Source organism: Staurois parvus, unplaced genomic scaffold (genome assembly GCF_062004578.1).
Source record: "Staurois parvus isolate SC_StPar_1 unplaced genomic scaffold, SC_StPar_1.0 ptg001095l, whole genome shotgun sequence".
Classification (NCBI taxonomy): domain Eukaryota; kingdom Metazoa; phylum Chordata; class Amphibia; order Anura; family Ranidae; genus Staurois; species Staurois parvus.
The window spans coordinates 519394-580341 of NW_028318891.1; the positions used below are offsets into that span (position 1 = coordinate 519394).

The window sequence follows — 60948 nt, forward strand, 5'->3', positions numbered from 1 at the left end:
GTCAGGGGTGATTCCATCTCTGTCACCTTTTCTGTTCACTAATTTGGCTGGGTGCTGCGATTCAGCAGTTGATAGACTACACACAGGAAAGACTAACTGCAATAGATCATTTGTCCAGTTTAAAAAAAAAAAAAAAAAGTTAAAAATTGCTGCAAGCCCAGTGTATGAAATAAAGCCATAACACACCACGCGATTCCAATGGGGCCTGGAGCTGTCTGATCAACAGTAGCTTCGGACAAGTAGTACAGATGAACTAATTGTATATAAAGTTCGGGAATCTCACTGGAGATATTAACTCCAAGATGGAGATAAGACAGGCTTGGGGCCCCATAATGTCTTTTCTGTGGGGCCCCATCCCACATAGGTTATGTCCTGCAGTTCATTGTCAATTCTGATTGTCTGACCCAATGGAGAGGTGTTTCCTGACTCCAGTGATTCCTCGTCACTTAGTGACCCGCACTTTGGACATTTCCAGCACAAATCACATGATTGTTCTTCACCGAAGGATGAAAATTGCTGAGAGTAGACAGAGGGGAACACCATACATTATTAAATCATCTCATTAAGGCTGATTATTCATGGAGCAGCTAATAATATTCTGTACTATTCCCACTCCAGCATTGCTGGGTTCAATTTACATAAAAGGCAGAGCAGGGCGCAGGGGGCGGGAGATCAATCCCGCAGACACATCCCGGCCAATATGAGTCCAATTCCAAAAGAAAAGTCACCAAATACTAAAATTACCTCAAAAACCAAAAAAAAAACCCAAAGACCAAAAACTTTCCATTCTAGGATCATAGCAGCTTCAATTGCAGAATAAAAGCACTGCTATTCCTTGTCCCGGTGTCACTCACCCAAGCTCTTCTCCTTCCTCTCCATTCCTACAACCAATCCTTATTGATAGATGTCACTCACTCAAGCTCTTCCCCTTCTCTCTCCCTTTCCTATAGCTTGTCCTTTTTCTGTCAGTGTCACTCACTCTGGCTTTTCACCATTTCTATTCTACAGCTTTTCCTTGTACTATTGGTGTCACTCACCCCCACTCTTCCCCTTCTCTCCCAATCTACAGCCAATCCTTGTACTCTTAGTGTCACTCACCCCTGCTCTTCCCCTTCTCTCTCTCTCATTCCTACAGCCAGTCCTTGTTCTGTCAGTTTTATTCTCCAATGCTCTTCCCAGTCTCTCTCATTCCTACACCTGGTCCTTGTGCTATTAGTGACATTTAGCCCCACTTTTCCACTTGTGTTCTATAAATGTTACTCTCCCCCACTCTTCCTTTTCTATCAGTATCACTTTTCCCCACCCAATCCTTTCTATCAGTGTCACCCTCCCCCACTCTACCCTTTCTATCAGTGTCATTCCCCCCCACCCTACCCCATCTATCAGAGTCACTTTCCCCCACTCTACCCTATCAGTGTCACTCTCCCCCACTCTACCCTTTCTATCAGTGTCACTCTCCCCCCTCTACCCTTTCTATCAGTGTCACTCCCCCCCACTCTACCCTTGATGTCAGTGTCACTCTCTCCCACTCTATCCTTTCTATCAGTGTCATTCTCTACCACCCTATCGTTTCTATCAGTGTCACTCTCCCCCACTCTACCCTTTCTATCAGTGTCACTCTCCCCCACTCTACCCTTTCTATTAGTGTCACTCTCCCCCACTCTACCCTTTCTATCAGTGTCACTCTCCCCCACTCTACCCTTTCTATCAGTGTCACTTGCCTGACTCTTCACTTCCTCTCTCATTTCTCCAAATAGTTGATGTGATTCAGTGGTGTTTGGAGCCCCTTGTCCTAAGGCTTGGAACTGCCCAACATCTAATTTAAATACTTATTAATTAGTTGCAGGTACTTTCCTCAGGAAGACTTGGGTTCTTGGGGAGTGTGGTGCTTCCATCGCCAAACCTGTATATATGTATTTTGATGTTGAGTGGTTGGTAACAGGGAGGAAGCCAGGGTGAGAACCTGAGGACTGACCACCAATGTAAGGGGAAACACCACCAATGTAGAGGGTCACAATGATCAACAATGTAGGTGGATTCACTGATCACTAATGTAATGGGACACATTGATCACCAGTGTAAGAGGACACAGTGACTGCCAATGTTAGGAGACACACTGACCATCAAAGTAAGGGAACATATTGACCACTAATGTAAGGAAGCACACTGACCAGCTACATAAGGGGACACACTGATCACCAATGCAAGGGGACACACTGATCACCATAGTGATGGGACATGCTGGCCACATACATAAGGGGACACATTGATCACTAATGTAATGGGGCACAATGACCACCTACGTAAGGAACACACTGTCCACCCACGTAAGAGGACATGCTGGCCACCTACATAAGGGGACAAACTGACCACCAATGTAATAGAGTACAATGGCCACCTACATAAGAGGACACACGGACCACCTATGTAAGGGGACACACTGACCACCAATGTAATGTGACACAATGACCATCTACGGAAGGGAACACCCTTCTACGGAAGGGAACACCCTGACCACCAATGTAATGGGACATACTGGCCACCTATGAAAGAGTACACACTGACTACCAATGTAAGAAGACACACTAAGCACTGACCACCAATGTAAGAGGGCTTACTGACTACCGATGTAAAGGAATACACTGATCATCAATATAAGGGAGTGCACTAAACAATGACCACCAATGTAGGGGGCACACCTATCACCTATGTAAGAAGTACACTTTGCATTGACCACCAATGTGAGGGGAAACACTGACCACCAATATAAGGGGACACACTGACCACCAATATAAGGGGACACACTGACCACCAATATAAGGGGACACACTGACCACCAATATAAGGGGACACACTGACCACCAATATAAGGGACACACACTGACCACCAATGTAAAGGCAGACACTGACCACCATCATAAAGGACACACTGACTACCAATGTAAGGGGGCTCACTGAGTGAGAGCTCACCACCTGTGTAGGGAGGCACACTGAGCATTGGCCACTAATGTAAGAGAACACATAGAAAACTGTGTATGTTACATAGTCCTGACTGCTATATTCTATACGCTACATTATAAAGTCATGAATGTTGCACTTTATACTCTATGTTGTACATTAAAAAGCCCTAACTGCTGCATTTAATATACTATATTTTGCATATAGTCCTGACCGCTCTACCATGTACACTACATGCTCCAGTCCTAGATGTTTTCTTGTCTCAACAGTCTCTGGTTGCATAGTAGTAAATAATTATTTTAATGAAGATCAGACAAAGTATTTGCTCTCTGTATATATTCTGTGTGGAAAAACGTATATATAATGGGGGGTTTCATTTTTATAAATGATCTGGAGATTTATGAGCATCTTTAAGACTTTCACTTGCAGCACAGTAATAAGGCATATTTTGTGGATACAAAGACTTTGGCATATGTGTGCAATGTCAGTGTATACAGCAGTGGGCTTACACTCTATTTAACCCATTTCTCGTACGTCACCCCCACTGGAAGGTGCAATGTGGCCATGCCCACTGTTCGCACTGCAGAGCGACTTTCTTCAGGGTGCCCCTGGTCTTTTATAGTCCTAGTAATGCCAGTAGTGTGTCTCCATTGTCTAAATATGGATGCTTTTGTATGCCAGTTCCTTTTTGTCACAAAACACGAGTGACAGATCCAAATACAGCCTCTGACTGCAGGAACTGGCTAAAAATTTCCAATGTTCCTCAGTGACAGTTTCTATATTCTACATGTAGTCGTCCTGCGACCATCACTGTTATTGCTGTCTTCAGTGTCATCACAGACACAGTGTAGCGTAAATGATGAGACTCTGCCAGGTGCTCCATGTGGCTCCTGGCAGTGAACACAATGAGATTGATTTACTAAAGGCAATACACTGTGCGCTTTGCAAATGCAGTTGCACTCGTTTTCCTTAGTAAATGTAAATGTGGTAAAGCTTCACTTTGTAAAGAATATCCAATCAGGTGCAGGGAAATTAAAAAAAAAAAGCATTTTTGCTTGCACATGATTGAATGATGAAAATCAGCAGAGCTTTGCCACATTTACTAAGGTCTGGGGAAAACGAGAGCAACTGCACTTGCAAAGTGCACAGTCTTTGCATTTAGTAAATCCACCCCATAGTGTTGTACTGTGCCAGTCTCAGAGGGGTTAAGTGATTGAAGTGCAGAGTGACGTCAGGAAGGAGCTGGGTGGGGGGCTCCTAGTGCTGCCCTCCCTCCCTCTCCAGTCTCTCTCCGATCCCACTCCACTACACTCACCTCCCATCTGCAGCCAACAGCTGGAGAGCAACTTCCAGCAAGCTCAGGTAAGAGTTTTCTGCGCAGACCCCCGGACTGTACGTTTCATAGTCCTAGACCATCCTACCTATTCTTATACATCTATCCCTGATTATCCAACCGCTCCTAATCCTGTCCCAGATCATCCTACCTATCCTTAGCTGTCTGTCCCAGATCATCCTACCTATCCTTAGCTGTCTGTCCCAGATCATCCTACCTATCCTTAGCTGTCTGTCCCAGATCATCCTACCTATCCTTAGCTGTCTGTCCCAGATCATCCTACCTATCCTTAGCTGTCTGTCCCAGATCATCCTACCTATCCTTATCCATCTGTCCCAGATCACCCTACCTATCCTTATCCATCTGTCCCAGATCACCCTACCTATCCTTAGCTATCTGTCCCAGATCATCCTACGTATCCTTATCCATCTGTCCCAGATCATCCTACGTATCCTTATCCATCTGTCCCAGATCACCCTACCTATCCTTATCCATCTGTCCCAGATCACCCTACCTATCCTTAGCTATCTGTCCCAGATCATCCTACGTATCCTTATCCATCTGTCCCAGATCATCCTACGTATCCTTATCCATCTGTCCCAGATCACCCTACCTATCCTTATCCATCTGTCCCAGATCATCTTACCTTTCTTGATTATTATCCATCTGTCCCAGATCTTCCTACCTTTCTGTATCTGTCTATCCCAACCTTATCCCTCTGCCCGAGAATTGCTACTACTGCTTCCATATCTGTACCACATTCTATTCCCTGGCTTCAGACCCAAATTCACTTGCCCCACATTCCTCCAACCAGATCCTGCTGCCTCATTCCAGATACCCCAGCAAAGACTCTTCCCAACTTCCTCTGTTACTGGGCAAGATTCATGCTGTCTGTGCAATCTCTGACCTTCCAAATTCTTCCATTACAGTATTTGATCCTTTGTGCGTTTGCTCTTGGTCATCTAAACTCCTTGTACAGGACAAGACCCAAATGTACCTGCTCCATCTCCTGCCTCAATTACAAATTCAAACCCCCTGGAAAGACCACCATATAGGACTTCTTATTCTGGACAAGATTCTGTCCAGCTCAGATCCCCAAAACCTGACCTCTCTTCAAGGAAAACCCCCAGATTTATTTTCTTAGTGACTTTCTTGCTCTTTGCTTCAGATCCAACCCTGCCTTACACTGCTCGGGGTTCTCAGCACAGACTCCCCTGGAAAAGTTCCCCAACATAATCCTGTTTCAGTAATACCCAACCCCTTTGCCTCATTACCTGATCCATGGCAGAGATATCCCACAGTTCTTTATTCCTCCATTCCATTCCCAGATCCCCAGGAGGGATGCCCCAAACCTTACCCCTCTGCTCCATCTCTTGACCAGCAGTAGAGATTTCCCCTGGTTGCCATCCCTCTGCTCCATTTCCTGACACGAGCAGAGGTTGCCTCAGAAGCCTTAAACCTCTGTCCTATCTCCAAAACTCTGCGAAGACCCCCCCTCCAGACCACCCTTACCCCTCTGTTATCTACAGATCTTAACAGAGACCCCCCCCCCCCCCGACTACCCTTACTAATGTGTCCTATCTCCAGACTTCATCAGAGATCTCCCTAGCTCACCTTTACCCCTTTGATCCATCTCCTGATCCTGCACAGATCCCCCAGACCCTTATCCCTCTGATCCATGCCCCGACCCACAGCAAAGATCTCCTGAGACCCTTATCCCTCTGTTCTATCTGTAACCCACAGCAGAGAATCCCCCCCAGACCCTAACCCTTCTGCTGTATATCCAGATCCCCTGGCAGTCCTGAATCCCTGGTCCCCCTGTCCCAGCTGCTCCTGCCTCCTTCAGAGTTTGATGTGGAAATCTCAGAATAGAGCCTGCAGCATCCTCAGGAAATCTCCAACCTGCATTGCCCTATATTTCGGCTAACCTCATTTCATGGCTCTTCATTCAACTGATCATATTCCGCAGACATCTTCCCTCCGCTCTCTTGTCTGCAGAAAGGGAAGAATCTGGGCTGCTGAAGGCTCTCTAATTGAATTGTCTGATTTGCTTATCTCCCCCCCCCCCCCGTAATAGATCCCAGTGTTGACTGTTATACAGATTGCCCCCACCTTGCGGAATCCACAATTTCAAATTTTTTCAAAATTCTCTTTCTGGAAAACTTTTATCCACAAACTTTTTTCTGCAGTAATGATAAATTACTTGTCATCCACAAGTGCAGCACTGAGCCTAGGGGCACTGGAAGACTCCACACACCTCTGATGGGGATCAGTGCCCTCTAAGAATTAATTGGACCAGATTTATACAAAGCGTGTGTGTTAGATATCACAGATCATACACAACTACTACTATTAGCCAGGTTAACGGATCAGCTGTTATGGTTGCTATGCTGATGATGGTTGCTATGGGTTACGATTGATGCTGATGGGTTGCCATGGGGTATGACTGATGCCGATGTGGGGTTGCTATTGGTTATGAGTGATGCTGATGATGGGTTGCTATAGGTTATAAAAGATGCTGAAGATAGGTTCTTTTGGGTTAGGAATGACAGTGATGGGTTGCTATGGGTTACTGTTGTTGATGCTGATGATGTGTTGCAGTGGGATATGATTGATGTTGATGATAGGTAACTATTGGTCGCAATTTATGATTATGAAAGGCTACCAGGGATTGCGATCAATGCTGATGATGGGCACAGACAGGGCTGGGACAAGGGGTAGGCAGGAGGGACAGCTGCCCTGGGCACAGCAGAGTAATGGGGCAGAGATTGGACACAGGACAGTAAACTCATTCTACAGCCTGCATTATCAGTGGGGGAGGGGGTGCAGTTCCTCATCCTTGCCCTGGGCGCTGCACTCACCTGTCCTAGTACTGGGTGCAGATTAGGTATTGCTATTGGTTGAGAATAACGATGATGGGTTGCTATGGGTTACAATTTATGTTGCTGATGGGTTGCTATGTGTTCTGAATGATGCTGGTGATAAGTTACCATAGGTTACAATTAATGCTGATGATACATTGGTAATAGTGAGAAGGATACTAATAATGGGCTATCAGTTATGATTGATGCTGATGATGGGTAGGTATTGGTCATAATGTTTACTTATGAAAGGTCTCCAGGGGTTGCCATTGATGCTGATGGGTAGGTATTGGTCATAATATATGCTTATGAAAGGTCTCCAGAGTTTACAATTTACAAGCGCTGAGCAAACCTATTGGCGCTATATAAACACTATATAGTAATGTTAATGGTGGGCTGCTATGAGTTAAAATTGATGCAGAATAAGGGTTGCTATTGGTTGAGAATGATGATATGGGTTGCTATGATGACAGCGAGTTGCTATGGGTTTTGATTAATGCTAATGATGGGTTGCTACTTGTTAAGAATGATGCTGACGATCGGTTGTTATTGGTTACAATTGATGATGATGGGTTGCTATGGGCTATGACTGATGCTGGTGATGGATTGCTATGGGTAACAGTTGATGCTGAAGATAGATTGGTAATGGTGAGAATGATGCTGATAATGGGTTCCTAAGATTTATGATTGATGCTGATGATGGCTAGGTATTGGTCACAATGTATGCTTATGAAAGGTCTCCAGGGGTTGCCATTGATGCTGATGATGGGTTGCTATGAATTACAATTAATGCAGATTACAGATTGCTATTGGTTGAGAATTATGCTGATGGTTGATTGCCATGGGTAACAAATCATACTGATGATGGAATGGTAATGGTGAAAATGATGCTTTTAATGGGTTGCTATGAGTTATGATACATGCTGGCAATTGGTTACTATGGATTACAATGGATGTAGATTAAGGCTTGTTCTTGGATAAAAATTATGCTGATGATCAGTTGCTATGGGTTACAATTGATGTTGATAATGGGTTGCTATGGGTTATGACTGATGCTGATGATAGATTGCTATGAAATAGTATAAGCTGGTGCATAAGTATAAAAAAAGGAGGAGATTGCTGCACCCACCTACCAAGTGTACTCTCACTTACAAATAAAAATAAACAAAAATGTGATGTGCTAACTCCTCATTACAAATATAAAATTACAAGCAAACAATATGTATTAGAATCCTCAATCAATCAAATGTGAAGATATAATAGTCCAATCCAACATACAAAAAGTCCTAGTATTGTGCAATCATCCAAAATTCCACAGCGTGCTTGTGTGACGGACCCACTCCCTGCTCACCTTAAGGTTTGACCTACAAATTATAACAGGCCAAATGCACTTTTAAGTGGACTGTGTATCCTCCAAACTGTGATCCATGTGATACTCCTTCCAGGCAATATATCTTCACTAAATCTTGACTCCAAACCGTGCATAAAAAAACTAAATATATTCCATAGTGCAACACTGTTTTAAATGAACTGCACACTAAATGAACTAAACATATGCACTCACATTCAGGAAGAAATATATGTGCTCCAAAATAAAGAGATCCAATATTCACATTTCTCCACCGTGCATACTAATCCTTGGTGCTTCCCATCACCAAATAGGTGTACCATACACTCACCTTCTTCCTTGACCTATAAGATAGGTCATAAACACTTAGAAACGATAATCGACGTCTGCTCATCCACTGCTGTCCTTTAGTGGCTATTTCCTTGATACTGGCTGTTTAAGAGAACAGACTCCAGAATTCCCAATGGGAAGTGACATGACTAGGCTCCGACCAACACGTTGCGTCACTGATCACGAGACTTCTTCAGGGTAAGGACCTGAAGAAGTCACGTGATCAGTGATGCAACGCATCAGGGGGAGCCTAGTGACGTCACTTCCAGTACTGCGCAAACCAGAATGTGCGGTGAGAGGAACCATTTTGGTTGATGGAGTGTTATGCCTGCATTCAAATCATCTTTGTGAGTTTATTTTTAACATTTGAATAAAGCGGTCAATTTTACGGGGTTGCACTATGAATTGTTCTCTCTTCCTTTGAGTACACACCATCCCATTGGGAATTCTGGAGTCCGGTCTCTTAAAGGGCCAGTATCAAGGAAATAGCCACTAAAGGGCAGCAGTGGATGAGCAAAAGTCGATTATCGTTTCTAAGTGTTTATGACCTATCTTATAGGTCAAGGAAGAAGGTGAGTGTATGGGACACCTATTCGGTGATGGGAAGCACCATGGATTAGTATGCACGGTGGAGAAATGTGAATATTGTATCACTTTATTTTGGAGCACCTATATTTTTTTCTGAATGTGAGTGCATATGTTTAGTTTATTTAGTGTGCAGCAGGGGTGGACTGACAACTCATGGGGCCCCAGGGCAATAGGGGATCATGGGGCCCCTGTGTCCTTGCCCAAACTCAAAAAAGCCTATGAAAAAGGTACCAGGGGCATCTCATGGGGCCCCCTACTGACCCCGGGCAGTGCCCAAGTTTCCAAATAGTCAGTCTGCCCCTGGTGTGCAGTTAATTTAAAACGGTGTTGCACTATGGAATATATTTTGTTTTTTATGCATGGTTTGGAGTCAAGATTTAGTGAAGATATATTGCCTGGATGGAGTATCACATGGATCACAATTTGGAGGATACACAGTCCACTTAAAAGTGCATTTGGCCTGTTATAATTTGTAGGTCAAACCTTAAGGTGAGGGAGTGGGTCCGTCACACAAGCACGCTGTGGAATTTTGGATGATTGCACAATACTAGGACTTTTTGTATGTTAGATTGGACTATTATATCTTCAAATTTGATTGATTGAGGATTCTAATACATATTGTTTGCTTGTAATTTTATATTTGTAATGAGGAGTTAGTGCATCACATTTTTGTTTATTTATTTGATAGATTGCTATGGGTTTATGATTTATGCTAGAGATGGGTTATTATGGGTTTCAATTGATGCTGACAATAGATTGCTATTGGTGAGAATGATGCTGATAATGGGTTGCTATGAGTTATGAATGATGCTAATGATGGGATGCTATTGATTAGGCATAATGCTGATGATGAATTGCTGTGGATGATGGGTTGCTATTATGAATGATGACAGGTTGCTTTGGGTTACAATTGATGCCGATGATGGGTCGCTATGGGTTACAATTGATGCTGATGATGGGTTGCTATGAGTTAGAGAACTTCACACGTCAATAAATATCCCAGGATACCCGTAATCCAGGCTGCCTGTTTATTTTCACCTACACCTGAGTTCTAGTATTGACAGGCAGTTCATATGCTGTTGCTGCATCTTCTGGGGATCAGTTTTTTATGTACAGCCAGTACTTATAATATTTTTTTTAAATTTGGATGGATTGGGACAGGCCAGCTTTGTTGGTTGTTGGGTTTCATTGCTTTCATTACTTTGCCCTCATTTTGGAGACTTCTTCTCATTTTAGACCCAGTTAGACACGTAAGGGTTTATTTACTAAAGGCAAATAGACGGTGCATTTTACAAGTCTATTGCAAGAGCAGTCGCTGCATAGCAGCCTTTCTCAACCAGGGTGCCCAGGCACCCTGGGGTGCCTTGAGGTTTCTTCGAGGGGGCCTTGGAATAATGTCTAAAAATTGCCCAAAACTTGTACACAAGCCAGCGGGTGGAACAAGCCTGCCTTTTAGTTATACAAAGCCACAGGTTTTCATTGTGCACCATTACAACCTTCTAGCCGCCGGGACCCTGACAACCAATGACACCATCAGTTGATAAGGAGGATGTCAGCTGCCTGCACAGCATCCTAATTTGACCCTCCCCTGCCCCTCTCCATCATTGCTGGGGGGTCACATTAGCTCAGTGCTGAAGAAAAACTGAGGGAGAAAAGAAACATGGGAATACTAGTCAGTACCAGTGTACAAAAGTGTATTTGCTTTGGAAGAATAAATCACCTCTAACGTTGGGTGTCCTACATGTGTGGATGTTGCATTATATAAAACTAGAATAGTTTTTCACATTTTAGAATGGGGTGCCCTTTTAAAATTATGGACAGTCTTGTGGCACCCCATTTTAGAATTGGGCGCCTCAAGACTGGACATAATTTTAAAGAGTGCCTTGACTGAAAAAAGGTTGTGAAACATTGCTCTATAGCTTAGTAAATGAGGGGAAGCTCGGCTGACTTCCATAATTCAATCAGGTGCAAGCCAAATGTTTTTTTTTTTTTCTTTCCTTGCACGTTATTGGGCATTATTTGCAAAGTGAAGTTTTACCTAATTTATTAAGCTCTAGAGCAACTGCACTTTCAAAGTGTACAGTCTATTTGCTTTTAGTAATTCCACCCCATAGTGTAACTAGGACACTGGGCATTTCTCCAGCAGAACACAGCAAAAAACCCAACAGGTTCTCACCCTTCAGTACCCCATATTTTTATACTACCAGCACTTTGAGTAGCCCTGGGAGTGTGGCAGATAGATGCTCTATCCATGAAGCATTCTGGGTGACAGAGTCAGTCATGTACTTTCTGTGCGGTCTGTGGTGTTAGAGGGGTGCTGTCTGCGAGGGATCGGACGGCTTGTTTGAATATAACAAGGGTTATGGAGAACTCAGACCATTATGGGACCACCTGCCATCGTTGACTCTGTAATCTCTCTCTCCACTCATAGGTGTGGTCCGCTTCTTCGCCATGTCGGTCACGGAGTTCAGCCTCTTGCGATGGCTGCGAGAACGGAGACAGTCACGGAAATTAATCCTTCTGATCGTATTTATCGCTTTGCTGCTGGATAACATGCTGCTCACCGTAGTTGGTAGGTGCTACTTGTGTGTGCTTGTATGTATTCGTGTGTGTTTGTGTGTATGTTTGTGCACTTAGTGTGTGTTTGCTTGTGTGTTTGTACATGCAACTTCTTGCACCAGCTCAACAAACTCTAGACCACACCATTTATAGGACACACAGCTTACAAAGTGAGACAACATTCTGAAATGCTTTTATAACCATACAGACAGATCCAGTCTTATCACAAAGACATCTGATCTGTCCATGTCCTGCAATACTCACAGGTTGAATTTCCAGCTCAAATTGGATCTACTGTACAGTAGTTTCCCATCGCGATGAAGATGCTTGTAACTGACATTTGTAGCTCTCCAGAAAGCTCATCCTAATTCCAATCTGTTACATGTTGTGAACGTCACATAAGGTGCCCCCATCAGGACCGGGACAGGGTGAGCAGGAGAGGCAGCTGCCCTGGGAGCAATGGTTCATTACAGGGATGGGCGCTCCCTGTGCCAGTTGCTTTTGTTACAAGGCTGACAGGAGTAATGACAGCGACATCACTGCTAACCCTCAAAGGAAGGGGGTGGTGCAGTTTGGCATCTTTGCTCTGGGCGCTGGATGACTTTGTCCCAGCACTGGCCCCCATAGACATCTGAGCTACAATCCGACCACCCTCAGCTGACCGTCATATTTAATGCTGCAGAGAGCTAAGAGAGTGGCAGCATTGTTCGCCATGGAGAGGAACAATGGTGACTAAGTAAATGAACCAAATTCATTCCGGTGTCCTGAAAAGAGAGAGGGCATATCCAGAACAGAGTATCTTTCTCTCCTCTCACTTACCCCAAACAAGTCAGATCAGGCTTATCTGTCCAGATTGTACACATAAATCATTGAATCAGTAACCGATTTCAATAATATGCTGAACTTCAAAGGAGCTGCAGCAATGAATATATAATTCATAAAAAGTTGCCATAAATACATCCAAGCATGCTTCAAACTAGTAAATGTCACCATCACAAAATGCCACCTTTAGAAAAAGTCACCATCAGTAGATACTGCATTCAGAAAATGGCATCATCAGGAAATGCCAACATAAGAAATTGTAATCATCAGATAATGTCCTCATCAGGAAATGCCATCAGTAAATGCCACATCAGGAAATACTATCGTGAAGTAATGTCACTATCAGGAAATGCTATAGTGAGAAAATGTTACCATCAGGAAATTCATAGGAAAAGGTCCATATCAGGATATGCCATCATCAAGAAGTATCATCAGGAAATACCTTCATCAGGAAAAGTCATCATCTCTAAATTACATAGTTACATAGTTAGTCTGGCTGAAAAAAGACAAAAGTTCATCCAGTTTAACCATTAAAAGAAAAAGCTATAATCCTACACCAACAGTTGATCCAGAGGAAGGCACCATCAGGATATGCTATTGTGAGGAAATGTCATCACCATGGAAAGACACCATCAGGAAACTTCACCCTCAGGAAATGTCACCATCAGGAAATGTTATCAAGAAATGTCACCATCAAGAAATGCCTCCATCAGGAAATGTCATCTTCTGGAAATGTCACCATTAAGAAATGTTATTGTTAGGAAATGTCACTATCAGGAAATGCCATCATGAGGAAATATCACCACCAGGGAAAGACACCATCGGGAAATGCCTCCATCAGGAAATGCCTCCATCAGGAAATGTCATCTTCTGGAAATGTCACCATCAGGAAATGCCACTATCAGGAAATGCTATTGTTAGGAAATGTCACCATCAGGAAATGCCATCATGAGGAAATATCACCACCAGGGAAAGGCACCATCAGGAAATGTCTCCCTTAGGAAATGCCTTCACCAGGAAATGCCACCAGCAGGAAATATCATCATCAAGAAATGTCAATCATCAAGAAATGGTATGTGTTCATCAGGAAAAGACACCATCAGGAAATGTCACTCTCTGGGAATGCCTTCATTAGGAAATGCCAGAACCAGGATATGTCATCATGAGGAAATGTCACCATCAGGAAATACTATCATGAGGAAATATCACCACTAGGAATTGTCTTCATCAGAAAATTACATCATTGACAAAATGTCATTATAAGGGAAAGGTCATAACCAGGAAATGCAATCACTAGGAAATGTCTTCATCAGTAAATGGCACAAACAGGAAACGTCTTATAGAAAATGTCATCATCTGGAAATGTCACCCTCAAGAATGTCACCATCAGCAGGAAATGCCACAAACATGAAATGCCACCATAGGCCATAAATAAATTTCGGATCCCTTCATATCAGTTCAAGAGGTCCAAGTTGTCTTCTAATGAAAATTCATAAACGTGATTTGAGGTCAGCGACTGGTGTGTTTGAAGATGGACTACAAAGTTGGATGGACTACAAATCCCAGAAACTCTAGAAGAACAAGCACAGACAGCCAGTGGTGTATTATAAGCAGACCTGTCAGTGACTCAGTCTAGGATGGCCTACAAGTTCCAGCAATCCTTATCCTAATAAACATCAAAGCAGCATGCACAGATCAGTCACAAGCAATGTCAGATAATTGGATGATGTATAACAGTCAGAAAGCTTGTTATCCGTGGACGGCCATTATAATCTGAATTTGTGACTATTATTAATCAATAGCATGTCTTTAATACAGCTATCTGGAATCTTTATATTATCTTCCTATCATCAGACAGAAGGAGTAGCAGTGCCAATTAGGGGCACACACAGCCCTCAGCCAAGAGGACCTGTCTAATCTGTTTCTAAGAAAGGTCTTGGCTGCATTTGCGTCAAGGTGTTGTCCTAATCAGAGCACTAACATCTGGATTTCCCCACAATACACATTGCAGCATTCTGACTTCCCCCTAAAACCCAGAGCTGGACATTTTCTCCATACTGCTGAAAAGACATGACAGCTTTCCAGCAATTCCCAGCACCCCATAAATTGGGTGGGAGGTGATACATTGCACGTTAATTATCTGCTAATTCACAGGTGTGTTAACATGTTTCGGGCACTGGGAGTTGGAAGAGAATAGTCTTGGGGCAATGTGGTGTTTGTGAAGCTTACTGGATAGGACAGCTCAGCAGTATGAGGATGCTGATTACTGAAGATGCCGTAGTGAACAGTGGTGTCACCCTCTTGCTATATGGTGTTGGAGGGGTCTGAATCATGACAAACGGAATCAGAAATCTTTGGTCAGGTTAGAGTTCATAAATGTGTATTTATCTGATGGCCTGGAGGGCAGCCTAAAGCTGCACACAGATTAAGCAATAGAGAGTGATCAAACTCTCAATTCCATTCTGTGTCCAAATCACACAGCAAATAAGGACATAAAAAGATCAATCATATTGACCTGATCGATCCAAAAAATTCAAACAATTTCAGTTAAACTGTAATCATTTTCCACTCCAATTCAATTTGATCTTTCAATAAACTGTCTTAAAGCTGTCAATTTATTGCCCGGTTTCAGCTTTGTAATTGACCAAGTTCTGATGGTTGACCGAACTCACGGGTTGCATGTTGCTTAGTTTATGGCGAAAACTTGGGATCACATTAACAATTCCCAGTAGATGGAACGTGATTGAAATTGACTGAAAATCACTCCATGTATGGCCAGTTGTAGTGAAATGTCTGTGCAGAGCGTGGTTACTTTCTCATCCGGCAGTGAGTGGGTTAATTCTGCCCTCCTTCCTCCCCCGGCTCGGCGTTTGTTCCCCGGCGGCACCTTGGATGTCTCCCTTTTATCTGAGCTTCTCTCATCATCTTCATATTAAATTCAACACAATTTCCTGGCTGTGCCAACAAGCCTCAGTCAGCGCTATTGTGTGTCCGCTGTGTACATAGAGCGCGAGCGGCCCGACCCCCCCAGACCTAATCCAGTAATTCAATAATGAAGGAACCGCTACAGACATCGCGTCCCCCAACCAACAACATCCGTCCAGGGTTTTTATTTTATTCTCCAATTATCAGGAGAAAAGAAAATTAGGCTGATATGTTCGATTGTAGTTATATTGTAACTTTCTTGCTGCTTTCTCGCCTTCAATTTTGGCATTTCCAGAAACAAATGGCTGTGTTCGATTTCTCCAACAATTGATAGAATCTGCAAACAACTGAATAGCCCTAACTTCCCTTCCAATTGCTTTAGACTTGGATTCGGTCAAGTTGGAGAATTATCGATCATTTGCATCAATCAGCAGCACTGAGATCATTTGATCATAAATATGATCATATTATGAGATTACTTGGTGGAATCAGAGATGCGATTGATCACTAAGTTACGCTCATATCGAAACTATTAATCGAAATTCCCTTCTCCATGTATGTGTGGCAAATCGATTGAATAGGTCCTCGACTATAGATTGATTACTCCTACCGGAAGAGATTGATCGTAAAATAAATTAATAATTTATCAGAGCATATATGGCCACCATTTGGCAGATTTCAATTATAACTTGCAATTTCCGTGTGAAAGAAACTGCACTGTATTTTTTAGTGCATGGGGGTGTCAAACAGTTAATAGAACCCCCACATTTTATCTGCAGAAATGCTCTTGTGTATGGCTGTATTCTGCTGCGTGAATATGTGCGATTTTCACACACTACCGCACCCACATATATGTGAACGTAGCCAAATAAAATATCAACCGTTGTGCAAATAATGAATAATAAAGGTAATAATATTAACAAAGTTATAAACCTTCAATCAAATGTTGTCGGAAAGCAATAGGGAAGGGAACCTCACACCAGGGCATAAATTGTATATACAGTATATTATAATATATAGTATATTTCACTTCTACTAAAAGGTGGTGATAATCTTTTGTAGGAATACCAATTCATGATATTAATAATTTTGGGGGTTATTTGTACTTTCCAGGCATTTTTATTTGATATGTTTTATAACATAAAGTAAGGGAAATAGTTTTTTTTTTAGTATAGTAACTAGTATAGTTAGTAGTAAAGTAAAAACTGAAAAGAAATGTTGTAAGTAAATATCATTTAAAAAAAAAGCTGTCAAAAATATATAAATTTTATATATATATATATATATATATATATATATATATATATATATATCACTTTATGTACAGTACAGTGTTGTATGACCAAGTAACTGTCATTCAAACTATCACATCAGTGAGAACTTGAACATTACCTGGTAATAAGGGGTATCGCAGGCTAGTATTCAAGTGGTTACAGTAAAACAAAACAAAATGGCAACAAAATTGTTATGTTAACATATATACATATGAGACAACAAAAAGAAAAGTCTACAATAGTATATTTTAAGTGGGAATTATTAAAGTGATTACCATGTTTATTATATTTTATTATTATCGTTATTTATATAGAGCTGACAATTTACGCAGCACCTTACATATTACAATTGCAATGTAAGCCAAGGATTACATATTTTATGAAATAGGCCAGAATTTGTCTTTTGGATATAGTATGATCAATTTAATGTAATCAGACACATGCTCTTTTTTTTGTGTGAGCAATTTGATCTCCAAATTAAAAAAAAAAAATTCTGGTAAAAGATTTATTTCCATATTTATATAGGAAAAAAACAATTTTATCATTAGCAAACACTTTTTTAAGCAGGTCTGAAATAAATTCATAAGCATGGCTCCAAAATGTTTTAAAACTGAAGTCCAAGAAATTCTTCCGTGCAGTGGGGCTGCACCTGCAATGCGACGGTTAACTGCTCATTTAGGTCTAGGGGGCACAGAAAAGTGGATTTACTTACTTGATTCTCGGCTCCTCCGCACTGCTAGATCAGTTTCAGCAGTGTCTTCTAATGTATGCTCCAGTGGTCTAAGGTAATCAAAACCAATGCAACATTCACATACTTGTATTGGATGTGACAATATTAAGGGACAGTCCACCTTTAAAACATAGGGGAGCGCTGTCTGTGGGGGGAGAGGAGGATCAGGTAAGTAAAACGGTTTCTCCTCTTTCCTACACAAAATGAGTTATTAACCCTTGCATTGCAGGAGCAGCCCCACTACAAGGGATCATTTTTTATTTGCCCAGAGTTGAGCTTTAACTATAATAAAGGCATTATTCTGCTGATTAGCAATAAGTGGGGCGATTTGGTGAAATTGATTTTATTGTGAAATTATCCATTTCAATGTTTGATTTTTTTTTTTCGCATGAGCTGCTTGGGGGGAATTTGGTTTACAATGCTTTTTCTTTCTTTTTTGGGGGGGTGTATTTGTTTTTGTGTATTTGATCATTGTTTGTATATTGTTCTCTTACATTTTTTATTTAACTTTTTTTAATTTAACTTACCTTTTTTCACAGTGTCTTTTCTTTCCTTCTATGAATAAAACACAAAATAATGAGGGGTTATTTTTTGGTAAAAGAACAGGTCCAGGCTAAGTGAGAGAAGCTTCTTTAAACCCCAGGAGACATCCAACCCTTTCTCTTCCAGTGATGTAACTACTGTTACCATGTATCTCACTTGTCTGTTCCAATCAGCTTTAACAGAGTGCAGAGGTAACATTAGGGGCCTAATAGACTCCTGATGTCTTCATAAAGTGTTTGTAAAGTAAAATTAGTTTTCTTTCAAACTAGCAAACATGTTATGCTTACCTGTTCTGTGTAATGGTATAGCAGAGAGTGGTCCCAATCCTCCTCTTCTTGGGTCCCTTGCCAGCACGCTTGGCCCCTCCTGTTCTTGCCGCACCACCATAGGGAGCCGATTCCTATTGTGGCACATGTGCGGGCTTGATCCTGAGCTGTGCTGTCTGTGTCTATAGAAACAGACAACAAGGCTTGCTTCTATCCCCTGCTCCCTTGTCACAGGATTTGACTGACAGCAGCAAGAAGCAAAGGCTTCCTTTGCTCTCAGCAAAGTCTATGAGAGAGAGTAGAAGTGGAGAAAGCCACTGCAGACAGGCATAGCGCTGGATTGAGATCATACTCAGGTAAGTATACTGGGGGTAGGGGGCAATGTTCTTTACCTTAATGCAGGGAATGCATAAAGATAAATGTTTAGGCTTTACAACCACTTTAAAGAGTACCTGTTACCAGCACATTCCTTATCCCCTGCATCGTGCGTAGCAGCACTTTTTCTTTAAATGCTACACTTCCTTCCATTACACATGTAGCTCCAAGGAGGCCATGCTGCCAAAAATGCTGGCCCTTCAATCTCCCTTTCATCTGCCATTTTCAGGAAGTTAGAATTGTGGGCCCCTTAGAGGGTGCTCCAGGTTGCTTAATCTGTGTTCATGCACTGTGTGCTCTTGCTTTCTTTAGTTGCAGCCACTGAGTTCAGCTTGTATTATTATTATTACTAAACAGCAGAAACACATTTCAATTATATATAAACCCTTCACTAAAATGTCATATAATCTTCAATATGTTGATGTCATATTAAAAGTCATTTCAACCTCTATTTATTTTTAAACATTCCATATTTAGTAATTTTCATACAGACAGGAATGCAACAACTTAGGTCACAAGTAGAGATAATGACCAGTCCATAGACAACATAGTAAACAAAACAGGATCCCACACTACTATAGAGTGTGATATTTGCCTATGGAGAGGTGCTTGTAAGCAATGAGAAAGGTACATATCCATGTTGCAATTTTTAGCAAACCTGAACATAAAATAGGGGTTCCAGGAGCTGGAATCATGGGGGGATCATGCTGACTAAAGTTAAACAATAATGATATAAGAAGCAAGACTCAAAAAAGATTAATATCTCATGAAAGTACTGTGCCTTACCAAACTAAAATACACAACTGCATCCCACAACATTGGCTGTGAGTGATCACATGACACTGCCAGTTTTTCCCCCAATAGGGTTTGAGAGGTCGCAGGATACCATCATACTGCCAGTACTCACTCTTTGGGACCAGAGAAGTCACATGACACTGCCAGCTTTTACTACATTGGCTCGGAAAGAACACATGACACCATCATGTTGCCAATACTCAATCTATAGGCTCTGAAAGGTCACATGACACTACCAGTTCTCACTACATTGGCTTTGGGATGGTCACATGACACTGCCTACTTAAACTCTGCAACTATCAAACATGCCTCAGTGAGATAGTTTAGTAGGGTTGTACTGCTACTCAATGCCTCTCTGATATTTCTGTTCACAGTTCCCATCATTCCCAGCTACTTGTACACCATGGCACATGAATCAAACAGCAGTGTCCACCAAGAGGGTTCAAGTCTGTCTGCATCCAGCAGCTTCCAGACCATCTTCTCCTACTATGACAATAGCACCCTGTTCATCGCAAATGCCACAACTGAGTCACTGCTCCAAGTCAAGGAAGCAACACCACCATCTGTACTCCCCAGTGCTGTGCCAACATCTGATTGCCCCAAGGCTGACTCAAACTTACTCAATGAAAATGTCAAAGTTGGTTTATTGTTTGCATCGAAAGCCACCGTCCAGCTGCTGACCAATCCCTTCATCGGGCCTCTAACCAACAGGTATGACAGGAGCATGATCCTGCACAGCATCACGTTCTACATATAGGGCTAAGGGGCCCTCATTTATTAATGTATCTCATGGAAAGATAGTCTGTTGTGCCCTTCACCATTCTACTTCTCAGGTCCAACTAGTACAGTGTTCATTTTGATTAATGGCTCTGTTGTTCATCATCCTTAAGAGTCTGATGAGCATTATAATGGGCCAAATGCAGAGTTTGAGTTTTGTAGATAAATACAGTGGGGTAAATAGTTATTTGGTCACCTGCAGATTTTGTAAGTTTGCCCACTTACAAAGAAATTAAGGGTCTATAATTTATATCATAGGTGTATTTTAAAATGATGGAGACAGAATATCAACCTAAAATCCAGAAAAAAACACGATACAAAATGTTATAAATTGAGTTGCAGTTCAGTGAGTAAAATAAGTATTTGATCCCCAACCAAACATGACTTAGTATTTGGTAGAGAAACCCTTGCTCGCAAGCACAGAAACAAGGTATTTCTTGTAGTTGGTTAGCAGGTTTGCACACATCTCAGGAGGGATTTTGGTCCATTCCTCTTTATAGATCTTCTCTAAATCCTTAAGGTTTCTTGGCTGTTGCTTGGCTTGAAGTTTCAGCTCCATCCATAAATGTTCTATAGGATTAAGGTCTGGAGATTGGCTAGGACTCCATGACCATAATATGCTTCTTCTTGAGCCACTCCTGTTGCATGGCGGTATGTTTTGGTTCATTGTCATGCTGAAAGACCCATCCACGACCCATCTTCAGTGTTCTGGCTGAGGGAAAAAGGTTCTCATCCAAGATTTTTCAATACATGGCCCGTTCATTGGCCCCTCAATGCGGCAAAGTCGGCCTGTACCTTTAGCAGTGAAACAGCCCTAAAGCATGTTTCCACCTCCGTGCTTGACTGTAGGGATGGTGTTCTTAGAGTCATAGTCAGCATTTCTCTTCCTCTAAACACGGCAAGTCGAGTTAATGCCAAAGAGCTCTTTCTCATAATCCTTCTCTGAGTCATTTAGATGTTCATTGGCAAACTTCAGACAGGCCTGTACATGTGCCTTCTTGAGGAGGGGGACCTTGTTACTGCTGCAGGATTTCAGTTCATGGGCATATTGGGCATCCAGTGTATCGTGTTACCAATGATTTGTTTGGTGACTGTGGTTTCAGCTGACTTGAGATCATTCACAAGCTCCTCCCATGTAGTTCTGGGCTGATCCCTCACTTTTCTCATGATCATCCTTACCCCATGAGGCAAAATCTTGTATGGAGCTCCAGACCAAGGGGCGATTGATGGTTATTTTGTATATCTTCCATTTGCGAACAATGGCTCCAACAGTTGTCTCCTTCTCACCAAGCTTCTTGCTGATGGTCTTGTAGCCCATTCCAACCTTGTGCAGGTCTACAATCTTGTCCCTGACGTCATTTGACAGCTCTTGGTCTTGCCCATGATGGTGAATGGAAGAAAGAGAATCTGTGGACAGGTGTCTTCTATACACATAACATGTTGTTGTTAGGATCACCTTCTTAAATTGACAGGACTAATCTGTGTACCACATGAGCACATAGCCAGTCTGTGGGAGCCAGAATTATTGTTGGTTGGTAAGGGATCAAATAATTATTTTACTCACTGAACTGCAACTCAATTTATAACAATTGTATCATGTTTTTTCTGGATTTGTGGTTGATATGCTGTCTCTATCATTTAATATACATCTATTATAAAAATCATAGACCGTTCATTTCTTTGTTGTAGGCAAACGTACAAAATCTGCAGGGGATCAACTATTTTCCCCACTGTATCTCTAAGCACAATAATACTGGGATATACACTCTATGGCCAAAACTTTGATAAAGGCACTATTCTGTTCCAGCATGACTGTGTCCCTGTGCACAAAGCCAGCTCCATAAAGACATGGCCTACCCAGTTTGATGTTTTGAGCTATGTTTTCAACCCTGTTGATAGGTTTTATAGGTTTGGGATGAATTGGAAAGCTGTTTGTGAGCCATGTCTTCTCATCCAACATAAGTATGTGACCTCACAAATGAGCAAACATTAGATATCCCCCAAAATCTTGTGGAAAGCCTCCCCAGAAGAGTGGAGGCTGTTATAGCCACCAGGGTGGGAGCAACTCCATAATAATGGCCATGGATGCGGTGTGATGGTCAGGGGTACACAAATATTTGGTCATATAGTGTATCTGCCATGATCTGATCATATGCATATAGAGAGAAACCCAACATCACATGGTAATCCTCATCCTTCACATAGGGAAGGATTGGGCTGACAGCTCCAGAACTTGCATCGTTATCGTTAAGTCAAGGCAGGAAATTGCACTCACCATACTGCCACTAAGTGTTGTGTGTTGTATTGGCAGGATTGGTTACCAGATCCCCATGTTTGCTGGTTTCTGCATCATGTTCCTCTCAACCATCAGTAAGTATTTCTCTGTTTGGCATCTCCTCCTAGAAAATCAAATCTGATACCCCTAACAGGGCAATGCTGCAGAATCCAGAAGGCATAGTGTGTCCGACATTGCCTTCATCCAGGTCAAGTCACATTATTACTGGACAATAGCAGCAGATACACTACAACAGCTATTGTGTGGCTGCAGACCTGTAACCCTTCTATGACTTCCAAATGGAATTAAATAGAAGATCCCTTCTGATGCCGATACGATTTATAGTCCAGATAGACCCTAAATATAGAACCATTTATCCAACTGTCCACCCAGTGCCATTGGTTTATAGTCCAGATACAACTTAAATATAGAACCATTTATCCCACTATACACCCAGGAACACTGGTTAATAGTCCAGATACAACCTAAATATAGAACCATTTATCCAACTGTACACCCAGAGCCACTGGTTTATAGTCCAGATACAACCTAAATATAGAGCCATATATCCAACTGTACACCCAGAGCCACTGGTTTATAGTCCAGATACAACCTAAATATAGAGCCATTTATCCAACTGTACACCCAGAGCCACTGGTTTATAGTCCAGATACATGCTAAATATAGAGCCATATATCCAACTGTACACCCAGAGCCACTGTTTTATAGTCCAGATACAACCTAAATATGAAACCATTTATCCAACTGTACACCGAGAGCCACTGGTTTATAATCCAGATACAACCTAAATATAGAGCCATTTATCAACTGTCCATCTAGAGCTGCTGGTTTATAATCCAGATACAACCTAAATATGAAACCATTTATCCAACTGTGCACCCAGAGCCACTGGTTTATAGTCCAGATACAACCTAAATATGAAACCATTTATCCAACTGTACACTAAGAGCCACTGGTTTATAATCCAAATACAACCTAAATACAGAGCCATATATCAACTGTCCATCTAGAGCTGCTGGTTTGTAGCACAGCCTAAAAACATAGACATTTATCCAACAGGAGATACTGGTTTCAAGTTTAAAGGTACAACCTAAATATAGAGCCATTCTTCTACTATATTACTATTTATACAAATATTTCCTCTTTTCTAGTGTTCGCATTTTCTGGGAGTTACGTTTTACTTTTCATAGCGAGATCCCTGCAAGGAATCGGCTCATCGTGCTCCTCTGTCGCAGGTTGGCTGTCAGTCCTGTACTGCTAATGTAACGTATCCTCTGTTAGAGACACACAGTTCTGTGTAAAAACAGAGCTTCCTGATCATGAAGAGTATTCACTATCCCCACAGAGAACAGACCTTCCTCTTCCGCAGGATAGTACTCACTAATTCAGAAAAGCTGGAGCAAAATCATTAGTGTCCGTAGACAAAACACTATGGCTGCACATCCAGTAAAATCACCTTTATTTCTTCTTAAACCATATTCCACAAAACATGACAGGGATACAGGACTCAAACTGATGAGTTTCACACTTTGACTAAGCACTAACTCTAGGTTCACATCTGTGCGGGTGGTGCCGCTGTGGATCCGCACGAAAATCTGTGCAGCCGCACCACCCCCATAGAGAAATGCAGACCCGCAGGCGGGTGCCATTAATTCTAATGGCACGCTGCCCGTACTGGAAAATGCAACCGTAGTGGGAACCGAAATTCCCGTGCGGGCTGCGTTTTCCAAAGAAGTGCAGGGACTTCTTTCCTTGTGTGTCATGGAGCAAGGGAGTCCATTCAAATGAATGGGCTCTTGTGCCCGTGCAAAACGCACCCGCACGGGTGCATAGATGTGAACCAGGGGCAATGGAGCTTGAGTCCTGTATTCCGGTCATGTTTTGTAAAGGTATAAAAAGGAGAAAAGCGCCTCTATGTGCAATATGTTGTACATTTATTGAGGAACATAATGAGAAACACTCACATGATGAAAGAAAACGAAGGCTTAGGCATCCTGGATGCCTTGGATGCTTATGATTGGCCCAGTACAGTTACAGCTGCCTGACGGCCTCAGACTAGGATCCAAATACACCTGAGTTCTTCCCTACTCACCAGTAAAAAGACATTGGGAAGTAGCAGGTCAGTCAGTGTTTAGCGGCCTGGCACATGCTGCGAAACGCGTTGCATTGCATGCTGGACATTCTTATGTCATCACGCTGATGCGGACGTTGTGCTCCAGGGTGGACTACAGACGCCATTCTTTGCATCTCACACATGACGACCGGTTCCCTGTGAACATCCCAAGTCTCCTCCAGCACGGACTACTGCGTATACATCGAGGACGCCGCCATGTCCTTCGTGTTCACTACATATGCCTAAGCCTTCGTTTTCTTTCATCATGTGAGTGTTTCTCATTATGTTCCTCAATCAATGTACAACATATTGCACTTAGAAGCGCTTTTCTCCTTTTTATATATTCACCCAGAGCCTGCTACAGCTACAAAAGCTTGCCCTAGTGCTATATGAACCTACTGCATATGTCATTTGGACTTTAATATCCATTTTGTTTAGTGCCCATTTTCATGAAGGATTGGGGAATTTGTATGCGCTGATTTTTTGTTTATTATTCTCTGTCATGTTTGTGGAATATGGTTTAAGAAGAAATAAAGGTGATTGTACTGGGTGTGCGGCCATAGGAAGTGTTTTGTCTACTGAAGTCTGGAGCGGACACGACTAACACCTGGTACTAGGTGTGTGACTGGTAGCGGAAGAAGGGACTGACCTAGAGCGGTGTTCATTGACTTTATAATTAGTGTCAGGTTTTGGCTTTTTTACTGAAAAATTATAGATGTATCCTGACTGGTCATTATCTCCAATTGTGTGCTACTATATGACTAAGAGTGAAACTGTTGGCGAAGTCATATATAAAAAATGTATATACAGTGAAGGAAATAAGTATTTTATCCCCTTCTGATTTTGAATGTTTGCCCACTCACAAAGAAATGATCAGTCTAAAAGTCAAATGGTAGGTGTATTTTAACACAGAGACAGAATAGCAACAAAAAAATTCAAAAGAAATGCATGTCGAACAAATGATGCCCTGATTTGCATGTTCATGAGGGAAATAAGTATTTGATCCCCTATCATTCAGCAGGATTTCTGGCTACCAGGTGTCTTTCACACAGGTACAAGCTGAGATTAGAAGCAGTCTCTTAAAGGGAGTGCTGCTAATCTCATTTTGTTACCTGTATAAAAGACACCTGTCCACAGGAGCAATCAATCAGATTGCAAACTCTCCACCATGGCAAAGACCAAAGAGCTGTCCAAGGATGTCAGGGACAAGATTGTAGACCTACACAAGGCTGGACTGGGCTACCAAACTATCGCCAAGCAGCTTGGTGAGAAGGTGACAACAGTTGGTGCAATCATTCGCAAATGGAAGAAACATAAAACCACTATCAGTCTCCCTAGGTCTGGTGCACCATGCAAGATCTCACCTCGTAGAGTGTCAATGATCATGAGAACAGTGAGGAATCATCCCAGAACTACACGTGAGGATCTTGTCAATGATCTCCAGGCAGCTGGGACCACAGTCACCAAGAAAATAATTGGTAACACACTATGCCGACAAGGATTGAAATCCTGCAGTGCCCTCAAGGTCCCTCTGCGCAAGAAAGCACATGTCCAGGCCCATCTGAAGTTTGCCACTGAACTTCTGAATGATGCAGAGGACGACTGGTTTAAAGTGTTGTGGTCAGATGAGACCAAAATCGAGCTCTTTGGCATTAACTCAACTCGCTGTGTTTGGAGGAGGAGGAACGCTGCCTATGACCCCAAGAAAACCATCCCAACTGTCAAACATGGTGGCGGAAACATTCTGCTTTGGGGGTGTTTTTCTGCTAAGGGGACAGGACAACTGCACCGCATCAAAGGGACGATGGACGGGGCAATGTACCATCAAATTTTGGGTGAGAACCTTCTTCCCTCAGTCAGGGCATTGAAAATGGGTCGTGGATGGGTGTTCCAGCATGACAATGACCCAAAACACATGGCCAAGACAACAAAGGAATGGCCCAAGAAGAAACACATTAAGGTCCTGGAGTGGCTTAGCCAGTCTCCAGACCTTAATCCAGATGAAAATCTGTGGAGGAGCTGAAAGTTCGAGTTGCCAAATGTCAGCCAACAAACCTTAATGACTTGGAGAGGATCTGTCAAGAGGAGTGGGCCAAAATCCCTCCTGAGATGTGTGCAAACCTGGTGGCCAACTACAGGAAACGTCTGACCTCTGTGATTGCCAACAAGAGATTTGCCACCAAGTACTAAGTCATGTTTTCTGAGAGGGATCAAATACTTATTTCCCTCATGAACATGCAAATCAGTGCATCATTTGTTAGACATGCATTTCTTTTGAATTTTTTTTTAGCTATTCTGTCTCTCAGTGTTACAATACGCCTAACATTCGATTTTTAGACTGATAATTTCTTTGTGAGTGGGCAAACATTCAAAATCAGCAAGGGATCAAATACTTATTTCCTTCACTGTAGTCTGTCAGTAGCATTAACACATCAGTTTTTGTTTTTCTGGAGTCCCCCCTGTAACATAATTTTTATTACCTTTAGATCCAGCCAGGAGATCTGTTATCAACTTCCTGTAACAGGGTGTCAACGCTGTTCTTTTTTTGCAATGAAATTACACGGCAGTGTTGTCACCCTGTGAGCAGAGGAGCCATAGGTCAGGAGTAGGCAACCCTAAAGAGGTGGAGATCTATCTGAACAACATGGGAGAAGTCAAAGATCACTAGGCAGGGTCACCTCCTCACACCTGATTTAAACATCTAATTGCCATACTACTGTGTCGCAATCGCTTGCATTGCACGGCAATTATGGGTTTAAATCAGGTGGTGAGGAAGCAACATATCGCCTCCTGTCAAACTGATAAATCGCTTTTCAGAGGAGCAGCAGTGCCTGCTGCACTTGTTAATGAGCCCTTAGTTACATTTGGCAGCGGCACCCTTAGGGCTCATTTACACGTAAAGTTGGCGGCTGGTAAAACCCTGCGGTTTGAGTCAGTTTTACCACCCCCAATCCCTGTCGCCTTTAGCTGCTGAGGCAGCAGCCAAAGGTGTACACATGCCACAGCAGGAATTAGCCCCCTGTTGCTTTTGGTGAGTGCTACCACCTGCCAATCATGACGCATTCAAGTAAATGGGGCCACTCTGCAAGTGCCCCACAACTGCATGCTTCTGTGGGGTCCAAGGGGTTAAAACAGGCGGTGAGAAAGGAACACAATGCTGCCTATGTTAACCCCTTGTTTGTTGTACTGCACAAGGCTGCAGGGCACTTGCAGAGCTGCCTCACTCACTTGAATGGGTCATGTTTAGCAGGTGCTACACCCACCATCCATGACAGGGTGTATAACTCATGCTGTGGATACGACATGTTTACACTCCTGGCCACTGCAGCTAAAATGGGTGCGGTTGGGGTGGGAGTCATAAAAACATGTCTTGACTAGGGGGCTTTACCACCCCCAACTGCAAATGTAAAAGAACCCTTACTGTTCTGAGCCCCCTATAAGGCTGTGGTTTACCTGCACCGTGGGTGCAGCGCAGTGCATCTATAACTTTCCTGGGTTAGCCACACATTGCCATAGACTTCTATTATGTCCTGCAGGTGTGGTGCACTTTCTGAAAATGCAGCAAAACTCCTGCATTCAGGAGTGCACCATACCCACAGAATATAATAGAGGTCTATGATTAAGCGCAGTAAACCCTCAGGAAAGCTGCAGGTTCACTGCACTGCACCTGCAATGTGGGTAAACCGCAGCACGTCAGTGTGAAAGCAGCCCTATACTATTATGTCCAGTGTATTGCTTCACACTGACCTGAAGATCTCTTTCCTGCTGCCAGCACCACTCTGGAGACCGCTAGCCAGGATAAGAGGTGGAGTGCAGTTGTTATCACTCCGCATGGGACCGGAGCCGACACTACAAAGGAGACATCAGCTTAGGCAGCTCTTGCTCCCTACGACAGCTCCAACTTTACAAGTAGCCCCTCCGCATTGCACTCTGTTTGATGCTCTGGGATGGCAGGTCAGCAAGCCCAGACCGCGATCTACCAGACACCTGGCTGCGATCTACAGGTTGCTGATCCCTGCCATAGATAGACGTGCAATTTTAAATTGACTTTATGTAAGAAACAAATTAATGCCCAACGCCAGCTAACACTATTTAGGAAGTTACAAGTTTTTTTCCCCAAAAATTTTCACATCAGATGAATGCAGTGTTGTAGTTTCTCCCAACCCCTATAAAGGTCCATTCACATCAGCCAGTACATTACAATGCAGCAGCTGGTGTGCAGTGTGAAACAGCTGGACAAATGTGGTGCTGATGCGCCAATCCCGGTTCATTTTTATTTTCTTGCATGAACTTTATTGAAATGTCACAGTGACATTTCATTGATTTCTATTGGCCACCATGTGGTGGGAGGCGGTGGATTGCCTTGCACTGAGCTGCTCTGAAAAGAAGCCAACTACACACCACCAGAACGCAATGATGTGAACTGGGCACATAGGAGAATAGCTGGAATTAATGTCCTGCGCAGCCTCACTGCATCTGATTTGAATGGACACTATGGGGTTTAATTACTAAAGCTGTACAGTGCAAAATCAGGCTCACTTCTGTATAGAAACCAATTAGCTTCTAACCTCAGCTTGTTCAACTAAGCTTTGACAATAAAACCTGGAAGCGGATTGGTTTCTAAGCAGAAGTGAATCGATTTTGCCCTCTTGGGCTTTAGTAAATAAGCCCCTGTCACTTTTTCTAGACAGCCTGTTATCGGAAGTGGAAAAATAACAGACCTACTGTCAGGATCAACAGGTGATAAAGCTGTATTATAAACAGGAAAAGAAAACCAAAAACTGCTGTGCGAGGTCTGATTTACATCTATGCATAGAGGGAACACGTGCATTTCCACAATCTATGGCAATGCATATTACATGTGTTGACCTAATGTGGTCCATACATCATAGCAATACATAAGAGTACATTATGTTAAATGTTTTGTGGCACAGTAATGTCTGACAGAACACACGTTAACAGAAGAGCATTATTGCATGTTACATAATGTACTTTTACATATGTGCTAATTCATCTCTTTAGAAAAAATGTAAAGGTGAAGGCCCTCAATCCCCTCATGTTTTGCATTGTATTGGTATTGTTCTGTCACGTTCTGTCCCCCTTTGTAATGTACAGCGCTGAGCGAACTATTGGCGCTTTATAAATACTGTATAATAATAATAACTAACACCATGCACAATCCCCATCCCTCTGGCCCCCACTGTACTTACTTCCATTGGTGATGAGCTGTCAGTGCCCACACAGTTGATGCAGAGGACTGGAGATTAGAAATTCACAATCTTTTACCTCTTCTTTCTGCAGCTCTTGTGGGATGGATCAGAGAGATTCTGATTGGTCAACACAGAGAATCACTCTGATCCTTCTCAGAGACACTACAAAAAGAAGGGGGGGGGGTGAGCAGGGATTTCAAACCCCTTGAACACTGCATTGGCTGCATGGGCATTGACAGCTCATCACTCACAGAGGTGAGTACAGTGCAGACCAGGGGTGGAGAGGGTGTACAGTGTTAGTTCACCCTTTTATGAAAAGAACTTCCTGTGCACTTCATTCTTATTGAAATACTGATATATACACATTACACACACACAGTTAGGTCCATATTTGGACACAGGCACAATTTTTGTTTTTTTTCAGGTATTTATCAAAACACATTCAAGCTATAGTTATAAAATGGCTATGGGCTGAAAGTGCACGCTCTCAGGTTTAATTTGAGGATATGTACATCCAAATTGGAGGAAAGGTTTAGGAATTACAGCTCTTAAGAGTAGCAGAGGCAATCAACTGATCTCAACCCAAATGAGCATGCAGTTCACTTGCTGAAAGCAAAACAAAAAGGTAGAAAGACCCACAAAGAACAACTGAAGACAGCTGCAGTTAGAGCCTGGCAAAGCATCAGAAAGGAGGAAACCCAGTCTTTGGTAATGTCCATGGGTTCCAAACTTCAGGCAGTCATTGCCAGTAAAGGAATCTCAACAAAATATTAAAAATGAACATTTTATTTATGGTTATATTAATTTGTCGAATTACATTTGAGCCCCTGAAAATGAAGGGACTGTGTATAAAAATGGTTGCAGTTCCCAAGATTTGTACTTGATATTTATGTTCAAACCCTTGAGTTAAAGCTGAAAGTCTGCACTTCAAATTCATTTAGATTGTTTTGTTTTAATTTACTCTGGTGGCATACAGAGCCAAAAGTATGAAAATCGTGCCTGTGTCCAAATATATATGGACAATGGGTCACTTTCAGGATCTCAGTCAGTTCAAGCGTGGTACTGTGATAGGTTGCCACCTGTGCAATAAGTCCATCCGTGACATTACCTTGCTACTAAATATTCCACGGTCAACTGTTAGTGGTATTATAACAAAGTGGAAGCAACTGGGAACAACAGCAACTCAGTCACCAAGTGGTAGGCCACGTAAAATGACAGAGCAGTGTCAGCGCATGCTGAAGCGCACAAAAGTCGCTGTCTGCAGAGTCAATAGCCAAAGACCTCCAACTTCACCTGGCCTTCAGATTAGCACAACAGCAGTGCATAGAGAGCTTCATGGAATGGGTTTCCATGGCTGAGCAGCTGCATCCAAGCCTTACATCATCAAGTGCAATGCAAAACGTCGGATGCAGTGGTGTAAAGCACACTGCCACTGGACTTTAGAGCAGTGGAGACGTGTTCTCTGGAGAGACAAATCATGGCTTCTCTGTCTGGAAATCCGATGGACTTGTCTGGATTTGGCAGTTGCCAGGAGAACGGTACTTGCCCGACTGCATTGTGCCATGTCTGCTGGAGGGGGGTTATGGTGTGGGGTTGTTTTGCAGGAGTTGGGCTTGGCCCCTTAGTTCCAGTGGAGGGAACTATTAAGGTGTCAGCATACCAAGACATTTTGGACAATTTCATGCTCCCAACTTTGTGGGAGCAGTTTGGGGATGGCCCCTTCCTGTTCCAACATGACTGCACCAGTGCACAAAGCAAGATCCATAAAGACATGGATGAGCAAGTCTGGAGTGGAGGAACTTGACTGGCCTGCACTCAGTCCCGACCTTTGGGATGAATTAGAGATGAGACTGTGAGCCAGGCCTTCTCGTCCAACATCCATGCCTGAACTCACAAATGCGCTTCTGGAAGAATGGTCAAACATTCCTATAGACACACTCCTAAACCTTATGGACAGCCTTCCCAGAAGAGTTGAAGCTGTTATAGCTGCAAAGAGTGGGCCAACTCAATAATGACCCCTACGGACTAAGACTGGGATGCCATTAAAGTTCATGTGCGTGTAAAGGCAGTACTTTTGGCAATATAGTGTGTGTATATATCACACATATACACACACACTATATTGCAAAAAGTATTGGGACACCTGCCTTTAGAATCACATGAACTTTGATGGCATCCCTGTCTTAGTCCGTAGGGTTCAATATTAAGTTGGCCCGCCCTTTGCAGTAATAACAGCTTCAACTCTTCTGGGAAGGCTGTCCACAAGGTTTAGGAGGGTGTCTATGGGTATGTTTGACCATTCTTCCAGAAGCGCATTTGTGAGGTCAGGCACTGATGTCAGATGAGAAAGCATGGCTCGCAGTCTTTGCTCTAATTCATCCCAAAGGTGTTCTATCGGGTTGAGCTCAGGACTGAGTGCAGGCTAGTCAAGTTCCTCCACCCCAAACTCGCTCATCCATGTCTTTATGGACCTTGCTTTGTGCACAACCATGTTGGAACAGGAAGGAGACATCCCCAAACTGTTCCCACAAAGTTGTGAGCATGAAATTGTCCAAAACGTCTTGGTATGCTGACACCTTATGAGTTCCCTTCACTGGAACTAAGGGGCCAAGCCCAACCCCTGAAATTCAACCCCACACCATAATCCCCCCTCCACCAAACTTTACACTTGGCACAATGCAGTCAGGCAAGTACCATTCTCCTGGCAACAGCCAAACCCAGACAAAACCATTGAATTGCCAGACAGAGAAATGTGATTCATCACTCCAGAGTCCTGTGGCGGCGTGCTTCACACCATTGCATCTCATGTTCTGCATTGCAGCTGCTCGGCCATTGAAACCCATTCCATAAAGCTCTCTATGCACTGTTGTTGTGTAAATCTGAAGGTCACACGAAGTTTATAAGTCTTGATCTATTGACTCTGCAGACAGTTGGTGATTTCTGCACACTGTGCGCTTCACCATGCGCTGACCCTGCTCTGAGTTGCTGTTGTTCCCAGTTGCTTCCACTTTGTTATAATACCACTAACAGTTGACCGCAGGGGACGACTGACCATTTGGAAACTCGGGCACTGCCCGAGGGCCCGGGGTCAGTAGGGGGCCCCATGAGATGCCCCTGGTACCATTTTCATAGGCTTTTTTGAGTTTGGGCAAGGACATAGGGGCCCCATGATCCCCTATTGTCCGGGGGCCCCATGAGTTGTCAGTCCGCCCCTGGTATTTAACAGCAAGGAAATTTCACAGATGGACTTATTGCACAGGTGGCAACCTATCATGGTACCACACTTGAATTCACTGAGATCCTGAGAGAAACCCATTCTTTCACAAATGTTTGTAGAAGCAGTCTGCATGCCTAGGTGCTTAATTTTATACACCTGTGGCCATGGAGGTGCTTGGAACACCTGAATCCAATGATTTGGAGGGGTGTCCCAATACTTTTGGCAATATAGTGCAAATTCAAGGGGTGTTGAAGTCAAACCGGAACTTATAATTTTCAGGTATAAAAAGGGATGCTAGCACGGCGGTACTACACGCAGTAGTAAGTGGCAAGTGTGCTCTATTACCGATAGGCGGCGCACATGTCTAGAGACTGCTAATCAAGGTGGCAGACAACAGTGTTAGTGCGTGCATGGAACAGTGTGTGGTGATGACGTTTCTTGTAAACGAAGGCGCAAAACCCATGGATATCTATAGAAGATTTCAAGTACAGTACGGTGATGAGACGTTCAGCTGCAGTAAGACATTTGAATGGTGTAAACGTTAAAAAGATGGCCATTCATTTGTCAGTGACGATCCCGGTAGTGGTGGATCCCAGCCCACAGCAGTCAGTTGATTTAACAATCAGCACGTAGAACGCCTAAGCCTGAATAATTGAAGCATAACCCGTCATGAAATTGCACAAGAGATGAATCTTTCTGTGGGACCGGTCAACGCAATGATGATGGAGTGAAGCAGGCTGTCCTAGGATGGTTCAGGCACACTGACAAATCTTTCCATGCCAAAGCTTTTCAGGCATTAGTTAAACAATGGGGTAAGTGTATAAATATGGAAAGGGAGTAAGTAAAAAAATAAATGCAGTTTCCACTCCTTGATATCTGTCCTTCTATTATATAAACTCAAAAGTCCCGGTACGACTTGAATGCAATTTGTATACAGCAGGTAAAATAAGTATTGAACACGTCACCATTTTTCTCAGTAAATATATTTCTAAAGGTGCTATTGACATGACATTTTCACAACATGTCACTAACAACCCACGCAATCCACACATACAAAGAAAGCAAAACAAATAAGTTCAGAAATTAAGTTATGTGTAATAAAATAGAATGACACAGGGAAAAAGTATTGAATACACTAAGTGAAATGTATTTAATACTTTGTACAACATCCTTTGTTGGTAATGACAGCTTCAAGACACCTCCTGTATGGAAAAACCAGTCACATGCATTGCTCAGGTTTGATTTTGGCCCATTCTTCCACATAGTCTTCAAATCTTGAAGGTTGCATGGGCCTTTTCTATGAACTCTTATCCTTAGTTCTTTCCATATATTTTCTATTGGATTCAAGTCAGGTGATTGGCTGGGCCATTCTAGCAGCTTTATTTTCTTTGAAACCAACTGAGAGTTTGCTTGGCTTTGTGTTTGGGATTGTCTTCCTGAAATGTCCACCATCATTTCATCTTCATCATCCTGGTAAATGGCAGCAGATTTTTATCTATTCTGTCTTGGTATATTTTTCCATTCATCCTTCCTTCAATGATATGAAGTTTGCCAGTACTGTATGGTAAAAGCTGGTACAGACATCCCCAAAAAGACTTGCAGCTGTAATTGCTGTGAAAGGTGGTTCTACAAAGTATTGACTCCGGGGGCTGAATACAAGATTTATTTGTAAAAAATGTTGAAAACCATTTCTCATTTTCCTTCCACTTGACAATTATGTGCCACTTTGTGTTGGTCTATCACATAAAATCCCAATAGAATACATTTACGGTTTTGGTTGTAACATGACAGAATGTGGAACATTTCAAGGGGTAAGAATACTTTCTCAAGGCACTGTATACAAGGTGTGTCTAAATAGTTTGGTGAATGGTATCAGAAAACAAACAGAACAGAAAGATACAAATTACCTTTATTTGTGTTCAAAATAATCGCCATCCTTCACAACACACTTTTGGCAACGTTCATAAAGCTCCTGGAAACTGTCAGCAAAGGCCTCTTTAGGAATCGATCACAGAACTGCTGTCACACATTCTTGGATTGCCATCATGTCCGTAAAATGTGCGCCTTTCATGACGCTCTTCAGGCAGGGAAACAGAAAGAAGTTTGCAGGCACCAAACCAGGGGAGTACAGTGGATGATTGAGAACAGGTAAGCTGAGCCAAGAATTGGCGCACAGGGATCGCACAGTGCACAGGCACAGCAGCAACATCCATTGTCCAGTCCTGTGCAACACTGGCTGAACACTGCAGATGCAACGTAACAACCATTTCAAAATTTCCTCGCAGAATGCGGTGTTCATGGTTTGAGCTGCAGGAATGAAGTCCTTATGGATGATGCCATTGTTGTTAAAGAAGTTGATCAACATGGTCTTCTTGACCTTGGACTTTTGCAGGTGACTTTTTTTGGTCGCGGGGAAGAGAGCAAATGTCATTCCATGGATTGCCACTTGGTTTCCGGATCGAACTGGTAGCACCAGGTCTCATCCCATGTGACGATGGTTTGCAAAAAGGATGAATCCTGGTCACACATGGTAATGAAATCTCCAGAGATTTCCATGCGTTTTGCTTTCTGTTCGTCTGTCAGCTTGTGTGGCACAAACCGGGAACAGGTCTTCCGCTTACCCAAATCTTCACAGACAATGGAGCACACTGTGTCCTTGCTAATGCCCAATTCCTCCGCCATCATTTGCAGAGTCAGTCACTGATCTCGTGTCAGCATTTTTCACACTCGCTCAATCTTGTCTGGGCTTGTCGACGGCCAACCAAAATGTGGCTCATCCTCAGTCATTTTCTTCCCATCACAAAATCGTTTGACCCAGTTTTCTACTTGCAGCTTCCGTCCTGTACACTTGCACCAACAGTTTATGTGTCTCTGTCGCCCAATTTGTAGCAGAACATGATGTTCACTCGGTCCATTGCACTGTGACTCTACCCTACTGAGCACATTCGACTGACTGCAAAGGGTTCACCCTGACAGACACTTTTACTCCACACTGGATGGCACTTCTCAGCGTGTCCCTGGACAGCCATGTGCATGCACTCGAACCTGGCCCATGTTGACGTTGAGATATCGGACCATTCACCAAACCTTTTAGACACACCTCGTATGATTCTTGATTTTGCACACTGTAAAGCGGGACATAGACAAATTGAAATTTAGCCGTCACAGAAGGGATCAGCTGAATTTTGACCTGTGTGTGCCCCGCACTGTATGACAGACGTTGACATCTGTCAAATGGACATGCAAGAAAACTGTTGTCGATCAGCGACTGCAGTCATTCGGGTCTGAGTTCCTGCTGTCAGAATACAATTTCGGCGGGGGGGGGGGGGGGGGTAATGGGGAACTACTACTCATCTATGGTCAGCTTTATATCCAGATCTGATTATACAGAGCAAAAAAATATCAGTTGTTGGTGTATCCTGCTGTGCACTCAGAACTTCCCTTCTCTTTCTAGGGATGGGCATGCTGGCCAGCGTCTACACCGATGATGAGGAGAGAGGGAACGCCATGGGCATTGCATTGGGAGGACTAGCAATGGGCGTATTAGGTGAGTCTAATTATATCAGTGCGACTGTACTCTCCAGGCATGAAAACCCTGGATGACCCAAAAGTTTAGCAGATCTTAATCTCATCCTAGTGGCCCTATCCTCAGCCCCTGAATCTGAACACTGTGTCACAACAACCTGTGTATTCTCTGGTTCTAGTTTTGCCCCTCTTCCAATTTTAACCTCTCTCACCAACAATGGAGCAGGAGAGGGACTGAGGGAAGACTGCTGATTCTGGATGCAATGAATTACAGAAGGCAGTAATCTCTATATGGGGTGAAAAGGATTCTAATTTCCATAACTTTGTGTAACAAATCAGGCAGGTAATGGGGTGAATTTTATATCTTGTCATAGGGCTTTCATTACACTGAAGTGACATTTTAGATTTTTAATTGTTCTAGAATAGGGAGGCTGCGAACACTAACCAGAAATCAAAAGCATCTAGAACACTGAGCAATAATGTTTAGAAAGAGAACTGATTTAAGAAAAGGAAGAAAGAAGGAAACAAAGAACTCTCAGTGGAGTGGGTCTGCGTGTGTATACTGCTTTTCCACTTCCAGAATGGTGTTGGGTGGAGTACTTTTAGAATTTTGGAAAGGAACTTCATAAAGCTGAACTCCAGGCAGACATAAAAGACATTAAAGTGGAGGTCCACCCAAAAGGGGAAGTTCCAATTTAAAAACATATAGCAGAATACATTTTGGCCTAGATTTATGACAAAATGTAATTTTTTTACAGGACATTTTTTTATAGCAAAAAGTCAAAAATATTGTTTTTTTTCTCAAAATTGTCAGTCTTTTTTTGCTTATAGAGCAAAAAATAAAACATGCACAGGCGATCAAATACCACCGAAAGAAAGCTCCATTTGTGAGGAAAAAAAGGACATAAATTTCATTTGGGAGCAGCGTTGCATGACCCCGCAATTGTCAGTTAAAATAACGCAGTGCCGTATCGCAAAAAATGTCCTGGTCAGGAAGCGGGTAAATCCTCTGGAGGGCAAGTGGTTAATAAATACAGCTCTGTATATATTATAACTTTTTTTCTTTAACCCAACTACTATAAATACCTGATTTTTGTTTACTATCAGTCTCTTCCAATCCCTGTACAGCAGAACTCAGACTAGGAGAGCGAGAGGCAGAACTGGAAGCCAAATCAGGTTTGCTGCATGCAAATGTGAATACATGACAAGTGCTGTATCCTGTAGTCTGGAAGGCAGAGTAATTGTAGGGATTTATTAACAAGTTTAGGCATCCATAATACAGAATGTGAAACTAAAGAAACTGTGCATTAGTGTTCTATAAATAAATACTCTAATAATAGCAGCAAAACACAAACTAGAAAATACCCCACTTACTGCATACAAATAATAATAAACTGGGTTGTGCTGAAATTTGACAATAAATACAGTAATAAAAATGATTAGAAAACAAAAGAGAAAAAATCCAAAAGCAGTCCCATCCAGAGTGTACAGGATAATGAGACCCCAATTCTTCTCCAATTTTTGTATCAAAAGTGCCACCAACGGCATTCGAACTCCCAAGGTGGTATAAGGATGGTCTCTTACCTACTTCCCATGACCCTCGTAAAATAAAGAGTGGTCCTAAAGCACTTATATGATATGTCAGTGCTTCCAAGTCACCTTCAGTAACTGACTTAATGGAACCCAGGAACACTGTCACTCATACATTTGTACACCAATTTCCACCATATCCATTATGAAAAATAAAACAAGAGAAAGCCTTTCCATAGTGTAAAACTTCTTCATAATGGATATGGTGAAAATCAGTCTACATACCGTATGTATGAAGGTGACTTTTTTTTTTTTTTTCTCTCACTGCTTAAACACTTTGTGTTGGAGTGTGTTTGACACATAGTGCACAAATACATTTTTGTTATAAGATAATACACTATTTGCGATTTATGTTTTTTTGAGGTTTGCTTCACTGGATTATCGTATTGGAAATTTTATATAAAATATCATAAGGAGAAGTGATTGAAGTGAAGAAAAAGTCTTTTGGACTTGTTGTATATAGGAGGACACTTTTTGGACACTAAGTTGATTTATTTATTTATTTTGTTTTATTTTAATTTATTGTACTGTAATTTTCATTTATTTATTTTTTGCACTTTATGTTGGTTCTTGAAAGATGTGCATTTGGGGTAATTAAGATTACATATTTAATTTTGGTGGAGAAGAGGTATAGAGGGGAAAGGAAAAGAATTCTTTGCTGATTATATCACTTTCAATGGTGAAAGTAGTTTATCTTTTCTGGGTAGGGCATTGTTTAACTTTTGAGGGTGTTCATATTTATTCACACAGTGCTTCTAAGTCACCTTCAGTAACCGACTTAATGGAACCCAGGAATGCTGTCACTCATACATTTGTACACCAATTTCCACCATATCCATTATGAAAAATAAAACAAGAGAAAGCCTTTTCATAGTGTAAAACGTCTTCATAATGGATATGGTGAAGATCAGTCTACATATGTATGAAGGTGACTTGGACGCCGCAAGATATCATATCAAGTGCTTTAAGACCACTTTTTTAGTCTAGCCCAGCCCCAGCATCTCTTTTACTGGGTTATTACATCGGGGGGGGGGGGGCACTGTGATTGGCAGTCACAGTGGTCACATGATCTGGAGCGGTCTCCTGATCATTACTAAGAACCAGGACCTGTCTTTTGACAGCTTAGTCACTGTGCTGGGAACATGTTGATCCATTGATGCATATTTGAGGTGTGCAGGCATTAAAGCCCACCTTCTTTGCCACCACACATATATGTTATGTTGGTGGCAAGAGGTTAAGCCTATCTAAAACCCAAGAACAAAAATGTCACATATTGCAGCTTTCCAGTCAATAGACGTGGTGGCTGCATTTGTGTTCTTTTTCATGCATGCCAAGCACATCCATATAAGTCGATGGTACCACCCCACAACTGTGTGCCAAACGTGGTTGCAGCACAGTATTTTAATGTAAAATCCCCCTTGGGATCCAAAACAAAACGTTTTGCATCCTGAACACCTGTAAAGTAGCTGTAACCCCCCCTCTGAAAAGTCATCTACCATGGAATGCTTTTCAGAGGTGTGTTAAGAACCACCTCATGTGTGAATGAGGCCATATTCAATTTTGTGACTCTCACTTTGCTGATGCTCCTTATTCCCACTTGCTGCAGATTGGATGTGAATTCTTATATCTGTCTACGACTCTTGTGCTTTCCTCTCAGCACCTGAGACTCAACTTCATTATTGGGGATTTATTGCAGGATGACGGTGGAATATAGATCAGCAGGTTTCTCTTGCATGTTTATTCTCCTGACTAATGACGGATTTACTAAAGGCGTCTCCTCTCTAGGGAGTATTCATCCAATCCAGACATTTATTGTCAGATTAGGGAGTATTCATTTGTCTGTAGGCCCTAACCGTGGTCAGGATCCCCTGCTTGAGCCTCCTAGAGGGCAATCACTTGAACTGCAATTTTTTTTGGCTGATGGGTATTATTTTCCCTTTTGAGAGGCTATCACTGGGGAATATGCACTAAGTGCTCCACTTCCCTTCTGTATAAGCACACACGTTCAACAGATTCTGATCTTTTGGTAGAAGGATTTTTAGTGATTGAATCATGAATGTCTGCAGGAACGTTAGGCAAATTCTTTGAACCCCTGACCATCACATTTTTACATGGTTGTTGGACGTGCCATCAATATAAGGTTGGTTCCCCCTTTGTGGTATCAGTCTCCACTCTTCTGGGAAGGCTTTCTACCAGATTTAGAGGGTGCCTATGGGAATTTGTGCCCATTTGTAAGGTCAGGTACCAATGTTGGATTAAAAGATCTGGCTAACAATAGGAGTTCCAAATCATCCCAAAGGTGTTCAGTAGGGTTGAGGTCAGGGCTTTGTGCAGGTCACTTGAATTCCTCCACACCAAACTGGTCAAACCATGTCTTTATGGAGCCTTGTCACATATACAGGAGAATTGTCATGGTGGAACAGAAAAGGGACTTCACGTACTTTACCATAAGGTTGGAAGCCCACACCTGTCTAAAATGTCTTTGTATGTTGTAGCAGTAACAGTACCCTTCACTGGATACACCTGAACTCAGTTGGATGGGGGGGTTCAAATGCTTTTGGCCATATACACGCACCGGCCACTTTATTAGGTACACCTGTTCAATTGCTTGGTAACACAAATTGCTAATCAGCCAATCACATGGCAGCAACTCAATGCATTTAGGCATCTAGACATGGAGAAGACGACTTGCTGAAGTTCAAACCGAGCATCACAATGGGTAAGAAAAGGGATTTAAGTGACTTTGAACGTGGCATGGTTTTTGGTGCCAGGCAGGCTGGTCTAAGTATTTCAAAAACTGCTGATCTACTGGGATTTTCACGCACCACCAACTCACCGACCAACCACAGTCTCACCAAAATTGGACAATAGAAGATGGGAAAAATGTTGCCTGGTCTGATGAGTCTCAATTTCCCTAGACGTGATTGTGCCTGAAAATCCAAGTAGATCAGCAGTTCTTGAAATAATCAAACCAGCCTGTCTGGCACCAACAACCATGCCACGTTCAAAGTCACTTAAATCCCCTTTCTTCCCCATTCTGATGCTCAATTTGAACTTCTGCAAGTCATCTTCACCACGTCTAGATGCCTAAATGCATTGAGTTGCTGCCATGTGATTGGCTGATTAGTAACTTGTGTTACCAAGCAATTGAACAGGTGTACCTAATAAAGTGACTGGCGAGTGTAGTGTTGCTTAATACGGAGAAGGACCATTAGCACATCAGAGGTGAATGTTGGATCTCTGACACCTCTAAATGGTGGTAGATAATACAGTCAGAAATCTGTAATCCCTTGATTCATCCCTCCAGCTCTGATTAAAGACCATTTCCAAGTAATCATTGAGTCCAATCAGCGAACAGCTTATTTCTTCCAGCAAACACAGCAGCAAGTTCACTTGGTTTACCTTAATCAAAGCTCCATGAAATGCACTTCATCCAGAATCCAGAGATCTCCTGTTCTGAGGAGGTTCGACTTTCTGTATTGGTCCTCTGTGACTCTCTCTCTCTGCTCCATGTGTCGATAAGAGATTCTAACTTCTAATGCAGAAATGTGATTGATAACTGTGAAAAACATATCTGTATACTTTGATGCATCAAACTTTTCATGTATGAGAGATGACACAGAGAACAAAAGGGGGGATGTCCGGGAACTCTTCCCCTCACAAGCTGGGGTCCCAAGATCACAGATATGTCATTAGGGTGGTATGCTACAGGAATGCAGGGATGGGAGACTACAGCCAGAGCAGGTTGTGCATCAGGGTTTAAAGCTTAACTCCAGGAACCATCATATTGTTCATTTTATTTTGGATATTATCAGTTCATCTGTGCCTAGCCCAGCCGTTTAACAAGTCCATGCTGGATTTCTTATATGGCCTCAAAAGATTGCTGCACTCCCTTCCCCACTTTCTGTGGACATCAACTCTGCAGGCATGATAAACACCAGAGCTGGTGTCCTGTCTCCTGTCCCATTTACATTTGGCCATTCACAGAACACACAGCCACAGCAGTTCTGTGAATGGTCAAAAGTAGACAGGGGCTGGACCATGACACCAGCTCTGGTGTCTATCATCTATGCAGAGCGGATGTCAGCAGGGGGTGGAAGTATAGTGGGAACTGCAATATCTAGGGAAATTGTTCTTTTTAAACTATATGATGAAAGACGACACAGAATTACTAAACAGATATTGTTTTCTCTAAGGCTGATATAGAGGGGTCCCGGGGTCGCTCAATAATTTTCAGCTTTGAAAAGAGTATTTTCTTTAAGACAAAGCCTTTTGTCCTCCAGGACTCAGATTCTTGTTTTGATCTCTATATATTGGGATTAACAAGGAGTGTTACTGAGTAACTGAAATGGCAGCAGAGCGGTTACATGATAAATATATATTTCTGGATGAGAAGTTGCATTGTCTGTGGAAACTCTTCAAGAACCGGGGACTATAGATGGGATTGTTACAGATGAATAGATTGCAGAAAAGATTAGCCAATTATTACATAACATGCCCCATAAATAGAGATGCCAGATGATAATCCCACCAAAAATGGACACTGAGGAAGAACATCTTCCATTATGGGTGGAAAAAAGCAGATAAGGGTCATCATATCCACAAAGGACAATTTTCACACATCCAACAGAATTCAGCCATTAATAAGATAATTGGCATAGCAGCATACCTGTATTAAAAAAATAGAATTTTTCATCTGGCAGCTTATTATGCTCCAGAGTTAAAAGCAGCATTTGAGAGTCTCATGGCCCACAGACATACATTTATTAAGATTACAGTATCCATGTCTAGATGCCTCTTCTGGAAGTAAGATAGGTCATGGGTCAGATTGTTTGCTAATGTAAACCACCTTCTGCTTCGGTGGATAGTGTAACATCTCCTGTGATCTCAGAAAGGGCCAAACCAACTGGCCTGAAAGGTCAACAGACCCAACCTACTCTGACCGGGCGTCCGCAGGCATGCATAGGATCTTTCTGGCCTGTTTTTTTCAGCTTTAGAACTGACCTGGTCATGGACCAGTCATTTGATAATGTAGGTAAATCCAGTCTATCTACTTTGCACTGATGACAATTTTACTCGGCAGTGGGACCACCTTTTGGAAGCATCTTGTACGAATTTGTGGGGAAGACGGCTCCATTCCTTGTGCTGGCAATTCTGGTTCTCTTTGATGGTGGTAAGTCCAATTGTTGCTGTATGGTGGAACAAACATTCCTTACCCTTTTATCCTAGAGGAACCCTTGAAATCAATCAGGGAACATCTGCTCAAATAAAATCATTGGTCAGTGGGAATAATGCCCCTTACATTGATGGTCTGTGGGAAGAATGCCTCCCCTTAATTGGTGATCAGTGGGAAGAATGCCCCTAAAATTGGTGGTCAGTAGGAAGAATGCCCTTCTTAAATAGGTGGTCAATGGGAAGAGTACTCCACACAGTGGTGGTCAGTGGGAAGAATGCCTCCTCCCCTCTTTACAGTGATAATCAGCATACCACTCTTCCAGCTAAGAAGATAATTGGTGTCATGCCACTGGCTCTGCCATGTGGCATTGGACCCAGAATTATGCAGGCAACTTTAGAAGAGAGGTCAATCAGCCCCAGCTCAAGAAACCCCAAGCAACCTCTGAAGGAACCCTAGGATTCCACAGAACTCCGTTTGAGAATGCCTATTTTAGAAGGTAATCCATATCATTGTATGTAAATGAGTCAGATGTTTTCTCCTTGCAGCTCTCCAGCTCTTCATCCTCCAACCATCCAGAGTTCAGCCAGAGGTGAGTTCACCAACATAATTACCAGAGCAGGACCATGTATAAACAGCAAGATTTGATTTTTTTTTTTTTTACCTTTTTTTTTTCTTTCTTTCAGAGCCAGACTGGGACCTCTCTGGTCACACTCCTAAGGGACCCCTACATCCTGATTGCAGCAGGTAGGTCTTTGTTGTGGTGGGGGTCAATCAGGATGTCATATTTGTGAACTGTAGACAGCGACACTTCCACCCCTCCCAGATCATGTATAAAGTACTCTTTCCCCATGTGCAGCTTCCAGATCTACACCAAGTGATTTCAGTTGAGAATCCTAGCAGAAGGAGGTGGAGTGGGGGATTGTGGGAGATTTCCATAATGTCACTGTTCATTTAATCAATAGCAGTCTATGGTGTTCCTCAAAGAACTTTCCATGCCATGACTGGTACCTCACTCACCTCCACTTATAGTGACTCCTAGAGGGACACCCTCTAATATTGATATTGCAGTTAGATACAGATGATGGCTGGTCTCTTTATTGGTAGCCCTGCTTTATCCACCCAGCCAAGGATTATCACTTCCAGTGGTGGAAAGCTGAGTATCATTCTGCAATCTCCATAATGTTACAGTCGCAAGAAAAAGTATGTGAACCCCTTGGGATTAGGTTGCGTTTTGCATGAATTGGGCATAAAATGTGCTCTGAATGTCATCTAAGTCACAACAATAGAAGAACACAGTCTGCTGAACATAATACTACACAAACATTAGATGTTGCCATTGGTTAATTGTACATAACATGTAAACATTCACAGTGCAGGGAGGAAAAAGTATGTGAACCTTTGGACTTAATAACTGGTTGACCCTCTTTTGGCAGCAATAACCTCAACTAAACGTTTCCTGTAGTTGCAGATCAGACCTGCACAACGATCTGGAGTAATTTTGGACCACTCCTCTTCACAAAACTGCTTCAGTGTAGCAATATTCTTGGGATGTCTGGTGTGAATCGCTCTCTTAAGGTCATGCCACAGCATTTCAACAGACGGTCGTACGTTTTCCTGCAAAACGTCTTGATAAACTCTGGAATTCATTTTCCCATCAATGACAACAATCCGTCCAGGCCCTGAGGCAGCAAAGCAGCCCCAAACCATGATGCCCCCTCCGCCATGTTTTACAGTGGGGATGAGGTTTTGATGTTGGTGTGCTGTGCCTTTTTTTCTCCACACATAGTGTTGTGTGTTCTTCCCAAACAACTCCATCTTGGTTTCATCTGTCCACAGTATATTTTGCCAGTAGTGCTGTGGAACATCCAGGTGCTCTTTTGCAAACCTCAAACGTGCTGCAATATTCTTTTTGGACAGCAATGGCTTCCTCCGTGGTGTCCTCCCATGTACTCCATTCTTGTTTAATGTTTTCCTTATTGTAGATGTGTCAACAAAAATGTTAGCATGTGCCAGAGATTTCTGTAGGTCTTTAGCTGCACTCTGGGATTCTTCTTTACCTCATGCAGCATTCTGCGCTGTGCTCTTGCAGTCATTTTTACAGGACGACCACGCCTAGGGAGAGTAGCAACAGTGCTAAACTTTCTCCATTTGTAGACAGTCTGTCTTACCGTGGACACATGAACATCAAGGCTTTTGGAGATACTTTTGTAACCCTTTCTAGCTTCATGCAAGTCAACAATTCTTGATCATAGGTCTTCTGAGAGCTCTTTTCTGCGAGGCATGGTTCACATCAGACAGTGCTTCTTGAAACCAGTAAACCCAAAAGAGGTGTGTGTTTTTTAAGGGCAGGACAGCTGTCAGCAACACATCCAATAGCATCACACTGATTGGAGTCAAGGTTGGCTCACTCCTGGCTCCAATTAGCTCTGGGAGAAGTCATTAAGCTAGGGCCTCACATACTTTTTCCTTCCTGCACTGTGAATGTTTACATGTTATGTGCAATTAAACCATGGCAACATCTAATGTTTGTGTGGTATTATGTTCAGCAGACTGTGTTCTTCTATTGTTGTGACTTAGATGACGTTCAGAGCACATTTTAAGCCCAATTCATGCAAAACTCCACGTAATCCCAAGGGGTTCATATACTTTTTCTTGCAACTGTATATTAAAATATAATATATACATCAGGCACTGTGGGTCCTCTAGTAATGTACCTGAAAGGTGGAGGGATATTTAAAGCCATCAAACAGCCATAACTAAAAGGTTTTGGTGGGATAACCCTTGAAGCATTATCAGAGGTATTGATATTATTCCTCTGTATATGCTGAGGACTTTAAGGTGGCTGCAGTCAATAATGGGGTATAATAATATCAGACAATGCCATGGGACAGAAGGTGTTGAGGTGGCTTCTAATATCCGTGATATATGAATAAGATGTTTTATCTTTCCACGCTGCCATGACAACATTATGGTAGAGATTGCTTAGATACGACATGAAGGAAATTGAAAAGACCTTGGTTGTACTAGTAGCCATGGAGTCACTAAGAAATACTTAGAAAAGTCTCCTAAAAATCATCTTTAGCAGATAAAAACACAGACATTCACACTTATACAGCACATGACTAAGCAAGCCATGGATGATAGTGTTGATGGGGGAATCCCTCTCATAATGTTATTGTGTTCTGCCAGCAGAGAGCCTTCCTTGCAGACAGAACACAATGATCACTACTGGCAGCTATAGCGACTGGCAGTAATAATATGCAAAAGATCCGACAGGCTGGTTGTACTGAAATGGATTGGTTGACTTCCGTACAACCAGCCTTCCCATAGATGGATCCAATCTCAGCAGGTCCCTGCTGAACCGTCCAAGATTCAATCTATTGATGACCAGCTTAAATGCCTATGTAGTCAGTGGAGAACAAGAGAGAATCAAACAAGAAATTCCTCCCCTCTCCCATCAATTTGCTGAGGTGTATCCTTTGATCTAGAAGTATCCATAGTGACTGTCACCTGATTGGCTGGACTGATCAGAGTCAGATATGGTACTAAGGGAACAACGGATGGAGGTAACGGGATAAAAGGTAGATCGGGGATATATATCTAAGTGACATATTGGTATGGATGTCACTCCACTTCCTCAAAATAAATCTTTCTAAAACTGAGCTCATACTATTCCCTCCACCCCGTGCCCCCCCCAACTTCTCCATCAAGATCAATAATACAACCATCAGTGCCAGGGTACTAGGTGTAGTTCTAGATTCCCATCTGTCCTTTCAGCCCCAAATCCAATCACTGTCCAAATCTTGTAGACTTCATCTCCACAACATCTCCAAGATACGCCCGTTCTTAACCTCGGAAACTACTAAGCAACTCATTCACTCCCTTGTTATATCTCGCCTTGACTATTGTAACTCCCTCCTCATTGGCCTACCGAGTCGCAGGCTATCCCCTCTTCAGTCTATCATGAATGCTGCCGCCAGATCCATCCACCTTACTAACCGTTCCATATCTGCCACCCCTCTCTGCCAATCCCTCCACTGGCTTCCGATTGCCCAACGAATAAAATTTAGAACATTAACAATAACATTTAAAGCCATTTATAACTCTGCCCCAAATTACATCACCAATCTTGTCTCCAAATATCACCCAAACCGTCCTCTCCGCTCCTCCCACAACCTTCTGCTCTCTAGCTCCCTTGTCTCCTCCCCCATGCTCATCTCCAGGACTTCTCCAGAGCCTCCCCCATCTTCTGAAACTCTCTACCCCAATCAAACTATCGCCTACTCTGCCAACTTTTAGGAGATTTCTGAAAACATCTCTCTTCAGGGAACCCTATTTTGCCTTCAACTAATAACAGAATCTTCTATTCCTCCTATCAGTTCATCCCCCGCAGTTATTACCTTTTGTACCACCAGTCCCTCCCTCTTAGATTGTAAGCTCCAAGGAGCAGGGCCCTCCTAACACATTTGTATTGAACTGTATTGTCTCCCTTTATATTGTAAAGCACCGAGTAAACTGTTGGCGCTATATAAATCCTGTATCATAATAATAATAATAATATTATCGGGGTCCAGAAGGTGCACAAGGCTTACAAAGGACTCAGACAGCCCTGGCACAACAGATGGAATTTGGCAATTTTTGGGGTGATTTTTTTTTTTTATTTCCATTAATTTATTTTTCAGGCTCCATCTGTTTTGCCAATATGGCCATCGCTATGCTGGAACCAGCACTGCCCATCTGGATGATGGAGACAATGTGTTCCCGGAAATGGCAGCTAGGTAAGATGTTTTTCCTGTTCTGTTACAAATTCTTATAATAAGATTCATCAGTAATGGAAGAGGATGCCTCGGTCTCTAGAGGTCCTCTAATTCTGATGGTAATTAAGAATTCTCCTAATTAAGAATTATTTTACATAATGGGCTGTCATCAACTTGTTGGTCTGATCGTGAATGGCAGATTGGGGGACCCAGTCAGATTTCCTGCAGGAGGACATATACTGTACGTTATAAGCATCCAATCATGTGCTGCAAGAAGAGCTCTTCATGGTGTGCCTGAGGCTGTAGCCGAATTAACCAGTCACCCTAAGTCAAAATTGGTCCTGACGGAGGCCACAGTTTTGCTCTAGCTATAAGAATGGCGTTCAATATTCAGATATTTTTTATGTAAAGGATTCTTGTAGCATTTTAGGCCTTCGAGAAAAACATTTCCTAGAAATTCTATATGATGTACAGATGAACAGAGTGTACTGACAGATATATATATATACACACACATAGAGCACACATGGAGAGCACACTGTGCAGATGGAAGCTGACAAAAGACTATTGTCAGAGTTGAGCGCACACCGAGTTTGCTGTCTCGGGAAGAATATGAGATGGAGAGAGTGTGTGCAAAAATCAGCCTTCTTGTGTGCCCCATCAGTGAAAATAGAACCTCTATCTATTCCCCCCCCTCCCCATCTACAGGGCTAGTGTTTTTGACCACCCTCTATCACCATTTGAGAGAGCGGGGTCTCAAATCTCCATCTGACCCCTCCATGACAGCAGAAACTTTGACCTCCCTCTGTCCCCATCTGTGAGTGTATGACTTCCAACCGCCTCCATCTACCCTCATCCACGAGCACAGGGCCTTCTAGTTCCCTTTAACTCAGTTTGTGTGCATGTGGTCTCCAGTCTCGTTCTACCCCCCTCCATGAGAGCTGGGCCTCCAACCTCCCTCCCATCCAAGACAGCTGAGCCTCTGACCTCCCTCTATCCCCATCTGTGACATTTTGGCCTCCAACCTCCCTCTACCCCCCATCCACGAGAGTAGGGCCTCCAACCTCCCTCTACCCCCATCTCTGGGATTGTGGTCTCCAACCTTCCATGACAGCAGGGCCTCTAACCTCCCTCCACCCCGCTCTGCAAGAGAGCAGGGCCTCCAAATTCCCTTTTACCCCATCTCTAAGGGTAGGGTTGCAAAACAGAAAGAACTTGGGCATTCTAAAGAATTACTTAGATTTGCCCATCTACAAAGATTGTTTTATCACATAGTAAAGTTTATCAAAATGTATACTTTTACATTTGGATGGAATAGAGAATGGTTAGATACCTTGTCATTTTTTTTTGTCCCATTCAAAGAGATTTCCCTTCACTTCCTGTCATGTAGACAATACAGGAAATTAGAAAAAAAAAACTCTGCAAAAATGAGGGAAATCTCCTCTTAGACAGTTGTTACTGGAACAGATGTCCCCATTGGAAGATTTACCCCCTATTCCTGCTCTAGTGACTCAAACTCTGGTAACTCAACTCATCAAACTCTGGTAACTCAAAATGTTGTTCACCAGGAAAAATAAAGTGAATTGCCCCAATGGAAACACAGATAGCAATACACCCTTCTGCACTCCTTTCCAAAACTAAAATAAAATATTTTGGCTTTAGATACACTCTAAACAGAGCTCCTAACATATTTTCATCTCTGTAGTGAAATCTGAGTATCAGCTCCATGTCCTCAGCTGTAATTGGTGCAGACAGAACTGTCCCGGGGTTGGTGGTTAGGTACTGCGCCTGCTCCACCAGTCACTCAATAAACATCAGTGAGATGGATGGTCGGTGTGCCGTAATAAAGCTCAGACTCAGCTGCTGCAGGGTGATGGTGCTGCCGATAAGACATGGCGGATATGAAACCTTTTCATGAATGTTTCATCAATGCTGATAAGAAGGATTTTCTCCCCCGCAGGTGTGGCCTTCCTCCCGGCCAGCGTCTCTTATCTCATCGGAACCAATATCTTCGGGCCTCTGGCTCATAAGATGGGCAGGTGAGTCTTTTCATTAGCCGCATATTGCTGTGTGCTACAGATCTAATCAGTGGTATGACAGGGAACATTCACGGTGCAGCAGGAGAGCGGTTTCTGTCCGGCCATCAGTCTCGTCATTCCTTCTCTTGATGCAGGGGAATGCTGCATGGCACACTCTGGGGCAGGAAGGGTTAATGTGAAGACGGAAGCTGCGGTCGATGTCCGCTCAGCACGAGGCCGCTCATATAATCACAGTGTTATTGATCGGAGACACAAAATAAACAATCGGACATTTGACGAGTAAAGTGCTTGTAATTCGGAACGTTTCACAGCCGGAGCTGATCGATAAATCACAAATGACACCCATAATGGGCGCCGTCTGCAGGAACATGGTTACTAAGTGCTGCTAACAGGCCAGATTGTATGGCACGGCACAGACAGCTCTTCCCCATTATAAAATATACTGCACATTCAGGGTCCATTTTTATTTTTTTGTAACTTCAACAAGTTTTATTTGTAAGGGCCAGTTCACACCGCCGACACTCTAAATGCTCCAGTTTTGCCTGTGGGCAGCAGTCAGTTTTGGGCGGTGTGATGCATGCTTTAGTGCATCACACACTTTCCTTTTTATTTTATTTAACTTTATTTGAATTGCACAAAGTGACACTTCATTCACCGTCAATACTTTATTTGCAGTATCCCATGTCCACTGTGTAGGGAACTACTGACATAGCCATGAACGCAATCCATCTCCCTTCCATGCCGGAGTTCCAGCTGGCTGTGTGCTCATCAATGTGTAATATGTGTCTGTCTCGTGTCTCTGCAGGTGGCTGTGCGCCTTCATCGGGATGATAATGGTGGGAATAAGCATCATCTGTGTAAGTAAAATGCTGAATATTCCTACTTACAGTTTCCCAGTCCAAGCCCCTCATCACACTTCAGCAGCCTCTCTGTACAATGAACTCCTTCCAGATATTCAGGAAACCACAAGAAACCGATTCTAACATAAGGCCTAGAATCAGAGATTTTCTGCTGTGCAAATTTTGAATATAAGTGAGGCAGCATTGCAACACAATACAGAGGGGTGCAAAAGTCATTAGTGTTTAATGCTTGCAGGTCTAGAGCTGTTACTATATCCCAAAATGTCCAACCAGACTGGCCTAGTGTCAGCTATAAATTGGAATGACCAAAACTGAGATTTTGTTTTATTTCACTGAAATTTTGCATGTTTGGAAAAATACATTGGAGTCAATCAGGAAGGTGAAAATAAAGGAGGAACCCCAGGAATAAATTGGTTGTAAAGGATAAAAGGTATTTTACCTTGATGCATTCCCTGCATTAAGGTATATAAACCCTTTAGATTCAGCTTCCCTCCTGCACCCCTAAATACTTTCCTAAACCCAAACTTGATGCAGTGCTTTGACCAAGAGCAGCTGAGCTGCTCTCTCTCTCCTTCCTTACTGAACTCAGTGAGAGCACTGGGAGCCATTGGCTCCTGCTGTTGCTGTCAATCAAATCCAGTGATGAGGGAGCAGGGGATGGGGCAAGGCTGCACTGTGTGTATCAATAGATGCACACAGTACGTCTCAGGATCAGGCCCGCACGAGTGCACCCCTACTAAGCAGCTTGCTAGAGGGGTTCTCAGAAGGCAGGAGGAGCCAGGAGAACAAGTGGGAGACCCCAGTAGAGGAGGATCAGTGCTGCTCTGTGCAATACCATTACACAAAACAGGTATTACATACTTGTTATTCCAAAAAAAAAAAAAAAAAAAGATCCTTTACAATTATTTTAGTAACCATACCAAAATCCTTAAGCCTCATCCCACCCCCCCGAATGATGTGTCAGCATCACTTGGTCTCAGGGCGTACTGTGAGCCCTGCCTGCATTTTGGCACACACCAGTGAAATGACATGGTTGCTATTCTGCTCAATGAGAACTGCCAGCACTGGACTGAGGAGTAAGTCAGGGACAGATTTGGAGTGTGGAGAATGTAATTAAAAATTGGTAATATATATGTGTGTGTGTGTGTGTGTGTGTGTGTGTGTGCTTTTTTTAAAGGGAGGGAGCCATAGAATGAACAATTGACTTAAAGTTCTACTTTAATTGTTCTTTTGGCGTTTTTTAATGTGCTAGTCCAGTCCACAACCCAACTTCATTGATGCTATGGTGATGTTGGAACTACATTTGCTGGACCAACCATTAGCCTGACACCAGGGCGATGTCTGGTATACATGAGTACCATACTGATCCACAGCCCCGTTCCTGGGTAATGTCTGGTATACATGTTCCCCAGAACATGCCAAAGTCCAACTCTAGGGTAATGTCTGGAATACATTTGCCACAGCCCAGCTCTAGGGTGATGTCTGGTATACATGAGGGCCATACTGATCGAAAGCCTAGATGTCTGGTAAACATGAGCACCATACCCAGCACAGGCAAAAGCCCAACTCTTGGGTGAAGTCTGGAATACATTTGCCAGACCAAACCACAGCCCAGTACCAGGGTGATGTCCAGTATACATGACCACTAGACAGATCCACAGTCAAACTCCAGGTCTGCCAGACTAATCCGTCACCCAACTCCAGGGTGATATCTTCTACACATATCTGCTGGATCAATTCACAGCCTTATTCCAGGGTGATGTCGGGTATACATGACCACCATACCAAAAAACTACCCAGTTCCAAGGTGATGTCTTGTATACAGGTTTGGCTGACCAGTCCACCAGCCAACTCCAGGGTAATGTCTAGTATACATGTTTGCTGAACTGGACCATAGCTCAGCTCTAGGGTGATGTCTCAAAGACATGAGTACCAGACCATTCATAGCCCAGCTTCAGGTTGATGTCTGGTATACATGCCCAGCAGACTGATCCACAGCCTGGCCCAACTACTAACTGAATTGTATGTTCACATTCAGGTGCCATTTGCCAAGAACATCTATGGATTAATAGCACCAAATTTTGGCGTTGGATTCGCGATCGGTAAGACCTGAAAAAACAAGGGGCCAATGGGGTATTTACCTTTATATAAGAAACCTCAGATATTTCTTACCATGTAAGCACCATAAACTTAATAGATTTCCTACCATATGCATGACCAAACTGTACAAAGATTTATTCAATATAATTTCCCCTGCTGGAGGCAGTATCTAAAGGATGTCAAAGTGTCTAAGGATCTGATTCCCACTGATTCCCTAATTTCTCTCCATACAAACCAGTAATGATGATTATACCTTCCCATCATCGTTTATCTATAGATCCTTTGTCATGACAGAGGGGTTCTCCTAAAATGGGAATTTTTGACTTTGTTAGGTGCCAAAACTGCATCCACACACCCAGACAGGAAACACATCAGCAGGCCGTCCCATCAGGGGGAAGGGCTGCCTGAAACATTACATCCCATAATAGTTGTCTCCCAAGCAAGACACACAATAGAACAATGGGATGCAGCCACATGGCAGAGAACAATGAACAACCCCCACACCAATATTAGAACATTTCACCCTGTACCCCTAACAGGCACAGTGTGACTTACACATAATAGGGAGCTGGGGAGCGGACACAGGGGTCTCCCCACCCCTCAAAAGGGGGCTGTGTTCCATGGGCCTCCCACCCAAAGTCACTCCCGTCACACAGTCCATTACAAAAGTTGGCATGTGCAACAGGAGATGGTATTTACAGCAGCTACATGTATTGTGATACAGGGGGAGTGGGAAGGGTATTGTGAGTTAGTTCACTTTTAAATTTTTTGTTTTGTGAATAGGTGAATTTAGCTATTAATTCATGTGTATATCAAGCCAAAACATTATTTTTAGTTTTACTCTTATCTGTAGGTTTGTTAAAGAGCCTTCTCCCCCACACACACACACACACACACACACACACACACACTTCCCTCCCTGTCTTGGTTTCAACTGTGTCACCAGACAGGAAAAAATAATTTGCAACAAGGACACAGACAGAAATAAAAACCCAACTCTACCCCAAACTAAAAAGGGAAAAAAAGAATTTGGCAGCATTTACAATACAAATATCTAAACCTACTGTCATATCAGACTGACTACAAAAAGCAAAAACGTATTTATCCTGAAATGTTTTTTCACAATGCAAAAAAGCAATTGCTGCAATCGTGATGTTCAGGTCATGAAATGGTTAATTCTGAGAGCAGTTTTCAGCATGCTGGATGATGTCACATGTGAGTGTTCGCTGTACATGGAAGAAATCATCAGCTTCAACATCTGCATTTGTTTTTCCATCCTACAGGTATGGTGGACTCATCCATGATGCCAATTATGGGTTATCTGGTGGATCTACGCCACGTCTCGGTCTACGGCAGTGTCTACGCCATTGCAGATGTAGCCTTTTGTATGGGGTTTGCATTGGGTAAGCCTTGTATCATCATAGACGTCTCTAGCACACAGTACAGGTGACTAAAACCCAACAAATGCTTTTCTTATCGATATTAGATATTTGCACAGCAAACAGGCTGCGAGCTGAAGGCTGAAGCATCATTGCACACACATGTTCGCGTTCCCACAGGTGGAGATACCCAGCCACAATTGCCCCATATACTGATCCTCCTTTATCTGACCTTACAGGGCCATCTGCTGGGGGTGCTATAGCTAAATCTATCGGATTCCCATGGCTGATGACAATCATTGGAATCGTGGACATAGTATTCGCTCCCCTATGTCTATTCCTTAGAAGTCCTCCTGCCAAGGAAGAGAAGATGGTGAGTGCAGTCATACTTTCTTTCATTATATATTGTTTTTTGGATCCTTCTTAGACAATTCATTATTTCTCACTGCTGCCTAATAGAGATGCCAGACACTTTAATAGCAGCATAGTGTGATTCCAGACCTGTCTGCCATACCTTGTCCTGAAATTATAATCAGCGAGACAACTTCTTACTGCTAGGCCTTATAGGGGGAACGTGGACCTGTCAAAAACATGGACATTTAACAGAGCATATGATGTAAACATACTGGAGCCAAGGTAATCTGAGAACTGCATGGCAACACCATCAGCAGATCTACAGATAGTAGCAGCTAAGGCAAATGTCAACTTAACTGGTAAAAAAGCCAAGGTGGACCTCACTTCCAAGTCTACTGGTGTATTGGTTGGCTTTAAAGGTCTATTCACATTATGCTTTCCATTAACACAATGGGGTTGATTTACTAAAGGCAAATAGACAGTACACTCTCCAAGTGCAGTTGCTCCAGAGTTTATTTAATGAGTGGAAGCTTTTGTGACTTCAATCATGTGCAAGCAAAAATGCTGGTTTTTATTTTCCTTGCATGGGGTATTCTTTGTAAAGTGAAGTTTTGCCTTTTTTACTAAGCTCTAGCACAGGGGTCTCCAAACGTTCTAAACAAAAGACCACTTTACTGTGCTTCAAAGTTAGGAGGGCTGGAAGCAGAAAATGTCCTGGTGTCAGTGACAATGTCCCATCTTTGGTATTAGGAGAAATATTAATGCACCATCATTGGGAGGAATAGTGCCCCATCATTGATGCCAGTGGGAGGAATAGTGCCCCATCACTGACGTCAGTGGAAGGAAGAGTGCCCCATCATTGGTATCAGTGGGAGGAATAGTGCCCCATCCTTGGTGCATGTAGGAGGAATAGTGCCCCATCCTTGGTGCATGTAGGAGGAGTAGTGCCCAATCATTGGTGCATGTAGGAGGAATAGTGCCCCATCATTGGTGTAAGTGGAAGGAAGAGTGCCCCATCATTAGTGTCAGTGGGAGAATAGTGCCCCATCATTGGTGCTAGTGGGAGGAATAGTGCCCCATCATTGATGTTAGTAGGAGAAATGGTGCCCCATCATTGTGTCAGTGGGAGGAATAGTGCCCCATCATTGGTGCTAGTGGGAGGAATAATGCCCCATCATTGATGTTAGTAGGAGAATGGTGCCCCATCATAGTGTCAGTGGGAGGAATAATGCCCCACTGTTGATTATCAGTGCAGAAATTATTGCCTCATTGTTGGTGTCACTAAGACGAATAGTAACTCAAGGAAAAAATAAAGTTATGCAAAGGGCTGCAGTTTGGAGATCACTGCTCTAGAGCAACTGCACTTGCAAAGTGCACAGTCTATTGGCCGTTAGTAAATTAACCCCAATGTGCTCCAGGTGTATAAGGTGCACTCTATTAAGGTAAAGCACTTGGACAAGAAAAAAATGTACCTAAAGCATTTTCGACAACACGTGACACCACACATTATGTGCTTTGGGGCATGCCATACCACAGCTGTGTTGGCAGTTACTGTATAAGTGCATTGGGATGAAATTCCAAATGAATAAACAGCACAATTCACATCGTCTCAAGTGTTAAAATGCATTATGGTAACGATCCTTAATGGAGGATCTCATTGTAAATGGGCCCTTAGAATACAAGACAAAGTTTGCAAATAACTACATGTTTTTACCTGTGTAGGCGATCCTCATGGAGCAGAACTGTCCGGTGAAGAAGCGGATGTACACCCAGAACAGCACGCAGTCCTATTACGCTGCTGCGGAGGAGTCCGAGAGTGATGAATGAGTGCCAACTCCACATTCTGCAGCTAGTTGTTTCTACATTTCATTGTCGTATCATTGGTCTATCAGTGACATAGTAACAAGCCAAAGGTCTCGTGTTCTATCCCGGCGGAGCAGCGTCTATATTGAACGGAGAGCTGCGTACACACCTGGGGTAAGACTGAGGAGTCATTACACAGCATGTAGAACCGTACTGGTACAAGTAGTGTGCCGTAATCCAAAGCGGCCTGTGAAAGTGAACAGATCTGGTTACAATTTTAGATTTACCGGGGAAGGGTGATATAAAAATGTAATTCTGTTATATCTAAGACTCCATATATACATAGCCAGGGTTTGTAAGACCCTTCTGGAATTATCCATTGCTTGGTCCTCAGGTGTGACCAGGTTATGGCTGGATAGTGTATACACATACCCCTAGGGGGGGTCAGTGGTGACCAGTGGCCTTTGTGGAACACCAGAACCTCCCCTTAACTTTCAAGAATAAACCTGCCACACTTGCTCTCCGTGTGCGCTCTGCTCGATCCACGAATACAGCCACTTCTCGTCTACGCTCCCAATGTGACACATAAGAACTACACATTACCAACCGCCTTACCGAGTTTAAAGAGAAACAGACTTTTATAGACTCATTGCTATAAATATTGTTGAAAGATGTTATTTTATGTATTTAATTTTATTACATATTATGCAATATATTTTTAACTACTGTAATTGTAATGTAAATGTGTATAAAATCCGTAACGCCTGATCATATTTGTTATTCAGTCTTGAATGTGGTGTATGAGAGATGTAAGACTTGGCAAGGGGTGATATTTTGGCGAGGTAATAAGAGATAAGCTGCTGGTTGGCTGGTGTGTAGTTTTGGGATCAAACATGTTATGCAGATCTGGGTTATCCGTAAGTCAACCTAGCACCCGATGAAAATCTAGGGGGCCCAGCTCACTCCTTCATGCTCCTGCAGTAAAGATAGCAGATCCTGCACTTTGCAAAGCTGTGCACCTACCCGTCATTCACAAGAGAGGATGAACCTATAGGCAGTTGATGTCTGAGGGGGCCACTATAGACAATATAAAGGGGGTGGCTTCTGTGTCCTTCTGAAATCCTTCAGAATGTCAGTAAAATGGATATGGGGGGGCAAAAGTTGCTATGTTCCTCAGGTTCCCATTTTGCCTTAATCCATCTCTGTTGTTATTTATGATGTCATGATGGAGACACAATTGCTACTATGAATGCATTTATAGCAACCAGCAAATGACTTCCATTTTAGTTTGTTCACCTAAAGCAGCTGAACCTGGACTTTCAAGCAGTTAGCATGGACTTCAGCACATTACTTAGTAGTATCAGGGGTAATGGAATGGTTTGGAAATAAAGATTTCGCCTACTGTTACAGCGGCATCTATAACATTTCAGATTTGTCCATAACAGGAAGAGTGTGTGTGTGAGAAGAGGATCAAACCCTTCCTAGTTTATTTAGGCAACTTTCACACAGCTCTGTTGCAAAAACGCATATGCATTTTTGCCTTGTTTTCAGGGAGTTTTGCAAGTGTGAAAAAAAAGGGGGGCATGCGACTCCGAAAACGCAACTGCAGTTGTTTTTAATGCGTTTTCCATTTATTTCAATGGGGAGTTGTGGTTTTTTGGGGTTTTTTTCACTGCACCAAACATGCACCAAGAATGCAGTATACAGGACTTTTAAAAACACAACTGACTGGTGTGGAGAGCCTCATAGAATTTAATGATCATGCACTTTTCTTCCGCTTTTGGTACTGTAAAAACGGGAAAAAAACTGATCGGGTGAAAGGAGCCTTAAAACAGGAAATTTCAAGCACATTTACTTAAGTATTCATGTATACCAGACAAGCGACTCTCAGCTTTCTAACCAGGAGCGAATGACAAATCAATGCAACATGGGCGCATCTACAGCACCCTTGTGTAAACCATGCAAACGTCAGAACTGATATTAAATGAGTTCACATTTAGCAACATGTTACACCCATTCTTACTCTGGTCAAAGTACAATTTCCCCCTAAATTCTGGTGTCACCTTTTTAAAGGCCACAAGAGTCCAGAATTATCAAGTCATTTTTTTGATAATTTTTTGTTTTTGATATTGCAAAATGTTAATGTGTGAACTACCGAGTTTAATCATTTCCTGGCTCTGGCAATGTTCATTTCACACTCTTAAGGCCTTGCATTAATAGCATTGAGCTTGTGTTGATTGATAAAAGTAGTGTGCTTGACATCAGTTTGAGATGCTTCTGCAAACATTCGAAATGTATTGTACGTGTAGTTGACTTGCTTCTGACTTGCTACAAGTTGCTTTTGCATTTCTTTGACTTGTGTGGGAAACTGTTCTGGCATGAACAAAACTTGGTGAATAATACTGGCCCTACATCTGCCATTCTTGCGGGTCAGGAAGGAATATTTGTCCCCCACTGTCAGGATAAGTTCTCTTCTTGGCTGTTCTTCACCTTCTTCTGGATCAATAGAATTAAAATAGCTGGAACTTTTTCAAGCTATGTATATGTGTTGTACTAAAACTGACCCCATCCTTCAACCAAAAACCTGCATTGTGGAAGAGATTCCGATTGGTTGAATTGAGGATGATCATAGGCCCTCCTAAAATTCAGTCAACTCAGCCTATTTCCAGAGAACACCATTCTGAGGAACCCAACTGGATCATCTTTGGCGAAAAGAATAGATTAGTGTACTTGATCAGTGAAGGGTAGGCAACGGTGGAGGCAAAATTCTTCAGCCTGCTCAGTGGAGACTGAAGTGGAAATAATACAGCAGTACAGTCATTCCCGAGGCCTGGGGCTTCTTGTGCAAGCTGCAACAGTCTTGGGCCATCAGTCGTCTACTGTTAACCATGATTGACCAATCAATATCTGTCCAGCCATGTGTCCACTTAATACTAAATCAAGAGGATGTTTTCTTTCCTGCAGCTCAGATATCTTTTATAGGAGACCCGGCTGCACAAAAACTGTTTTATATACATAAACATGGAATGTGAACTTAAAGGCAACTTGTTCTGTTGGTTTTGGTATGGCAATATTTTTCTTCATTTTCTTTTCACTTTTTAACACTGCCATTTAGGAATCAGATTTAACAAAAAAACAAAATAAAAAATAGAAGATCGCCAATTGTCTTCCAGATTAAACTCTCCTTATATGATAAGATCACAAAACACCTACTACCTGAATGCTGAAAACACAACAGTATTTCGGGGGTAATCTGCTTCAACCAAGAATGCGCTTACTACAGAACCAACAAGACTATTTTTTCTTAGCAGATCTTACATATCTTCCAGTTTCAACTAACTGGTTACATTTTGCTGCCAATTTCAGTGACTAAAGAACTCAAGAGAGAACACAGTATTTAACCAAAAAATTCCTCCATATCAAGTGGATATCTTACCCTTATGGGTAAGAAGATAAAACACTGCAACTCTAAGCAACATCTAAACATTAGAGTGGAATGTCTGTAAAAGAAATAGCTAACATTCAGTTAGACTTGTACTGTTGAAGATTTTCACCTACTCATCCAAGCCATTAGTCCACCATTTTTGCTGCTATGAACCAAGAACAACAACAAAATAGAGAAACATCCCAGAGGATGAAACACTACAAAAGACAAAAAAAGACAAGCGAGAAAGAAAACTTCAGATAGAGCCTTCCCAGCTGGAGAAGTCTTAGCCAAGGGACTGAACTTCACTGTGTCACCCCAACATATCGCTCTGGTGGGTTACATCCCCACTATAGAATATTTCAACCATATCAATCGCATATCTGGAGTGGAGATTTAACAACTCCAACTGCCTGGGAGTCTCCGCTGTCCTTTCCACAACACCTTTTCCAGCGTGACTTCACTAGAAAGGAAGTCCCTTAAATCACTGAATAGAGATCCAAACAGATTCATCCTGCCAGTGGACAAGGTGAGCTGCACTGTGGTAATGAATAGATCCAGTTATCATACTGAGGGGTCAGACACGCCAATACTAATGTGTCACTAAAGAGGGACCTTCCA

The 60948-nt window shown here is 42.7% G+C and overlaps 1 protein-coding gene across 1 annotated transcript; it reads left to right on the top strand.

The window, feature by feature from the left end:
- The first annotated feature begins 4174 nt into the window (after positions 1 to 4174).
- Positions 4175 to 57671, top strand: SLC18A2 (solute carrier family 18 member A2). Its single transcript, XM_089658795.1, has 16 exons — positions 4175 to 4320; positions 11850 to 11990; positions 20082 to 20418; positions 22796 to 22854; positions 23932 to 24015; positions 36775 to 36867; positions 43519 to 43608; positions 44157 to 44200; positions 44295 to 44355; positions 48294 to 48389; positions 50329 to 50407; positions 51213 to 51264; positions 53306 to 53369; positions 54651 to 54770; positions 54986 to 55119; positions 56823 to 57671. Exons 2-16 carry the CDS (start codon positions 11870 to 11872, stop codon positions 56925 to 56927), a joined length of 1539 nt encoding a protein of 512 aa, XP_089514921.1. The 5' UTR covers positions 4175 to 4320; positions 11850 to 11869; the 3' UTR covers positions 56928 to 57671.
- Positions 57672 to 60948: the final 3277 nt, after the last annotated feature.

What these genes read in the sequence shown, in the direction of transcription:
- SLC18A2 (XM_089658795.1), top strand. Translation starts at nt 11,870, where the DNA reads ATGTCGGTCACGGAGTTCAGCCTCTTGCGATGGCTGCGAGAACGGAGA. An exon ending in CATCCAGAGTTCAGCCAGAG is followed by an intron (nt 44,201 to 44,294) that starts GTGAGTTCACCA and finishes TCTTTCTTTCAG; the next exon opens with AGCCAGACTGGGACCTCTCT. An exon ending in TGGGAATAAGCATCATCTGT is followed by an intron (nt 51,265 to 53,305) that starts GTAAGTAAAATG and finishes GTTCACATTCAG; the next exon opens with GTGCCATTTGCCAAGAACAT.